The sequence below is a fragment of the Tursiops truncatus genome, chromosome 5 (genome assembly GCF_011762595.2).
Source record: "Tursiops truncatus isolate mTurTru1 chromosome 5, mTurTru1.mat.Y, whole genome shotgun sequence".
Taxonomy (NCBI): Eukaryota; Metazoa; Chordata; class Mammalia; order Artiodactyla; family Delphinidae; genus Tursiops; species Tursiops truncatus.
Window position 1 is genome coordinate 59257195 of NC_047038.1, and position 72089 is coordinate 59329283.

Here is a 72089-nt window from a genome sequence, read left to right on the forward strand (position 1 = left end):
CAGAATCTGCCCAGCAAATTATATCTTCTCATCAGAACATGGCTTCAAGTTCTTTGCATATGCTGTCACCTCATTGATTTATTCACTCATCCATGCAGGACTTCGTTCATCACACAGTAATTGAGTATCCTCTATGGAAGATGTCAGCTATTTAGCTCTGAACAGAGGCAGAATTTTACCCTGTACTCATGTTGTTCCTAAGGTATGCTGTCCCAAACTTTCATTCCTTTACTTATGCTTTCTTCTGTCACCTAAAAAAATAATAAGCATCTTTTAAAAATTAGGTAAGGAATTATCCAATCAGGGTACTTTTTCTTACACTTTTCTACCCCTAATCTGAGATAGATACCCCTACTCTTCATGTAAAGACCATGTTTCCCTATATGTCTACTGTTATGTTTATCAAATTATTTTGAATTATTTGTTCCCAGGTTAAAGGATTTCGTCAAGAAGGGATTATATTCATATGTCCAGCTCCTAGAACCGTGGCTGATATAATATCTCCACCTCCTAGTACTGTGGCTGATATATACTAGAAACTCAGTAATTGATTGGGTGCAAATGATATATTAACTAAAGGGAGAGACCCAATGCTCCTTTTATCATAAGAACTCATTAGCCTGAAGCATTTCATATTTGACTCCCTTCTACATCTATCACAACATATAATCCTGTAGTTCAATACTTAATATGTCTTGGATAAGTAAACATTAGCCATTTTTTGAGCACAGTTAAAAGCTTGTAGGAAAAGATCAGTATAAGGTAGAGATTTGTCATTATTTAATATCTCTTAATGTCCTGTATCAGTGCTGGGAACATAATAGGTACTCAGTGAATATTTGATATCTCTCTGTGTAAAAATATAAGATGCCAGGCCTTACACTGGTGCTTTGCAAATTTCAGATTAAAAATACTTCAAGGTAATTTTATTAAATATGACTATTTACAGCCAAAGGTGAAACTGAGGCATTATGACTAATGTAAAATACAAAGTTAGGGCTCAGAGTGCCTCATGGTTTTGTGCAATAGATATTTCTGACAACAAAACAACTGTCACTTGCCATCTGTTTCTGCACGAATGAAGTCACTAGCCACTGAAGTCACTGACCTTCAACACACCCTGAAATGTGTTCAGGGCAGAGATCACAAATGAAGGACTCGGTGCTCTGGAAAAACTGGCAGAACAGGCCTTCAGTTAGATATTTTCAGGAGAAAATATTATGAACCCAGTTTCTTGCATCTTCTCATAACTAGAAAAGCACTAAAATCATTAACAGAGATATCTTCTCCTGACTAGAAGCAACCTTCTACTGAGATGTGTGCTTGATTGCAAATACCCCCTTCACCAAAAGCACACATATACCAACCTCCCCCCTTACCTCTTTGGAGCAGTTCCTCAGAGCTATCCAATAGGCTGTCTCCCAGGCCATAGTCCTAAGTAAGTCCTCAGATAAAACTGAAACTCACAGCTCTCACATTGTATGTGGGTTTTTTTGTATTTATTTATTTACTTATTTTCAGTTGACAGTTCTGATCTAACCTTGTCTGAAATCTGAAAGTTAAAATCATGGTCTAATTTAGAGTAAAATTTTCCCAGGTATGGAACAACATGCTCATTTATCTTTGAGATTCCTTTGTGAATGATATCTATATTAGGGACTTTTTCTGTAGTGTAACCATTTCTTTTAATTATAAATGTTTATTTTCAAAATTTATGAAGGCTTTAGTTTGTGTCCTTTTAGTGAAATATGTGTCTGCTGTGTTTTCTTGACAAATGGTTTTATCATGAGAGGTTTACTGTAGTGTGTCTTTATTTTTCACATCTATTCATAAACAGCCACCCAAGTAATAAAAAATAGAGGATACTGCTAGAGTTGAGGACACAGGCAGGGTGAGCAAAAGATGATCTGGAAACTTATAAAGGGAAGCTATTTTAGGAGATGGTCTCAAAATGTGGAGAGAGTTAAAATAATATAAAAATATTAAATAGTGGGACTTCCCTGGTGGTCCAGTGGTTAAGACTCCAAGCTTCATCTGCAGGGGGCACAGGTTCTATTCCTGGTGGGGGAACTAAGATCCCACATGCCATGTAGCCAAAAAAAAAATAAAAATTAAATAGTACTTTGAGTATGTGATTGTATGATTATATGCATTTGTTGATTCCTTTTACCCTTCTATTTGTCTGGTTCATCAGAGAAGGAAGGTAAGGCAATGTGAAACCATGAACACTTAGTGTAATATTTAAACACACTACCAGTAGGTCTGACCAAGATAATCTTACAGTCCCCTTGGCTTGACTAAACTTCAGGCAGGCTTCTTCTTGACCTTGCTTTTCTTAGAGTTTTAGAACACTTACAATTATAGATTCTTTTTCTACCTCTTTGAGATATAAATCTTCTGCAGTCCAGAAATGTCTTTCTCAAGGACCTGGGAGCCTTCTCTTTGAAATGTAATCAAGAAAGGTTCCCTGTCTCTAGGTTCTGTGGGAGGGTAGGAGCTTAACTTCAATAAGTGACAATTAGCAAACACAGATGGCCTAAGCACATTGACTAACCTCCCATTTAATATCCTCCAGTACTCTTCCATTATCTCACTCTACCTTTTAAAAATCACTCCGCCTTCTGCTTTAGTGGCTTTGAATGTAATCTCTCTCCCTGATTGCAATAATCTTGAAAAATGTCTTCCTTGTCTGTTTAACTGATCTGATGAAATTTTTCTTTTAGAGTTCTTAGGAGGTACAAGGCCAGTTGTCCAAAGATATGCAAAATTCTGTTACTATTTATATGCTTCTTTTCACTTTATCTTACTTCGTATTTTCCTAATTTGTGATCATTAGTATTCATATTGTCGGTTTCAAGTAAAATAAATGGAGCATCTCTTTCTCTCTCTCTCTCTCTTTCCTTTTTTTTTCTTCACCATTATTTTAAACCAAGTTCTTTTTTTTTTAATTTTTTTTATCTTTAAATAAGGCCATGGGAAGTATAAGTTTATCAGGAAATACATATGAGTGCATGCCTGAAGGCAGTTTAAATGAGGAAAGCAATTTGAGTTCCTCAGACCTGACCTAAAATGTGTTGCATAAAATACAAATTAGTTAACCCACTTAGAAAAGAACTCATTCAAACACTGAGTCTAAGATTCATGAATCTGGAAGTGTATAAGGTGAGGCCTGGCCTTAGAGTCAGATTGGTCAGAGAGTTGCTAACCAAATCCAGGATCTGTTCTAGGTTAAATTGTGAAGTGGTAGAGGTGGTCTTCAAACTCTCTTATCTCAAGATTATTCTTTTACCTTCCTCCCTCTTTTTTTGATCCCTGATTGAAGCCTTTATTTCAAGATGTCTCACATGAGCACCTTTACTGAACTTACCCTTTCATAAACTCACTGCTCTGTATTTTTTCCAAGCATCTCTGCACCAGATCAAGGCTTGCCTATTCTAAATTCTATTTCTTCTGGGTTCTGCTCACTGACAAGTCAATCTGATAAGTTACGTGAACAAATTAGGTTTCCCCTTACAGGTACCATATTTGTGTTTTAACAGGGACCTCTGGAGAGAGGTTTAATCCTAGTGTGACCATACCTTATGCATTGATTTTCCCAGTACAGTTTTTCATTATATGCTCCTTTACTCACAAAAGTGCTCCAGTTTGGACGTAAAATTAAATAGTCATCCTGTGTGTTAAAATATTAGAATCGTCACCCACTCTAATGATGGAAGTTTCAGATACAAAGGCAAATTGTTTTTAGAGAGAAGACTGCCAGATTCTGGGGCCTTAAAAATCATAACATAAGGGGACATCTTCACATGATTTATAGTCCCAGGGAATCCAACATTCTGGTGGTTAATTGCCTTAAAGTTACCAGGCCCTAGGCAGCATTGTTTCTTACCTGGGATGACTGTTCAGGCAGGAGATTTGAGAGGACTTGTCACAAATACTCAGAAATTCCAAATATGTAGGGGAGGATAACAAAACCTGGACAAGCAAATGTGTGAAATAATAATTATAATTTAAATTTTTATAATGCTTATAATTACCAGGCATTGTTCTAAATATTTTACTAGTATTAACTCATTTAATCACAGCAACAACCCTATGAGTATGAGATTATCATTCTACCCATTTTATGGATAAGAAAACTGAGGCAAAGAGAGGTTATGTATTTACCCAAGTCACTAAGAAGTAGTCAAACTGGCAACACAGTTTTATATTAAATTTTCATGATCGAATACATAATTCTGTACTTCCTCTCAGGAAAAGAAGAGAGAGAACAAGAAGGAGAGAGAGAGAAGAAGAAAGATAGAGACTGATATATTCTGCTTTCATCCACAGTAGATATTAGGCCTATGCATGATCCTTTGTATCTCGTGATATCTACTCTATTTATGTGCTACACTTCTTCTCCTACTGTTGAGATCCACCAGTCTGTTCTACTCTTGAATTGCCTATTCCCATTCCCCACTCAACCCTACTTTCCATCTTATCTTGTTCTCAGCCTCCAGGGAAGGATGTCGGACTGTCAATTCCTTCATGTTCCACTGTTGCATGGCAGTCATTGATTCCAGATCCTAAGGAGGAAGAAAGAGAGATAAAGACGTCATACGGAGATAGTATCACAGTAGACTATTATGATGAAAGTACATGTCAATTATCACTATTTCTGTGCCTTATTTTAATAAGAATTTTGTTATCTGCTCTGCCATAAGTTGCATTTTCAAAGCCCTTTTCTGTCTATCTTGAGAATCTGGAGGCTTCTTGGACAGAGTGGTGTGTGCATGGGTAGGGGGCTGCTATGCAAGGATCTATGTGATGAGAAGCAAAGACACTCAGAGTAAGCATATGACAAATGCAAACCCTTAGAAGCCACTTCATGAACTCTGTGTTGAGCCAAAATATAACAATCTATCCTCTTCTAGAATGAGTGAGCTTGTCTCATGTAGCTCTCCCTATTTGATACTTCTATTGTATTTTCAGTATGTATTAAGAGTCCATTCTATTAATATACTATCAGGATATATCTGGATCTATATAAGATATGCAAATGCTGTACTCTATGAACAAACTGAAGTCAAGGAAACCTCAAGGTAAAATATTCCTAAGAATATACTTCTATAAATCACACATTAGTGGCCTATATTTCCCTAATTTGACATGATTATAAAAATAGATGTGTCACCTCATTCATTGGCATCTTTGCTCTTTAGTTAATCTACTAAAGTGCAAACTGTAAAAGTAGAGAATTTTTGCCCTCTTGTACATAATTGCAAATGACACCAGAATTTCCAGCCAAATGAATCATGACTGGTCACTGCATGTAACTGCTTCTAAAGTTGTCAGGTTCTCCAAGACACCATGAGGATGCCAGAAAAGTTTGAGGGCAATGCCTGTTAGAAGGAGGGTCACCTATTGAAGGATGGCAGTGATTAGAAGTCTCTCTAATTTTAAAAGTAGAAAAATGATGAACTCTAGAGCAATGGTACTGAAATCATAAACTAGTCCAAGAAGTCCAGAAGGAAACAACATTAAGACACAAGAAGAGGAATTATCAATATATAGACCAAAAGCAAACACAAAAATCCTTTTGACTTGATGATATTTTTGACGACTTTCTATATTCTCAAAATGTATTTGTGCTCAAAAACGTAGACTGTAGAAATATAATCTGATTTGATAATACTAGAGTTTTACTGATCAGTGAATAACAAATAGAAATTAATTAGAATTTGAGTTTTTCACCTTTGAATTTTAAACTCATCATAAAAAATTTGAATGGAGTCTAATGCAGAGGCAGCAACATAGGAGTTAAGAATTCAAGCTCTGAAAATGTAACAAATTGGAGGTTGAATTCTAGTTCCATCATTACTAGCTTGTTAAACACTAATTTTGTATTTTTAGAATAGAGTTAATAATCCTCTTTCACAGCGTCTTTGCAGGCATTAAATAACATACTACCTTCTACTGAGAGTAATATAAGTAATAGTATTTGTATTACTATAATAATGTATTTAAGTGTTTTAATGAATAATTTTAAGGTATTGATAAAATAATATTGCTTTTGCTATAAAAATATTTAGGTTTGTAGAACACTGTCATTGACTCAGCCTCAAGGGAGTAATTTGTTCTTTGTGTTTCTATCAATTCTTGCGGCCCCTCTTCAATATATAACATCTTTATCTACACTGTGGTAGTTTCATATTTATTTTATATTGTTTCTCATCAAAAATTTATAAGTGATTTTTAAACTTGTCTCCCTGACCAACCCCCATGCCCATCTTTCCTCACTAACAGCTTATCTTCATTTTCCTTAAATGATAATTGCATTGCTTTTGATTAGAAAACATGTTTGGTTTACAACTGTAAATTGTGCTAGCATTTTAGTGGCACATACCCAACTTTCTGGTAGAAATTAAATATTTTATCTTTATTTCATTCTCAGAATAATCTTATAAGTTTCATAATATTACCTCCAATATTGATGATAAAATTTGCAAGTAACACCATGGCAACGAGGACCATCGAAATCTGTTCCCACCTCTGACTATTCCAGATCTTCTTATCACTGCTTCATTCCTTCTTTATTCCCCAAAGCAAGTACTTGCTATAGCTATATGGAATATCTTGCATCTCCTAGAATTTCTTATGGTCCTCTACATTTTTTGTCTTTGAACATAAAATTTCTTCTGTTCAGAATGACCATCTCTAATTTCTGTCTTTGGAAGATTTCACCTCGTATTAGAGCCAGAAGAGTTCTCAGTGCTTTTCATAATGTATTTATCTTTATTATAGCATATATACAGTGCATGTGTGTGTGTGTGTTTCTGTGTATCTGCATCTGTGTGTAATTTGTTTGTTTTTTATTTTTCCAGCCTCCTAGAGTAAAATATCTTTGAATAAGTCATATAGTCAAAGGTCCTTATTTTAATTTATTTTTAATTTTTTGGTCAGAGTTTCTAACATAGTTTCAGGCACATTATAGGTGCTCAAAAATGCCTGCTTTAATGATTGAGCAAATGAATAACACTATGATGTTGATATTTGATATCATGAAATCCACATACTATGCAAATTATTGCCACTAGAGAAGATCATTGTGTTTGCATCTAGCAATTGTTATTTGTAAACACAGTTCTGATTTGATATTTTACATGATCTGACCTGTGACAATTAAGAAAATAATTCAGAACTGTGTTTTCTAAATTTATATTTTAAACTTGACTTTAACCACAAAAAGGTAGGAAACATTAAAATAAAATTTATTTCTTAATAGATTCCAAGTCTCTTTTTCATAACATTACATTTTTGGCAGCTGATACTTATGGAATAAAAATGATGTGAATCTAATAATAAAATGTATGCTAGATAACTCTATTTCCTACAGAACTCTATAAAATAAATTATAATAAACCAAACTCTTCTAGACAGTAATGATGGATAATTCCAATTTATCTTATTTCATGAATAAAAATATACCTATCATAAATCTTTTCTTTTAACATAAATGACTACTGTTAAATTTCTGATGATGCTACCTCCCACAAATTATCACCGGAGAATCCTTAAAAAGAAGCTGAAATATATTATAGATGATTTCATTCTTAGGATTCATACTGATCCATACGCTACATCTGACTTATTGAAATCATTTGCCTTTCTAAAACATATTTTACTCAATGATTGTGATACTTCATATTAATTCATCATTGTGTTACAAATACAAACTACATTTAAATATAAAAGAGCTGCATCATCCTTAAACAATACATATCTATTGGTCTTACTAGTATAGAAAATGTATGCACAAAATATAAAGAGCAAGCAAATTTTATTTTAGTTAATACAGAATTCAATAATTATATTTCTCCTCTTTTCCTTTATTTTCCCTGTTTTAACATTTTGTATTCTGTATCCTTAACTTTCTGGTCATTTATATCATTTTCTTTGCTGTCATGACTAGAAGTGTATAAGATAGAAGAAAGGGTAAATACATTATTTTTTTTCAGTATTTAATATGTTAAAGGCACTGCAGGTATCAATTTACATACACTGTTCCATTGGTAAGATGAATGTTATTTCCCTCATTTTTTACAGATGAGGAAACAGAGATACAATAACAAATACATAATGCCTAGTGTGCTAACCGATAGATGGTATAGTATCTCAAAGGAAAAGCTATTTTAAAAGGCTGACTTAGAGAAGGCATCATGAAAGAAGCAAAGTGATGGAAAAGATATGACATGTTGAGTTTGCATTAGGTAATACCTAATACAGAATGTGTTTAAGGGAAAAGCTGGTGATACACTTGAATTATTTATATTATGGACCATGAAGAGTATCAAATGCCAGATGGGGGTATAAAATTTATTTTATTATAAATGAGATTTTTATTTCTTACATGATGGTTTAACATGTTTTAAACTGTGTTTTAAGAAAGTTATCCAGCCAACAATGTTTCCAATAGAAAATCTATTGGAACAAGAAGAGATGGTCAGGAAATTAATCATTTGGAAAATTTTGCAATAGTCCACAAAAGAGAGTTAATGGAGGGATTAATAAATGGCTGTGACTTTGAGAATAAGAGGAAAATATAAATAAATCTGAGATGAGAAAAATTAAAAATTATAGATTATACACAAAAGTTATCTAGAATTGGAAAGAGAAAGAGGTGGACTCAGAGATGACTTCAGGTTTCAGAAATGGAGGACTGGAAGAATGGTACCTAGGAAATGGTACCTTGCTTTCCTAGGTACATTAGAAGCAAGGTTGGTGATCCCTGTGATATCTCCACTTAATTCACTAGGATGGATCCTACAGTAGAACCACAAACCCTGGATGATACTATTCTTGCACAAACTCAATTTAGTAGCACCAATTTTATTCAGTATGCCAAATGTGATAACTTTACTAGAGAAAATTTACATGATCTCCAGGACGTGGTATGTAGACACTGATTTTGTGAATGCATTCTTTTCTATCCCTACCATTAAAAAAAAAAAGATAAGGCGCAATTTACATTCACATGGAACTGACAAGAATATATATTATGTATAATAATATTGTTCAAAGGTATTGAGAGCATCTAGACATCCTGCAGAACATTAAATGGTGCATTATAATGATGACATGCTAACTGGGTTACAGGAGAAAGAAATGCCCAGCATGTTAGAGGCCTTGGTTAATACATCCACTCTAAGGGGTGGAGGATGAACCCTATGAAAATCACTACATCACATTACCACTCCATTTACCTCTTTAGGGGTTCTGTGGTTAGGGGCATCTTGACACATGACTTATAAAATATGAGACAAATTATTACATCTTTGCCTGTAATTGTAACAGAACTATAATGCAGTGTACGACTTTTTACATTATAAAGGCAGTGTATTTGACATCTAAGTAATACTTGTCAAGGCCATGTTTACAGTGACATTGAGGCTGCCAGTTTCTAATGAGACACAGAGCAAGAAAGTCCAAGCTGTGCTGTAAGCAACCCTGCCACTTGGGACTTGTGATCTGCCAAAATTGTATTAGTGGTGGAAAAAGATGTGTGGCATTTATGGCAAAACAACAATACAAGACACCAGAGATCTGGAGTAAGGCCATACCATCTTTTAAAAAACAACCCCTGGCATATTCTGAAAGTTAGCATAGATGAAGCACACAAACACAGGGCTTCAAGTGACCATGATTTGGGAATTCTAATCATGAACAGAATTCCTTCTGCTCATTAAGTCATTAAGGTTGGGCAGGGCAAGCAATAGTCCATTATAGGATGTAACCAGTACATCTGGGGTAGCACAAGCAAGACCAGAGAGAGAAAGCATGAGCACATTGCCCTGAAACCACTATATTCCACCATATTGCACCAGCTCCTCTCTTTTCATTCACACTCATGGCTCTGTGGAACGTCAGTTAAGATCAACTAACAGAGGAACAAAAAAGCCAAGTGTTCCTTAGACACAGGTTAGCTCAGTAAGTCTGTGCAAAGCTGAAAAATGGAAAGTAGATGCATTACATGCTCACTCAGGCACAACCTTGAAAGACATTGGTGAAAGTATATTTTCCAAAATATACTTTGGTGGTGCACTTGATCACCTACTTGGTGGACAAAGGAGCAGGACAAAGGTTTGAATATATTTGGAATTAAAAAGCATTCCATAAAGAACTATAAAATTCTCAAAGGAGGGATGCCTGTGTCTGAAAATGGAGCAAGAGTCTCATTGAACTATAAGCTCTGGTGGCCAGCTGGTCACTGTAGCTGCTTTATGTACAGAGACCAGCAGGCATGAAGAAGAGTTATTGTGGGAGGAGTAGTCGGCCTGATAACAGGAGGAAATAAGTGCTGCTGTTACATGATGAAGGGCAGGAAAGTGTATGCTAACACACAAGTAACCTGCTCTGGTTTCTCTTGATACTCCCTTACCTGATGATGATGGTAAATGTTTAAGTGAAGCAACCTTAAAAATATGGTGACAAGGGACTCAGACACCTTGAGGATGACTTCAGTGGCATCCCCACAGGTAAGCTAAGACTAACAGGTGTTAGCAGACGGAGAGAGGAATCTGGAATGGATAGTGGAGGAAGGAGGTGATAAGTATAAGTTGTAGCTCAGAGATCAACTGCAGAGTTGGGACTTGTAGCCCATCCCAGTACCCTTCCTTTTCCAAGTTTCTCCCAGAAAGAAAGACTTAACAGAATTATGAAGGAGTTGCTCCTTGAACAAAGAAGTGGATCTGAGTGGCACAAAAGATGGATGGGCTAGGATACCCCCATTAGATGATGAACTTGTTGCTTCAGTTGCTGTTTGTGCTGCAGCAGACAGCTTCAGCTCTTAGCCTCTTCAGGGATGCTCCAGCATAAAAATCTGCCTCTCTCACAGTGACATCCTTCTGGATTGACCAATAGGTGGAAACAGGGATATAAAGTATCTGAACATTTTAACTCAATGGGGGGCTACTTTGAAGTGCTGTTTAACACCAGTTGACTGAGTCTTTTAAGCCTGTATCGAAACACAACTTCTCTCTCTGCCCACTTTTGCTTCCTCCCTTCTCTTCCATTGTGTCCTCCAGTAAATTTCCTGCCCAGTGCACTTAGTATGTCTCCTTCCTCGAGAATCCAAATCGCTAGAATTGCTGTCATATAAGCCATGTAAGTTATGAGAAGTATGAGCATCCTACAAAATGACCACACTCTAGAAAGCATTATTTACCTTTTCTCACAAATGTCATTATTTTGTTTAATATTTCTAAACTACAGTTTTCTTGAAGTCATTATTTGTTTAGTACTTTAAAGTAACTATCCCTCTAGTAACTGCTTCCCAACATTGCTTATAAGATTAAACTAGCGTAGTAGGTTGCTACTTTTACTGCTATCTGCCATCAAGTAAGAGATATACCGTAGATGGGTTAACCAATCTCTCTGGATTCAGTTTCGTTATCCAAGAAGTAATGAACAAAAGTTATAAAGTTACATCCAGAGAACCTTTGTTCTATCAGTACATACTGAAATATTATGCCAAAATCAATGGTAACAGAAGATCTATAAGACTAACAAAGTGATTTTTAATTCAAGTCTGTGATTTAGATAAAGCACTAGGATAGATAGGTTGGATATCTTGGTTTTGAAGTGAGATTTCTCAAGATCAGAAATTTTTATTCACTATCCTCTAATAATGAGGCAATTCAGTCACCTACAGTGCTAGATAAAACAAAGACACTGCTATTAGCCAAAATATACGTATTTGCAAAAACAAATGAAATCTTTGCTTTATTCTTTTTAGGATATTCTTTCTTTGTTCAACTTAGTTTGAAAACCTCCATTTTTTATTGCAGCCTGCAAAGAGTGACTATAGCTTCTAAAAATTAAATGAGGTTCAGATTATATGAAGATCTTTTATGTGAAGTTTAGAAGCTTAAGATACTGTGTGTGCCCTGAAGAAATCTCATCATCAGATGCGTTTGAAAACCGTTATTTGTGTTTCACTCTGTCTTGGTATATCTTTAGTTTTTTTAATCAATGAACACAACTGCTACACACAGCCCCAAAGGCAGGAGTTGCCATAAATAGTCAACTTTCAGCGTAAGAAAAAAGCAAACTGAAAGGGTGTTCCAGCGTATCACTGACAGAAGTTTTCAATCACCCTATGGCTACCACACATTGTGAAGGGAAAATGAATCTTTTCAATAGAATCAGTGCCCTTCATATTCTCTGGTAATTACATTTTGGTGTCAATTTAAAAAAGTAAATGGTTGAAGAATTTTTTAAAATATTTGATTGGTTAGGCAAGTATGACAACAAAACTTCTAGTGAAGGAGAGTTCTTTAAAAATGATGTCAATTTGTATAGATTTTCTCTATCCACTGCTTAAATAATAAAACAAATAGCTGAATAAATTTTGAGTTTTTTTAACCTATCCAACAAAACCTAGGAAGGATAGAGGAAGAGCTTAGCATAGAAGACATAATCATAGGCTGGAGAGTAATTCTGTATGTGGCAATGAATGGTTAGCATTATAGCATCTAAGTTAAGAGTATAGCCTGTTTAATTAGGCAGTTCTGGTAATGTCTGAGTTCTACCAGTCACTAATTATGTAACTTGGTTAATGACTGAATTTTGCTAACTTCAGTTATCTCTTTTATAAAATGGGGCTATTAACAGTATTCACCTCCTAGGGTTGTTTAAAGTACAAAAGGAAAATGACATAAAGGAGTTGGCGCAGTTTATATGAAATACATTTTGCACTTCTCTTCCTCCTCTTCTTCTGACTCTTTCTCCTTGGCATTAGGAGTTTATGATGGTACTAGGAATCTGAAAATCTGGCAACATTTAAAAAATCTCCCTGGACCTTGCTTCTTATCCTGATGCATCACCCTCTGAAGAAGACTTCCCATAATACCAATCTAAATTTGTCCCCAAAAGTAATTCTATCTTATTACCATATTTTATTTGTTCTAGCATTTAAAATCACTATCCTGGGCTTCCCTGGTGGCGCAGTGGTTGAGAGTCTGCCTGCCGATGTAGGGGACACGGGTTCGTGCCCCGGTCCGGGAAGATCCCACATGCCATGGAGCAGCTGGGCCCATGAGCCATGGCCACTGAGCCTGCGCGTCTGGAGCCTGTGCTCCGCAACGGAAGAGGCCACAGCAGTGAGAGGCCCGCGTACCGCAAAAAAAAAAAAAAAAAAATCACTATCCTGATTATTTAGCTATTTACTATTTTATAGTTAATTTTCAATCCCAGTGTCTGTCTGTGAGAGGAAAAACATTGTCTTGTCATGCTCTTTTCATCCTGACATGTACTAGGCACACTATAAACAGTCCTTAAATGAAGGAATGAATGCTCTTCCTCTTCTTGCTTCTTCACCAGAAGTGTGAACTATGTACTCCAAAAAAGACCACCAGAAAGACCTGTTGATGACGCATAACTTAGACTTATTGCAGCAAGGGAGAGCATTAGCTTGACAAAGGTCTTATTAATGTCTCAAAATGGAAAATTGGGGTATAGTATAGTCAGGATTTTAAGAGCTTCAGTTGAGTGATTTTGAGGTGAGTCTTACAGGGCTGGAAAGTAGCTGGATTTCTATTACGACATTATAGTTTTTGAACTGATGTGCACAGCAAGATGAAGGACATGAAAAGAATCGCGATAAGTAAGATGTTTAGTTGTTTTGGTGTCTGACTTTCTAGGAAATGGTATTTCTTGCAGTAAGCATGTGAGTTATTTTTGCTTATTCTCAGTATTGCTTAGCAAAGAACAGGAAATTATGCTTCATTCAAGAATTGTTTAACACAGACCAGAAAGTATTACTACACCAATTATTATTTAACACAGGGACAGAGAATTATTTGGTTTCAGTTATTAAAGCTTTATTTTGCCTTTGACCCATGGATTCCTGTCTTATTTTTGCACTGTCTTTACTTTTGTATATTAGCTTGACTCAATTTTGATTTGTTTTCATTTGTGTTTTTGCATCACGTTATTCTAGAGCTCCTCTTGCAGTTTTTTCTATTTGCTTTACAGAATAAACTTACATGGTTCCCACATGTTCAATGCACATCCAGATTCAGGCCTAGGCTTCCTTGAAATTTTTAATTTGCCCTTATTATTCAGCTATACCACCCATGGTCACATCTTCAAACGTAATCTGTTTGCAGTTGACTTCTAAATATTAAAGTTTTATTATGAACTTTCTCCTAAATTTCAATCCACTCTTACATATAAACTAGTCCACACTTATAAGGTATTGTTGCGTCTTTACAGCTTTGTCTGTATATCTAAATATCAATCAGTGGGAATCCTTTTGTAGTATTTTTTTAAAAAGTTCCATCAGAGATTCTATTATTTGGGTGGACTTGATGCTTTGGAAATAAATTTAACTTTGTTCAATCACTGACTCCTCACCCTCATCCTATTATAATTTTTAGTTGGTATTAGTAAAAATAATTGCCATCTCTCCCATAATAACCTTTCTGTTTCATTCCATGGCCAAGAATATAGTTTAGTTTCATCAACTGAAGTGTGATTTTTAAAAAGAAACTTTCCTACGGTCTCTTAAAAACTTTCTCTTCAACCCCATATTCACATAGTAGCCAGATTAAATTTCCTAAAAATCTGCTTGACCTATTATTTAAAACTCTTCAGTGACATGGAATTTCCAATCATTTAACATCTTTACAACACCACACTAGCTTAATATTTATTGTTGCTTATAATGAGACCTTGGTCAATCTTAGATTTTAGGTAAAAAAATTTCTATATCATTGAACTAGCCATGCTGGACCACTTGCTCTGCTTTGAATATGCTGTGCATTTTTCTCCATTCCTGATCAATATTCTCCCTTAGAATACTCTTTCTCTCGGTTCTATTCATCTTTTATTTCTCACTTCAAATTCCTCTTCCATGAAACATTCCCGAAGTAGTCTAATCCACAGGGTTAGTTAAATCTTAGAAGTAAATGGACTCAATGACAATGTTCCTCTGTAATGTATAATATATGTTGTCTTGACATTGACTGTCAATTCCCTGTTTTTATTTGTTTGCTTTGTATCCTCATATTCAATACACAAAATCTCATGATTAGAGAGTTCTTCATATACCCTTTTAGACACTCTGAAGACTCTGCACCTTATAGTTTAAAATTAATATCTTCGTTGTTGAGTGTCATCATTTCAGAGATTTGACATTCAGAAAGGCATGGGCATGGTACACAGAAAGCTCTCTAAGGAGCTAGGGCCATGAGGTAGAAATGCAGAGTGATTTGGTTCACTGGGAGTTAACAGAGAGGTAAATGAATAAGCAAGCTAAAGCATCAGAGAATTTTTCTGAAATGAAAAATACCTTCAGGCCTTTCAGGCAGCACTGAAAATATCCTTATTTAATAGGCTATAGTATTGTTCAGCCTTTTCTTACATAATGTATTGTCTTTGTTTCTATCCTATTATACATGTGAAATATATTGAAGTCAATTTGTTTCTAGTCTCTTCATGAAAAAAAATATATATATATACTTTATCATCTTCTAGGACTCTTCAAAGTTTTAAAAGAGAAAGAAACTGCATTTTCAAATATTTTGCACATAAGACTATTTCCAAAGTAAAGCCCAGAATATTTTTCTTTAGCTACCCAGTTTCCTTTAGGAAAAATATATAAACATGTTTATTGCTTTATTGCTTCAATTGTTGCTCTTTGAATAAATGCAGCTTAAAAGTAGAAAATAGCACATAGTAAGTCTTCAAGAAGCCCTTATTCATGGAACATAAAGGTATAGGGTAGTCAAATTCAGTTTTTTCTCTTCTGTATTTTTACATATTACTGCTTAGTTAACTAAATAGAAAATTTTTATCCCCAAGTATGTAATTGATTCCCTCTCTAGAAAATGAAACAGGGAATTTCTAGAAGATTCTAACTTCATTTCTTTTTTTTTTGTGGTATGCGGGCCTCTCACTGTTGTGGCCTCTCCCATTGAGGAGCACAGGCTCCGGATGCACAGGCTGAACGGCCATGGCTCACGGGCCCAGCCGCTCCGCGGCATGTGGGATCCTCCTAGGGGACACGAACCCATGTCCCCTGCATCGGCAGGTGGACTCTCAACCACTGCGCCACCAGGGAAGCCCCCATGGTATAATACTTTTATAAAATATTATAAGTATGTGTCATTATAAACATTAAATAAAAAAATATAAGCTCCGATTTTTATTTTTAGCTTCAACAGAGATAATATAACACTTTCACATTTCTAGAAAATGCAAAATACTTACATTCGATTTCTCTTTTTAGACTGAGCCTGGTTCACAAATCATAGTTTGATTAGCATAGTTATAGTATACATTGTTTGCCAGGATTCTAGATGTTTCTTTAGGTTAGTTATAGAAATAATTGATAATAATATAAAATTAATAACTTTAAATGTTTTCAGTAAACTCTGTTCACTTGGGATATATCATATTCATTATTTTCCATATTAAGAGGAAAACAACCCACGGTCTAGTTGGTTCCTTACCCTTTCTCCAGCCTACTTTTCTTTAGTTTGGCTTTTCCTATACATAAATGTATTTGTGTAAAGTAACATTTTGTTGTTGTTGTTCCTGATACAACTTATAGATTGACCTTTTTGTGTATTGCAGTTTATTAATCTTCTTTCGGTCTAATTCATTATTGAAAGATCAATGGGGTTTGGGCATAAAGGATTAAGGATCTGACAGGAGAGGTTGGAGGATCAAGGATCAGCTAAGGTGAAGGATAAAACAGTGACTATAATAATGTCTTGAGCATCTTCTTCAAGTACTTCTGATGTTCACTTAATGATTCATCACATATTGGCTCTGTTAAAACACAGTGATACTGAACTCACTTAATGTCAGAATCCTCGCTGTCTTGACAGTTTGATTTGGACGGAAGAATTATCTACTTCTAGCAGCCAGTCCTTAGCCTTGGCCAGTTCCTTTGTTGTGAACCAGAGGAGTTAGAAGGTCTGCCTCAGTGCTTCCTAAATTCTTGATTGCAGCATGTGACTTGGGCTGACTTTTGGGGGAAGATTTGAAATTATCTGTCTGTCTATCGTCTATCTATCTATTATACATTATCCCTCAGGTCTCACACTAAATCATAGTAGCTCAGGAATCTGAGGTAGAGCCAAGTTTACATCACTACAAACCCCCAATGCCATTCTGATGTGCAGCCAGTTTGGGAAACGAATTCACATGGCATAAACCTTTGGGTAAAGTAGGATTATGTGACACAGGGTACCTTCTTTTTCAATCTAGCTCTCATACTCTCTAGGAGAGTTTTGGGGGTAGGAAATTTTGAGGAGGCCCATATCTATCAAAAGTAGTGGCATTTCAGCCATTACAAGATTAAATACCTCGGTCAGTATGTAGATGATTTTCAAGGTTTGGGCAACCACATGTATGCGTGTGGTCCGTGGAGTTCTCCCAAAGAACATAGGGGTTCTAGAAATAGCTGCTATTATTTAAAAATAAAAATCATTGCAGGGATGTGTGCCAATTATTGAATCATCTGCTTATAACTTTCAGCTCTTCTAGTTCCACATTTGTCTATCTCTAATCTACTAGCTCTAAACTACTTTTAATTAATTAAATAATTTTGCTTTTAATCTTTACCTTCTTAGCCATGTCTGCCTCTGATTTATTGAGCTATTGATGCCTTTCTTAATCAAAACTGACTTCTGGAACCTGTCACTGTGCTGACCCTGGTCTAGTCTCCACCACACACTGCCTCGCCTGCTGACTCTCAGAGTTGCTATCGTCTACTGTAGTTTTCTTAAAGGTATAACTATTGATATAGCAATAATGGATTCTGGAGGAAAAATTAACACTTTGTTACTACCTGGACTCACCAAGAAGACCTTAAGATTCCTCTCAGCTTGACTAAACTTTTAGAGAACCTGCTTCCTGCATCTAGACCTCTGACCTCCCTTTTCTTACAGAACTTATTTTAGAAAACTTGTAACTGCAAAGTTCTTCTCTGCCCTTTTGATATTTAAAACTTTTAAAAAAACCTTTGGGCATAAAGGAGGCAGGAATGTACAGTGGAGAAAGGACAGCCTCTTCAATAAGTGATGCTGGGAAAACTGGACAGGTACATGTAAAAGTATGAGATTAGATCACTCCCTAACACCATACACAAAAATAAGCTCAAAATTGATTAAAGACCTAAATGTAAGTCCAGAAACTATCAAACTCTTAGAGGAAAACATAGGCAGAACACTCTATGACATAAATCACAGCAAGATCCTTTTTGACCCACCTCCTAGAGAAATGGAAATAAAAACAAAAATAAACAAATGGACCTAATGAAACTTAAAAGCTTTTGCACAGCAAAGGAAACCATAAACAAGACCAAAAGACAACCCTCAGAATGGGAGAAAATATTTGCAAATGAAGCAACTGACAAAGGTTTAATCTCCAAAATTCATAAGCAGCTCATGCAGCTCAGTAACAAAAAAACAAGCAACCCAATCCAAAAATGGGCAGAAGATCTAAATAGACATTTCTCCAAAGATGACATACAGACTGCCAACAAACACATGAAAGAATGCTCAACATCATTAATCATTAGAGAAATGCAAATCAAAACTACAATGAGATATCATCTCACACCAGTCAGAATGGCCATCATCAAAAAATCTAGAAACAATAAATGCTGGAGAGGGTGTGGAGAAAAGGGAACACTCTTGCACTGCTGGTGGGAATGTGAATTGGTTCAGCCACTATGGAGAACTGTATGGAGGTTCCTTAAAAAACTACAAATAGAACTACCATATGAGCCAGCAATCCCACTACTGGGCATATACCCTGAGAAAACCAAAATTCAAAAAGAGTCATGTACCAAAATGTTCATTGCAGCTCTATTTACAATAGCCCGGAGATGGAAACAACCTAAGTGTCCATCATCAGATGAATGGATAAAGAAGACGTGGCACATATATACAATGGAATATTACTCAGCTATAAAAAGAAATGAAATTGAGCTATTTGTAATGAGGTGGATGGACCTAGAGTCTGTCATACAGAGTGAAGTAAGTCAGAAAGAGAAAGACAAATACCGTATGCTAACACATATATATGGAATCTAAGGGAAAAAAATGTCATGAAGAACCTAGGGGTAAGACAGGCATAAAGACACAGACCTACTAGATAATGGACTTGAGGATATGGGGAGGGGGAAGGGTAAGCTGTGACAAAGCGAAAGAGTGGCATGGACATACATACACTACCAAAGGTAAAATAGATAGCTAGTGGGAAACAGCCACATAGCACAGGGAGATGAGCTCGGTGCTTTGTGACATCCTAGAGGGGTAGGATAGGGAGGGTGGGAGGGTGGGAGGGAGGGAGACGTAAGAGGGAAGAGATATGGGAACATATGTATAGGTATAACTGATACACTTCATTATAAAGCAGAAACTAACACACCATTGTAAAGCAATTATACTCCAATAAAGATGTAAAAAAAAAAAAAAGCCTTTGGGCAGTTTTACTACCCAGGACTGTCTTTCTCAAGGACCTGAGCCTTCCTTTTGAAATGTAATCAAGGAAGATGGCACCCTATCTCCCTGAGTCTGAGGGAGGGTAAAAGCCTAACTGCAGTGGCTGCCTTGGTCCAAGCTGTAAAAGGACCTCCAGTCATGAAGATAAAAGAAAGTTTACTTTTCCGTTGTATAAAGCCAATTAGCAGACTCAAATGGCTTATGATCTCCTGGTCCCTCCAATACAATAGCCTTGAATAAAGTCTTCCTTGCCTGTTTTAGCTTTGTCCTGCACACTTTTTGCTTATTTATTTTTCATATGTTAATCTAAACTTTGAGACTAATAAGATATTCTACTACTAATTTAAAAATTATTAAATGACTATGAAAACCTTTTCTTTACAATCATTGTTTATTTTACACTGCCATTACATTATTTTGTATCTGATAACATCAGGCCACCTTGCATCACTGAAATATAAACATATTCCTCATAATTTATATCAAACTGTAGAATATTATTTTAATTGTAGACTATTCTTATTTATACACATGATGAAATAGAATAAAATTTGTATGCCAATTAAGTAATAATCCAGATATTTTTCTAAACACCTATTCTGCCTTTGAAATGCTCAAATGTCTAGCTAAATAGTGCATGTCTTGAGTTTTCCCCTTTCATATTTGCTGTATTATGTTGCATTAGTTTTTACCACATGATTCATCTGAAATGATGGTCATCATCATTCCCTTATATGATGTAATTTTATAAATATATCTGGTTATTTCAATTTTTAATAATTCTGGCTCTATTTTGAAAGACATCTCTCTGAGTATCCTTTTATTATTTTAACTTGCTTTTATAATATTTTCTAAAATGAGACTTGAAGGAAACAGTCAAATATTTTAGACAGTTCTTGTTGATATTTCTTTTCTTTGTAAAAGTTTATATTTTTTATTGGGTTTATTTTTCAAAAGAGTGTTCACTGTAAAATAAAATAGAATTATAGTTTCTGGACTTTTCAATAACCACTTGGTGAATGATAAAAGCCTTTTGTAATATTCAGATTATAACTGCTTATCAGTCATCTTGACATATTCTTACTGTTTTGCCACCAGAATGCATTTAAGGACTATTTCTTACTTTGAATTCCAAATAGTAATATTTAAATGTTATATTTAAAGCATTAAGGATATATTATTTAATGTAATTTCCTGGGCTTTTTTGGTTTTTTCTTCATATTCAAAGACTAGCTGTAGTTTGATCCATGGCTATTAACTCTTGTGGATGCACCTTCACCAAGCTCATGACAAATTAAAGCCTTGGTTTAGAAAGTAGACAGGTAAGATTGGAGATGAGGATTTTTAACTGTATTTTGTCATGTAAGACAATTCAGTTGAATTTGATTTTTTAGGTTAAAGAAATAGAAGCCCTGAGAGGTTAAGTAAGTTGCCCAAAGTTACATTGTCAGTAGGTGCATTAACAAGGCCCTGACTCAGGGCCTCAGGAAGTGAGTGTGTATTTTCCGTCTCTGTTCCCTCAAGCATTATGTGGCACATCTTTGTGATTCAAGGTCCCATTTTCTCTATCCTTTTGTTCATCTTCCACTGCTAAAATTCATTGATCTTAGGAAAATCACCCTGTGTGGTAGACAATGCTAAACTAAATGTGAAATACAACAGTTCAGTGGTCTGTAATCAAAATCAGATATTCGGTTTTAAATGTTAGTATTTTGATGTGCTCAGAGGTAACTGTATGCCTGGATTTTGAAGTAATGGATTTCATGTATTTTGAAAACTGTTCTTCTCTAGTCCCAGTTTCCCCTTAATTTTACATTGCTTGATGTGCTTTCTGCAGCCTTCTCGCCCCATCCCAACACAGAGCGGAGGGTAAGCATCCACTGGAGTTACTCGTATTCCCTTTCTTTAAATTAGCTGATTATGGGCTGAGATAGATGTCATTCTCTATGAGATGTGGAACTTCTTTCTCTAAAATGACCAGTCTCTACAGACCAATTAAGCAAAAGAATGCTGAGCCTGCTTCCGACAGGTAAAGCTCTCAAAACACACAGCAACTGCCAGCCTATGTACCTCTAAGCAATTTCTGTGAGAGGATTTTCTGAAAGGTTGAGCTAATGGGTTTGAGTACATCTGTGCACAAGGTTTTGCAGAGCCAGCAAAACTAAGAAAATGTCAGTTTTTGCCAGTTTCCTAGAAGAGCAGTCCTCTGCTTGCATAAACAAGGTTTGTAGAAGTGCAAAGGATTCCTAAAGACCACTTTTCACTTGGGGTAAGCAGCAGGTTTGAACTCAGACCATCCTGTGGCCTTCAGTTGCTTAAACATAAAAGGGCAAGTCAAGTTTTATTGAGTAGATTTGGCTAAGCTTATACTTTCATCCTTTTCCCTAAGCTTTTATCTTCTTTGCAAGGGAAATTTCTCAGCAGCCTTTTCTGCATAATGATATCTGAAATGCTGTCAGCCCTAATCGATCTCGGACTTTTTTGAAGGAGTATCGTATATTACTTAGGAATCAAACTGCATATATTTTCTTTATTTAACATTAAATTTATTTCAGTATAGTAAACGAAATGAACCTAGGCTTCAGAATCCAATAGGCTTGGATCAGAACCCTGAGTTCAATTACCTAATAGTTGAGTGTTCCTGGATAAGTTAGTGAACCCTTTCCTACTAGCCTTATTATTCTCAATCCCCAGCTCACAGATGTGGTAGCCACATCTGCTTGCATACCTGCAATGTATTTAAAGAGTGCCTGACACAATATGTACTGTCAATGAGTATGTCTGCCTTATCCATACTCTGTATACTTCTAAGAACAAAATCAGTCTGATTTTTTTTTAAAAAATTATGTTTTTAGTAGAAGACCCTGCTGAGTTTTCCAACCATGCTCCTATGTTTTACTAACAGTATGATTTTCCCACTCAGGAAAGAACAGTGTTTTGGACCAATCTGATGAACGAAAAATTTTTCTATGGTCCACGAGCTCAGAGTTATTTTTACATTTTTAAAGGTAAGATAAAAAAACAAAAATAATAGTTTGTGACACAGGAAGATGATATGAAATTGAAATTTTGGTGTCCATAAATAAAATTTAATTGGAACTCAAATATGCTCTTATGTTTAGATATTGTGTATGGCTGTCTTAGTGCCACAAAGGCCTGGTGAGTAATTGCAACAGAAACCAGATAGCTTGCAAAGCCTAAAATATATATTACCTGGTCCTCTATAGATAAAGTTTACAGACCTATGATCTGGAATATTGGGTATGATCATGTCAGTATACTAAGAATGACTTCATTAAGTAGATCATTGCTCAAAAAATATCAACCCAGATAGTAAAATTTAATATGGAACCAAACAAAATATTCATATTGACTTTATCGTTGCTTAGTGTGTGTTTGTTTTCTGGGATGTGAATCACAGAGATGGGGGAATGAAGTCCAGCCACATACTTTATTCCAAAGAACTCAATCTGGAGTCAGGAATTTCTAAAGCCCAAATTTTTTTAGTAAACTTTTCTTGCCATTTGTGTAACCCATTGTCCTGCCTAGGAGTCAAGTTTCCTATTTGTAATCAAATCACCACTAGGCCCAGTCATATCTAAATTTCTAAAATTTAAATTAAGTTCTAACTACCCTTTGTCCCTTATCACTCTTAGTACTTTATTTAATAAAATAAAAATTATGTTAATATTTATATAATATTTTTTGAATAGCCTACTCTTGAACTCTTTAAGTTGGCCTTAATGACTTTTAAATTCAGTTGGCCAGAGTTTGCTTTAGGAAATAATAGAAAACACAGTGCATTAATTTTTTGACACTGTGACTTCCTGGACTATAAAATAATTGAAAAGCACATTCTTTTGTTCTTTGCACTTCAGTTTTCTTTATTATTCTAAATATTTCTAAAGATACTGTACTTTGAGAGCTCTATAAATTTAGTGCCTTTATTTAAATAATAAAATTAGAGAAATGTTGGGGAAAAAAGTAGAGGAAATGTACACATCATCTTGTATTTTCTTGTGTCCTTGTAACCATTTCATGTTCTTTTCAATTTTTTGATCCCAAAATAAATGTGTTCATGCACCTACACATTCAAATGAAAAGATGGATGAAGGACAAAAGGATTTAGCTCCAAAGAAACAGGACAGTAAAATAAGCTGTTAAAAATTAGGGCAGCATGATAGGCAGGAAACAATTAGGGCACAGCAATTCAGAGATAGGGAGAAGTAGAGGGCAAGGAATAACATAATATGACAAGTGAAGAATGAGCTGGGTCTTTACATTATAAAGGAGGAAGATGGAGCACCTAGATAGGGAAGGAAAATCAAATGAACATCTGCTGACTCCAAATAAGGTGTCAATACTCCAAAGGTGAGATATGAAACTAAACAGGAAAAGCAGTAAAGGGCTCCAGATTGTTTATTAGAAATTAGAGATTCCATGAAAATGAAAGAGATTTATCTGTTACTGTAACCAAGTTTTTAATTGCTTTTGTAAGTTTTTAATAGATTTTAAAAATCCTAATATATTGTCCATGGTGGATTTGATTTTAAAATACCACAATTGAAATGATTCTATTTTACTTAAGTATTATTCAAAAATTCAGATGGTGTCTTATATGACTGAATACTTTAAAACTTTATATAACCCACTGATATTCTGCATCATAATTAAAAATTAAAATATTTATAATGTAATAAATTTTTTCATATAAGAAAGTAAAATATAAGGTCCATTTTTGTATTCTTCCAATTTCACTGCCGATTTGTTTCCTAAAACTCATATTTCAAAAATGTCTTGACATAATTAAACAAACAAGCAACAATCACTTTTCTTCCCAAAATAACAAGAACAAGAATAGGAATAAGAATTAGAACAACAACAATAAAAAGAAGGGCCAGATGCGCTAGATAACGTAGGATGTTTTTTAACTGAAATTTTTATCTAAATGATATGAGCACTACACGAGGAACAGTAGTTTGAAGGAATATATATACTCTCAGTGTGAGACAAACATCATTTACCAAAATCTCACTGACTTCATAGCTCTTGAGAAGAAAACCAATAGAAACCAGTAAATGTCATCCCATGCCTAACCTGTATCAGTACTCTGTGCCCCGAATGCTGTTACTTACTTAAAAATAATTTCTGCCTGAATCTTTGTGAGCTCCCAGATGATAACAGTAAGGTAGTGATTTTGCCACTAATTCAGCAAGGATGAAATTTATTTGCTAATATCTAGAGGCAATTTGACAGAGTTTAAATGTGAAAAACTGACTCCAAATATTTAGACTCAATTACCCATGTGTGGAGAGGCACTTTTTAAAAAGAACTAATGACAATCACAAGGATATTACGCAGCTAAGATCAAAGAATAATTTACTGTGATGTGAAAAAAAAATAACAAGATTTTGCAGTATCTCTTGTGGAAATGGAAATTCACTTCTTTTTTGTTATTCAAGGATAAGCCCAGAGGGAAATTCATCAGTTTTATATCCTCAGGTGAATCTATGAAATATATTCTGTAAGTAGTAAAAGTAGGTTTGTCTTCAAAGTTTCTTAACTACCATTTGTACTTATTGTTTAATGAAAGCCCTCCTCCCAACCCTTGCCATGATTCATCCTTTTTAATTCTGTTACGACTTCTCTTTTTGTACTAATTTCTTTGATACAATTTATTCTTAAAATATAATCTTAATTGCTTGCCAGAGGACCAAAAGTCTCAAGACAGTACCAACATTCCATAACAGTTTATAACCATTGGAGAACTATGGTGTTTGCTCTGTACTTAAAATTCCCCATAGACTTAGATGTTCAACTTATTGGAAGCTAATATAGGCAATTTTGCCATGAATCAATAAACTCATACACATATTTACAAAGAAAACAAGGAGATTATGTTGCAAGAAAATTAATTCTATTATTCTCTAGAACTTGAAATAACTGTGCTTTAAATCAAATATTTTGTTTTTTATTTACGATCATTCATATTTAGATTACAGGTACCAATGTATAATTTCCTTCAAAAAATAACATAACCTGTCAAAATGATAAATAAGCACTTACATTTTTTCTTAGCTAAATCTTATGCAATCCCTCCCAAGGGTATTTATGTCTTTGCATCCCAGGAGCCCAGCTGTATTCTAAATCAAGTAACAAAGACACCTACACAAACCACCTGTGTGCTACTAAATATCCAGTCTCAACTCTACCCTCTTTTCCTTGCCAAGAAGCTATAGTCCATATCTTGCTTTGATCAAGATTTTATATTTCTTCTCATTATCATGACCACACATTCCTTTTTGGTCCTAAAATAGGTATCAAAGAACAGATTAAGTAAAATTATGATATACTGATTTCCAATTCAGAATCACCACTTTAGGGAACAAAGACGTTCCATGCAGCTCCCAGGAATAAGGACACAGTGACATGGACCTTCAAGAAACACTATCATTGTCTTTGGTGTCTGATCCTTTAATGATTCCTGGGTTGGGATTTCAGGTCTGATGTCATTCCTTCATTCCTTCATTCAATTGCTTGTTTAATTAAGAAAACTATTTTTAGTGTCCATTATGTGCTAAACACAGCCATGGTACGGGGCATAATAATAATAATGGCCAACTTTATTGGATGCTTACTATAGTACTGAGTTAAAAGCTTGACACTTATTTGTCATGATATATCTTGCTAAGTTGTCTGAGGTATGTGCTAATGTTATGCCCACTCTAGAGGAGAGCACAGTGAGGGTTAAATAAATTAAACAGCTTACTTCAGCAGGGTTACACAGCTAATCAGGAGCAGAGTACAATTTGAATCCAGGCACTAGAACTCCAGAGACTACACTGTTTATAACTTAAAAAAAAAAAAGGATTTCTGGTGTAAGAATTCTCATAATCTAGTGGTAGAGGTGAAGAATTAATCAGATAATGGCACCATAGTTAGACTAGCATAGAGCTATGCATATGTTGTTTTGGTAAAATATAGAAGGTGCAATAGTACATTTAGAGGGAAAATATTTTTTGGATCAGCCACCTAAATTCATTACCATATTGCTTCCGGTGCCTTTAAATAAGTTGTTATGCAAGATAATACATGGAAAAGGTTCAGTGTATCCTATAATTTATATATGTGAAATTATGTTTATTTGTCTTTTCCATATCTATCTATATTCATGACTGGCATTTTCCACTAATTAATTAATTAATTAATCTATTCATTTATTTTATCATTGGCAGCAAACATTCATTTTTTGTTTGCTTGTTTAAAGAACTTTTGTAGATGCAGGAGATTTAATTTTGAACAATTCAGACAAGATCCCTATTCACACAGTGTTTTTTTTCTGGAATATTTTTGCGGAGATGAATCTTCTCTGATTCTTAGGACATTTTGACGGTAACATGAAACTTCTGGCATTAGAGCATTTTAGACTCTCTGAAGGGTACGTCTAATGCAATGTTGCTATATTCTTCTTTGAGGAAAATTGTTTAAATACTGCAAATTTTAAATTGGTAATTTATTATTCTAGTCAAAGATACTTCCTTCCAGATATATTTTTAATGATTATGTATTTAAAAATCTATACTGCTCATGCCATATATATAAAATATCTATTGCATTCCAAATACAGGAAGTTATTCAGTCGAAATAAGATTGATAAGTAACTGATGCTTGAATTTATTTCAGACGCTGTAAAGTGATATGCATAGCAACAGAAATAGGCATGGTTTTATCCTCAATGAGCATATAACACAAAATCATATTATCAGCACTGGCAGATAAAAAAGAAAGGGCTAATACCAAGAGACATGTGAAACGCAAACATGAATGGAATACTGCATAGTAGGTACACACATAATATCTGCATATGTGATTGACTGAACATGAAAGTTATACATTGAAAAGATGAGGGACAAAGAAAAACGTGCTGCTGAAATGATATTCAGCCCCAGACACTATCTCGTGTGTCATCTTTTGATAGTAAAATTCTGAACATAACCAGGTGAATTAACTTAATGAATACGAGGCCCAATAGTGACTAACACGTTTAATACTCCCATGCCTTTTAGATTCAATCACTCTTAAAAACATATTTGAGTGCCTGCTACAACATACAGCATATTAATATCTGTTCTATATTATGAAGCGTAGAACCTGCTGAATTTTCATCTTTCTAATAATTAGCTACAATACTTCATGATAAATCTTACCTTTATATTATCTCTCCTGCATATCTGTTGATAATTGACACATTTATATTTACTCAAAGTGACAATAAAGCATGTTTAATGGATAAAATGAATGCCGAGAGAAGGAGGATTTAGATTTCAGGTTTCTCTTCTGAGTTAATATACCAAGGATCTTAGTCTGCTTGAGACTCCAAACTTTAGAGCAAGTTTTCTCAACCCTGATAGTACATAGAGAAACTTTAAAAAGATATCTATATACAAGCCCTACCCTTGGCGATTCTGATTCAATTGGCCTGGAAGTAGGGTTCATCATTTTCTTAATGTAAATTTTAACATCTGTGTTATTTCAAAGCTTCCCAAATGTTCTGAATGGCAACCATGTTTAGGAATCACCCATCCAAGTAAGATGTATTGGTTAAGATACTGATGGGAAATAGATGCCACATTTAAAGAACTAATAGCAAAGATCTTTTACAGGGAAGTGGGCAGAGTTCAAACAACCAGAAGGGATGGGATCAGCAACATCAGGAAGTTGTTAGTTCTCCAAGTTCGTAGGGGCAAGAGGAGGGAGTGATTTTAATAGAACCCAGCAAGCACTATGGCCAGCAGAGAAGGGGCTTCAGGAGAGGAACCTTGGCCATGATTAAATAAAACAGCCATACCAAAAAGTAAGATCATGTGGAGAGGGAAGACTTGGGTGTATATATGACAAGGGAGTGGGATAAACAGCCATTCCCTCACTACTGCTGTTTTGCAATCTCTGGCCAGCACCTCCCTTCAGTAGAATCTGAGCGTTCAAGGACAAGAGAGCTTAAGATTCAGGCCATAGTAGTCAGGTGGATACAGAGAAAGCTCTGAGTACACTAGATGGAAAATAACCAGCACACTGAAGGACTTTCCAATTCAGTATATACATAATTTTTTTAGTTCAATCTTTCTTTTTTTAGTCATGATTCCACATCTTTATTATATCACTTTATTCTTAAGTCCTGGATTTAAATTTGCACAAAATATGCTCTTTGGCTTTATGCAATGTTTTTTAAGTATATAAAATTGAAATTTGAAACATTTATTTTAAAAAATACTGCACTGATTAGTTTAACTCAAAACTGAAAAAATTACTATTATAAATTCTGGGATAATCTCATTAGTAATAGCAATGAAGTTGTAGACACCCCATACCTTAGTCCTGAAAGATATGGTGAGGTTAAAAAATACTTTAAAATATTTTTATATTAAAAGCTTACTGTAGTCACTTAAAAATAACTTGGTAATAAGTATATTACCAAAAGGTTATAAAACCATTTATTGCACATTATTTAATTGACCCCCCAAAGAGTTTTGTCAGTTAGCTTTTAAAATCATTTGAATTCCAATTAAAAATGAGAAATCTAAAGCTAAGAATTATTACAGACACTTGAGTTGTTTTTAGACTGTTTTGTTGGCTTTAGTTTATAATATAATATTTGTGAATGATTTTGCATCCCTTTCAGATGGGTTGGACTATATTTTTCTGCAGAGCATCATATAATTGATGAGGAATTCAACCCCTCAAAAATTCCTAACAAATGATAGTTTCAATAAAATAATTTGTACTGATTGCCTGTGGGCAAGACGCATTGTTAAGTATATAAAGTGATGATATACAAAAACAAAGAACTGATGTTCCCCAGGTCAACTCTTTGAGGTAGAATAGGTTAAAATACATACCAGATAAGAGGCTAATAAATAGTTATTTCTGTGGCTCTAGCTCTGCTCTCAAAATTCAAACCTTCCAGATCTATAAAAAATCCCTTTGTATTGCTAAAAACTTAGGAGACCTGGGGATTTCTTGCAAATGGCCATTTTCTCCATATTCCCTCTGGTTTCCTGGCTTTGAGATTCTGGTTAGGCGCCATGATAGTTTTTCATCTATTTTATCATATCATCTAGTGTGATCCCCTGCTAAAAAAAAAACAAAACCAAGGGCTTCCCTGGTGGTGCAGTGGTTGAGAGTCCGCCTGCCGATGCAGGGGACACGGGTTCGTGCCCCAGTCCGGGAAGATCCCACATGCCGCAGAGCGGCTGGGCCCGTGAGCAATGGCTGCTGGGCCTGCGCATCCGGAGTCTGTGCTCCGCAACGGGAGAGGCCACAACAGTGAGAGGCCCGCGTACCAAAAAAAAAAAAAAAAAAAAAATCAAAACACCAACATTGTGGGACAATCATCCTTTTCTTTTTCCTAAGTCCCTTTTAATTACTTTCCATCTTGGTGATTATTTCAGTCACAGTGACCTCTTTGAAATATGCCTGGTATACTCAAGCTTCGGGCCTTTGCACTGTGTTTTTTCTTGATTCAAAAGACCTTCACTCATAGAAACAAATGGCTCACTCTGTCATCGTCACAGATTATATCACACCGTCAGCAAGGTCTACTCTGAGTAATTACAAACCTGTCTTCTTGACCAGCAGGCTCCACCCATTCACCTTATCTATTTGTTTGTCTCATTGAAAGTACTGACTTCTAACAATGATATATTTTATTTCTTTTAGTATTTTTATTTTGTATCTCTCTCTATTACAATAGTCCCATGAGGGCAGGAATCATTGTCTCCCAGTGTTTGTTCACTGTTGTAGCCCCAGAACCTAGCCCACTGTAAGCACTATAAATGTTTGTTGAATGAAACAGACATATCCACCATGACAGCACAATATTCTCACACTCAGTATAATTTACTTGATTTAGAAATAAATGAAAGCAATTTCTGTAATTGATTTATAAATGAATGTTAAAATAATAGCTATCACAACTTGTGGGATACAGCTGAAGCATTATGTATAGGGAGCTTTTAATGCTAAATGATCAATTTTCAGAGAAGGCAGCATCAAGATAATTAGCGAAACATATGAGCTACAAAGTTCAAATACTTAAGGCAAAATATGCTGACAGAAAGCCAAAAGAAAAAATAATAAAAATTAAGTGAAAATTCATTTATTTCATAAAAGAAATGATATAGGCAATTTTGTCTAAGTGATTAAGGGAAAAAAGAGAGAAGACAAACATACAATTTTTATAAAAAGGGATATGACAATCAATGCTACCAAAATTAAATAGAAAAGTGCATATTGTGAATAATTATAGGCAATATATTAAAAAATGTAAATAAACTAGATGGAAAATTATGATAAATTTACAACTTAACAAACTGACATACCGAGAATTGTAGAATCTGAACAAGCTTATAGTAATTAAACAAATAGAATTAGTAGTTAAAAACTTTTTACCAAGAAAATATCAGGCTCCTAGAAGGATTTACAGGCATATTTCATCAAACATTTAAGGAAATGTTAACTCCACTTGTACACAAACTCTTACAAAGGAAAGTACCACACCTTCCTAAGATAGCCTCAATGAGACTAGTACACATGGTATCAAAACCATTAAAGGACATTATGGGAAAGAAATATTTAAAATTAAATTTACTGATAATCACAGATGTCAAAATCCTTAACAAGTTATTTAACCAAATCTCACAGTTTATACACAGAAGAGAATACATCTCAGCCATATAGATTTTCTCCAAGTATGTAGTAGAATTTCAGCACTAGAAAATCTGTTATTGAAATCACTACATTATCTTTAATTTTATTATATATGGGATTAAAATGTTTTGATAAAATTCAACAACCTATCTTAATAGCAACTATGAATAAAGACTAATCAAATAAAGTACATCTAAAAAATCTCTACCTAATTACATAATAATGGGAATGTCAAAAGCACTTTCTTAAGATTTTGAAAAAGATAATGACATTAATTTATTTATGTTTTTATATTTTTTAGGGCTATTTATGTTTTTTCTAGGGCTATGGTTAGTACATTGTAATGGAATAAAAAATGTTAATAATTGAAAAAATATGTAAATAAACATTCATTATTTGCATTTGATAAAATTGTCTACATAGAGTGTCCATAGACAGATGAATCGATAAAGATGTGGCACATATATACAATGGAATATTACTTAGCCATAAAAAGAAATGAAACTGAGTTATTTGTAGTGAGGTGAATGGACCTAGAGTCTGTCATACAGAGTGAAGTAAGTCAGAAAGAGAAAAACAAATACCATATGCTAACACATATATATGGAATCTAAAAAACAAAAAAGGTTCTGAAGAACCTAGGAGCAGGACAAGAATAAAGATGCAGATGTAGAAAACGGACTTGAGGACACGGGGAGGGGGAAGGGTAAGCTGGGATGAAGTGAGAGAGTGGCATGGACATATATACACTACCAAACGTAAAATACATAGCTAGTGAGAAGCAGCCACATAGCACAGGGAGATCAGCTCAGTGCTTTGTGTCCACCTAGAGGGGTGGGATAGGGAGGGTGGGAGGGAGACGCAAGAGGGAGGGGATATGGGGATATATGTATCTGTATAGCTGATTCACTTTGTTATAAAGCAGAAACTAACACACCATTGTAAAGCAATTATACTCCAATAAAGATGTTAAAAAGAAAAGAAAATTAAATGTTTAAAAACTTAAAAAAACTGGAACTAATTTAAAAAATTAAAAATAAATTTTAAAAATCTGGAACTAATAAATTTGTTTAGCAATACTGCTGAATACAAAATTTATAATTAAAATTGAGTTGATTTGCAATTCTATATGCCAGCAATAAGTAGTAAGTAAAGTTTAAAGAATACCATTTGAGAGCTTCCCTGGTGGCTCAGTGGTTGAGGGTCTGCTTGCCGATGCAGGGGACACGGGTTCTTGCCCCGGTCCGGGAGGATCCCACATGCCGCGGAGCAGCTAGGCCCGTGAGCCATGGCCGCTGAGCCTGTGCGTCCGGAGCCTGTGCTCCACAGCGGGAGAGGCCACAACAGTGAGAGGCCCACGTACCGCAAAAAAAAAAAAAAAAAAAAAATTGAAAAACATATTTAGATAGATACATACCTACATACATTGTGTGTGTGTGTGTGTGTGTGTGTGTGTGTGTGTGTGTGTGTGTGTGTGTGGAGGGGTATATTTTAGGATATATATCTAAATCTAAGAAAAAAATGTCATTAAATATGTATAAAAAATTGTAATTCAATACATGCAAGACTATTATGGAGAATACGGTGATTGAAATATAAGCAAATGCAGAAATATACCATGTCTGGATTAGAAGTCTCAGTATTACTAAATGTCTGTTTTGTGAAAACAATCTTTAAATTCATTCTAATTTTGGAACATTCATCGCATTTCGTTTGTCTATTTGTCTATCCTGAGAAAAGACCATTCTTCTATATAAAATTTAGATTTAGTTTTTCTGTTTCTTTAATAATTCCTTTCTGGAGTAAGGAAGAATTGCTTCAATAAGACACACAGAACAAATGATGAAAGGAATAATTGATTTATTAAAATAAGATCTTAAGTTGATCAAAAGTCAAGCCACATACTGGGAGAAGGGGAAATATATTTGTACCTGATTAGTATACCAAATATACTATACCAAATATATAGTATACCAAATATATGTGGAAATTATTTTAAAAAATAAAATATACAATAAGAAAAAAATGACAATAATTAATATAACATTTCTCAGGAGAGAAAAAAGTGGTCCATTAATATTTAAAAATTCACTCAAGCTTATTAATAATCAGAAAATGCAAACTAAATTTACAATGAGAAATCCATTTCACACCTGTAGTCAAGTAAACAGTATAATTTCCAACAATTTCTGAACCTGTATAGGTTGTAGAGTAATCCATATTTTGGCACTAACTAGTAACTTTGAATCTTATAATCTAATAATTACATTCTTTGGTTGTTTCTTCACTGTATAACAGGGGATAGTAAACTTGTTCAGGAAAATGTGAAACAAATCCAAATGTTTATGGACAGTAAAATGGATAAACATACTGTATGCACATGTATAATAAAATATAGTGGGTAAAATAAATAAATGGTATTTATATGCATTAATATTAATGAATCTCTTTTTTTAATGAATCTCTTAAATGTGAAAAAGAGTCACAGAATACATATATGTATAATATTATGTAATACATAATATATATAGTAGTTTCCATTTACAAAAAGAGTAAAATTAAACAGTTTATATAGAATGGATTCATAAGTGATAACATCCAAACACTGAAAGGGAAAAATTAATAGCATTCAGTACATTTGTCTTCTTTGGAAGGAGAAAGGCACATGTAATCAAGGAGGGTCACGCAGAAGGAAAGAAGTACTGGCATTGTTCAGTGCAGAGGTGTTTATTTACTATTTTTCTTTAAACATATTCTCTTTTAATATATATTTCACCATAATTATAAAAGAGATATGCTTTCCAAAGAGTGGAAGCAAAGCTCTTTCAAAATGCATGGACTTTCCCTTCATTGAAGTTTCTGGGAATCCAGCGGTCTGGGGCTTACTGTGACATCCTTCCAAAATGAAAGTAATGAAAGTTTTCTAAACTTTGAATCCAGTGTACTGGGCAAAATGTAAAAACATGTTGGGCCTTCGGGATTTTAAAAGAAATAGTTTGGCACATTTAGAAATCACTTCCCCACCCTATTTATTGTAGAAAACTGTAAGGCTGCCTGGTTTAAGCGATCTCAGAGTTGAGAAAGAGTCTCCACTGTCCTGTCTGCATAAAAAACAGCTCTATTGCTTGACATTTGAATCAACAAGTGGAAAATTCAGATTCTCTCTGGAGGAAGTAGCAAGGTTTAATTGGAGAATTACACAGAAGACCACTGTAGTTTTGGAGCACAAACATGCCCTTTTTCTCAAATAACTATTTTCTCTTTGAGGATCACAGTCTCCCTCTTTGATTGATCTCCATAGGGCCTTAAAGTCTAAGCTGCTCTTCAAAAACTGCATTTCTTTGGACGTTTCAAACAATAAAGGTATTTGTGGCTAGCAATATATCATTACCAAGTAGAACTGGCATACTAGTTACATAGAGGGAAAGGCTCCCATAACTCCTGAATACACGAATACTTGCCTGAGCTGACAACTGATTGTTCCAGTATCTTATTTCTGCTGTACTGCCACCTTCCTTTCAGCTGACATGCACAGCTTTAAAATTTCAAACTTAGTTGGCTCTGCAAGATATACTGTCACCCACCAAAACTACTGCAGTAGACAGCTCCCTCAGATGTAGCCTGAAGGAGAGAGAGAAAAGGATATCTTTCCAATTGCTAAAACTTTAAGTATTGTATGCCTGTTCTCTTTGCCTGGAAGGAGAGACAAGAGGTGTGGATATATGTCAGTATGTGAAGAGTGACTAATCATTTGGCTGGATGATCAGGGATTTCCATATTTAAAAAATGGAAGCTAGGTGACAAGGAGTTCTACAGATCATACTTTGTAATAGAGTATTCTAAAAAGGTCTACTACTGTGAGAATATTTTTTAGTATTTTTGTTTCCAGTTGCATGCTCATTTAAAGATTGCAGGGAAGAAGTTGGAAAATAAAATAGAAGTCATTCAGCCTCTTTCTACAACAATATTCTTGGAAAAAAACAAAAGCAGCCATGAAATCACAGAGGGGTTTATTCTGGGGCATCTCACCAAGGCTGAATTGGCTAAGTGATGCATAAACCTTTAGAATTCACTTAAATGCTTTTCAGGAAAGCAAGCAATGGAAAGAAGGCTGGAAGGAATGAAGGGAGGGAGGAAGAGAGAGAGAGAAAGAAGGAAGAAAAGAAGAAAGTAAGGAAAGAGGAAGGAAGGAAGGGAGGAAGGGAGGGAGGGAAAGAAGGAGGGAAGGGGGAAGGGAGGAAACATAAACAAACACGTGCAAAAATAAAACAACAAAACCCCAAAGCAAACTGCTGTTAGATACAAGATTGAAAGTAGATCTCTGGCAACAAACTAGGTTTCAGGACATGCCACTTTCACTCAAGTTACTAGAGCCTGGAGAAATTTTTAAAACTCAAAGCATAAAAAAAATCTGGGAGAGAAAGATAACCTGGCTTACACATGTGGATTCTCAGGAAACTGCTCCACCCATTAAATCCTAAAATACCTGAGTACTTAGTTAATTGTCAGGTGCTTCAGTTCTCACAGAGTTACTAAGAACAACTTTTGAATTCCTTGGGCTAAGAGACAGAGGATGTCAGTTGAGTTGGCACACAAAATTAAACATCTTAACTACTATATTGTCAACTTAGCTTCTGATTATTTTCCAGAGTTCACTGACCCACTTTACTTCCAGATGGCTAGCGACATGTGATGTGCAGAAGGGAGAAGGCTAGGTTGAGGAAAGATTAATGCTGGGTTGGCTTAAATTGCTTAAATTCACAGATTTGATTTTTTTGATTTGTTTATACGTAATAACGTGTTAGCAAAATTGCTCAAATAACATAATTATTTATCTCATTTGAGTATGGTATGAAAATAATATATAAACAGTAGGTAGTATTATAGGCATTTATTTCATAGCATTGCATTTTAGTTATAAACGTTTACTTTATTTGTATTGCAATTATGATATTTATTTTGGGAGAAAACACTTTACTGTGGCGGGTGGATTAAAACAATGGCCACAATACTTCCTCGCATCCCTGTACGCACACCCCTTGGTAAAGTGAGTTTACAGTTCCTTCTATCAAGATCTGGATTCTATTTTCTCACCCCTTGAATGTAGCCTAGTCAGATGGCTTGCTTTGTTGAATAGGACTTTGGCAAACATGATGCTGGCATAAGATTCAAATGTTCTTGAGCATTCGGGCTTGCCCTCTCTTGCTGTGGTAAACATAAGACCATCACTCTGTGAACAAATTACTAGCCGTTTAAAATACACAGTTCAGTGACATTTAATACATTCACAATGTTGTAAAACCACCACCTCTATGTAGGTTGTGCAGGAAATATTTCCATCACCTCCAAAGAAAAACCCATACCTTTTAAGTTCCTCATCGACCACCCCCGCCCGCCCCCTGCCCCAGCCCCTGGCAACACTAATCTGCTTTCTTTTTTAAATTTTTTTTAAAATTTTTTATTTTACTTATTTATTTATTTTGCGGTACGTGGGCCTCTCACTGCTGTGGCCTTTCCCGCTGCGGAGCACAGGCTCCGGACGCGCAGGCTCAGCGGCCATGGCTCACGGGCCCAGGCGCTCCACGGCATGTGGGATCTTCCCGGACCAGGGCACGAACCCGCGTGCTCTGCATTGGCAGGTGGACTCTCAACCACTGCGCCACCAGGGAAGCCCACTAATCTGCTTTCTGTCTCTATCTATGGCTTTACCTATTTTGGATATTTATATAAATGCAATAACACAATATGTGACCTTTTATGTGTGGCTTTTTTTGAGATTAGCAAAATATTTCTGAGGTTCATGTACATTGTTGCATGTATCAGCACTTCATTCTTTTTATGCTGAATAATATTCCATTGGATGTATATACCACATGATCTTTATCCACTCATCTGTAGATGAAGATCTGGATTGTTTTCACCTTTTGGCTAAAGCAAATAGTGCCTCCATGAACATTCATGTACAAGTATTTGTTTGACTACCTGTCTTTAATTCTTTTGGTATATAAGCTAAGAGTGGAATTGCAGGGTTAGATGGTAATACTGCATTTAATTTTTTTGAGAAACTGCTAAAAACTGTTTCAACAGTGCCAGCAGTAATGTTTCATTTCTATTATTATTATTATTATAGCTACTCTTGTGGATGTGAAGTGGTATCTCCCTGTCATTTTGATTTGCATTTCACTAATGACAAATAATACTGAGAATCTTTTCATGTTCTTGTTGGCTCTTTGTATATCTTTAAAAAAAAATGTCTATACAAGTCCTCTGCCTATTTTTTCCAGTTTTATAGAGAAATAATTGACATATATTACTGTGTAAGTTTAAGTCATATAGCATGATAGTTTGATTTACATATACTGTGAAAGGATTACCACAATAGGTTCAGCTAACATCCATCTTCTCATATAGATACAACAAAAAGAAAAGAAAGAAAAAAGAAAAAATGTTTCCCCTGGTGATGAGAAGTCTTAGAAATTACTCTCTTAACAGCTTTCCTATGCATCGTACGTCAGTGTTAGCTATAGTTGTCACATTATTCATTACATACCTAGTCCTTATGTATCTTATAACTGGAATTTTCACTTTTTGACCAACTTCATCTTTTTTTTCTCAGAAAAAAAAAAACACCCATATTTATTTAGTTAAACATTTCCCCTGACCTAAAGAGAAAGATGTCAAAAACAAACAAACAAACACCTAGGACATATACATAAGCATGTAGCCCCACCTCCACCCTGGAACCCAGATAACCTACAAGCAAAAATAAGGGCGAAGTTCCATTCCAGAGATAAAATTGTCTTTGCTTCTGGAAGATATTTCCATATCCCCTTCCTCTCTCTTCTTCCCATAGCCACTTGGGCCTTCAGAATAGCAGTTTTTCCCTGGCCAGCCCCAGAGCCTTGGTTTGTATTTTTCATGTTCTTTAACATGGGTGCATTTTTCAGCATGTCAGGCAAAATCGGAAGGCAGATTTTGCTGCCATGGATGTACACCTGCTCCAGCTGTGCCACTAGGCTGTCTTTGGACTGTGATGTTGGACAGCTACCTGTCCATGCTGTGCTTCACCTCAATGAGCTTACCTTTATACACCTTGCTGGTGTTTGTCTCACCTGTCCTGACGTGGCCCTCAGCCCCATGTAGGGCTTTAAATGGCACAACGATAGACATCTTGGTGGGAAGAGAGTTGACCTACAGTTTTTTGATTGGCTTATTTGTCTTCTTTCGTTGAGATCTAAGAACTCCTTATATATTTTGGACACTAAGCCCTGTTAAAATATTTGATTTGCAAGTATTTTCTGCCAACCTGTATATTGTCTCTTCCCTCTCTTGGGACAGCTAGAATTCTCATACATTGCTGTTTGGAAGGCAAAGCTGTATAGCCATTTTGAAAGTAGATTGGCAGAGTCTTTTCCTGTTAAACAATTATTTATTATATAACTCTGCATTTTCACTCTTAGGACATTTTCCAAGAGAAAAGAAAACTTATTTCAACACAAAGACTTTTATGTGAATGCTCATAGAAGCACTATTTATAATTGTTAAGAACTAGATTTAATGCAATATTCATCAAATAGTGACTGGATAAACAAAACAAGTTGTGCTCTATGCATATTAAATATCAAGGACACATAAATATAATTATCTATATACTATTGACTCACTGTGTTTGACCCACTTAATTTCAAGAAGTATTTATGTGGACTGAGACTACTCTTGCAATGTAAGTAGGACTTAATTTCAAAATCATATTTTTAAAATTTATATTTCATAAATCATTTTTATTAAATAATAAATGTTCTACTATTCATTATTTGATATTTTACTTATATTTTATACTTTTCTGGGAAGTTTAATGACATAGTAAAATAATTACAGAGAAATGAAGCAAATACAGTATAATTTATTTTATCTTAAGCTTATTCCCTGAAAAAACAAAGTGGTTTGATGCATTTTAAGCATGTCAAAAGCAGACAGACTAGTATCAAAAAATGCCTAAAATCTTAAAAAGAAAATTTTTTGCCATACTGTCATTTATGTAGTTGTAAATTTATTACTTTAACTTTTTGATTTCTGATAATATGTTTCAAAGAAAACATTTTAATGACAAATTATTAGCTACAAAATCAGCATTTTCAAACTGTCATTGACAGGAAAATGATAAAGACAATCATAATACTTTTATAAGGGGAAAATCCATTTGTGAGTCAATCAGAAAATTAAATAAGAAAATATTTATGGTAATGGCTCATTCACCTGCAGTAGTTATATTAGGTTACAGTTCCCTTTATGAAAAATATTTTCCGGGACAAAAATCACTTAAACATATTTTAAATGAAACTAATTTAATAATAATAGCAAATACTTCTATATTTTTTACTAAATTTCACACACTATTGTATTTGCTTTATATATATTAACTCAATCCATACAACCCTATGTCAAGAGTACTATTATTGTTCCTATTTTAGAAGTAAGAAAATTGAGGTGTAAAAACACAATTTGCAGATACTTATCCAAAGAATACATGATGCAGCTTAGACTCAAATTTAGGGGTCTAATTCAAAGACCTTTTTTTTTAAAAGAAAGAATTATGCTGTGCTGCCTCTCTTAAGATTAAAATGTTAACTTTAATGCAACAAACTTTAACTTTAATGCAACAAACAATATAGCTATGCTTCCAGAATTATGTCTGTGAGGAAATTCCACTTGCAGAAGAAATGCTTCTTGGGTCATCACTTGTTTTACAAATGAAGAGGAGGTTGCCAAGGTCATGCCCTCTCTTAAAATATGAGCTTGAACTACTGCAGTGGGAGCCAAGTTTAGTTCAGAAGAGCTCCCCTGAAGTGAGCTGCCAAGAGTAGTACTAGCCTAGGGGTAAAGCCTGGGGCCAGAAGCAAGGTGAAGAATTCTATCTGAGCACATCAACCTGAAGTTAGGGACCACAAGTCAAAGTGACTCAAGAAAAATGAAAAACCTGAAAGATTCTATAACTATTAAAAAATTCCATTACTCTAGGAGATGGCTCATAAAGGATATTGCTGCGATTTATGTCAAAGAGTGTTCTACCTATGTTTTCCTCTGAGAGTTTTATAGTGTCTGGTCTTACATTTAGGTCTTTAACCCATTTGGAGTTTATTTTTGTGTATGGTGTTAGAGAATGTTTTAATTTCATTCTTTTATTTGTAGCTGTCCAGTTTTCCCAGCACCATTTATTTAAGAGACTGTCTTTCCTCCATTGTATAGTCTTGTTTCCTTTGTCATAGATTGACCATAGGTGCGTGGGCTTATTCCTGGGCTTTCTATCCTGTTCCATTGATCTATATTTCTGTTTTTGTGCCAGTACCATACGTTTCATGACTGTAGCTTTGTAGTATCAGCCACTATGGAGAACAGTATGGAGGTTCCTTAAAAAACTAAAAATAGAACTACCATATGATCCAGCAATCCCACTCTTGGGCATATATCTGGAGATAAACATGGTTCAAAAGGATACATGTACCCCAGTGTTCATTGTAGTGCTGCTTACCATAGCCAAGACATGGAAGCAACCTAAATGTCCATCAATGGATGAACGGATAAAGAAGATGTGGTACATATATACAATGGAATATTAGTCATTAAAAAGAATGAACTAATGCCATTTGCAGCAACATGGATGGACCTGGAGATTATCATACTAAGTGAAGTAAGTCAGACAAAGACAAGTATCATATGATATTGCTTACATGCAGAATCTTTAAAAAAATGATACAAATGAACTTATTGAGTATATGTAAAAAAAAATTTTTTTAAACGGTTATAAGAGAAAAAAGTTCCAGTACAAATATAATCTGTGTTTCTAAAACAGTAGCCCACAATTTAAATATTGGAATTTTAAATTACATTAGTAACAATGGCAGTGAAATTAAAATTATTGAGAATAAATCTGAAAACATACATGTAAGACATCTGTGCAGAAATCTGTAAAACTGTTGAAAACTTTGAACAAGGACTAAATTAATGGAGAAATATCCCATGTTCATTCATAGGAAATATCAGTATCATACAGGTATCTGTTATTTTCAAATTGATCTATAGATTTATTATAATTTCAAACAAAATTTCAATAGGGTTGTATGATAAATGTGACAAGCTGAAACTAATAATGAATGAGGAGAGCCAACTTTTCCAGTATGCAATGTAAGCACAAGGATAGAAAACAAATGACCACGAGAAAACTGTAGAGAACCCAGGGACTTACCCCTAGATATCTGAAAATGCTATATATATGACAATGATGAAATCAAAAACTTGTGGAGGAAAACAGAGTATTAAATAAATGAAACAGAAAATTATGTTCATAAGTAAGATAAAAAAAGTGATGCTTATACCTTACAAAACAATGGATCTCAGATAGATTAAATAGGAAAATATATTTTTAAAAATTTTTAACTAAAAGGGCATTAATATTTCAGCACTGAAGGAGGAAAATGTTTCTTAAGCAAACTCTCAAAATGACTATTTGTAAACAAAAAATTGATACATTTCACAATATAAAAATTTAAAACGTGTCAATTAAAAAAAAAAACCACTGTAACAGAACTAAAAAGACAAGTCTCTTGGTTGAAGGCAATAGGACTATAAAGAGCTGAGGATGGATTAGTATACAGATTCATTTTTTTAAATTAAAATTTAAAGTAACAAAAATAATGTAATGAGATGTGCAGAAATTTCCCATAAGTCTAAGTACATATGGACAACTAATACAGAGAAGTATACTTTGTTTCATAAAAATCAGGAAAAGACAAATTAAGGACAAAATAAGAAAGTATAAATTAAGGACAAAATGAGAAACTACATTTTACTAAACAGTTGGCAGAAATATGGGCTGGGATGTGGGTCATATGGAACTACCTGCTGATGGCAGCGTACGTTGATAAAACAAAGTTGGAAAGCCTTTGGTTTTGTCTTGTAGGATTGAACATAAAATCCTCTATCTTCTAGCCATTCCTATTAGTATAATCTCTGGAGAAACTTTTGAACTTGGGTGCAGGAATGTACAAGAACATTCATAGAAATTTTATTTTTAAATATTTTTTAAAATAGGCACAAATTGTCTACCTGCATGACAATGGATAATAAGTTGTGATAAGGTCACCATAGTCTGTAGTAGTGTAAATGAATGAATTACAACTATACACAGCAACATGGATAAATTTTAAAAATCACAATGTTGGAAGTCTCAGGATACTACCTGTATGGTGATGTTTTTATGAAATTCAAAAATAAGCAAAACTAAATTGTATGTTTTATAACTTGTATATTTTACATCTATTGTTCACTCTATTAAATATTACTGTGAAAGGATAAAACAATGTATTTTTACTTACATTTTATTTATTTATTTATTTATGTATTCTTTTCTACTGTCTTTTTAAAAAATTTTATTGGAGTATAGTTGATTTACAATGTTGTGTTTGTTTCAGGTGCACAGCAAAGTGATTCAGTTTTACATAAACATATATTCATTCTTTTTTAGATTACTTTCTCATACTGGTTATCAGAGAATATTGAGTAGAGTTCCCTGTGCTATACAGTAAGTCCTTGTTGATTATCTATCTTATATGTAGTAGTGTGTGTATGTTCATACACATACTTACATCTTACTTAAAAAGTGAATCCAGAAAGTGTTCGCTCATTTCAAATCTGACCACTCTCCACTACAACTCTTTTCACCACTGACTCTCCACTTTAGTTGAGCATTTCTACATTATATCCTCTAAAGCTAATCTGATTATTTTTCTTTTATGATAGTAATTAATGTTTATCCTTTTAGACTGAATTAAGACTTTTTTTTAGTTATAACGTGCTTCAGTTAAAAACCATATCTAAATTTTTGTGGCTAAAATATAATGATAATATACTTTATCTGATTTTAATTTCTAAAACAAATATTTAAGGTAGTTATGTGGATTATTCTAAACTAATTTATGCACATGTAAATAAAAATAAAACTCAACTAGCTTAAAGGGAGTAAAAGGAATCTATTGTTTCAGCTCTGAATACCTCTGGGTTATCATTTTTAGGTAAGTTTATCCATATGATGTGTGGGATCTCCATAAACAGATCCAAAACTACATGGTCATTACATCTGTTATTGTGGAAATAAAGACAAAAAAAGACTGCCATGTTCTTTGCAATCTGCATGCTCACGGTTAAAACAGTTTTCCTTGCATTTAGCGGTCTCAGAACCGCCTTTGATTTTTTTTTCTTTTTCTGTGGATAGGGCTTGGTTGGTGGGAGCTGTGCATATGTCTAGCCAAGGAGGAGTGAGTGGTGTCCTCATAGGTAATTTCAAGAAATAGATGTCTTTGCTCTATCCTCACGGATACATCAAACGTCATGAGAGTCTCTGGCCCGAGCAGGACATAGTTGAAACATAAAAAGCAATTTCTTTAGAGGTATGGGAACGGAGCAAGATTCTTTGTAGATATGAGTGCATAAGATGAAGTAAGAACATAAAAAGAGCAGTAGAATGTACCCTTTCAAGGAAAGTGAAATAGAAGAGAAATAACGAGTTAAGTTTAGAGTGGAATGTGGGGTTAAAAACATTGAAAAACAGAGGGGGCACTCCAGAGTTCATTTTGGAAACAATCTGTTTCTTGAGCTATCAAACTGCCAAGTTTTGTGGCTGTATCCAGTGTTTCTTAGTCAGAAGGTAGGAGAGAGAACTGGATACAGAATTCATTTAGGTTTGGGTCAGCAAGGTGTGTTTCAAACAACAACAACAACAAACCCCCAACAAATCAACAAAGCAATGGATTTGAGCATTTTGTCCAGAGAGGTCAAATTTATGGATTTCAGGTTCTTGGGGTTTAGGTACTCCACAAAGAAAGAAAGTAAAAATTGAGATACTGAAAGACAATATGAAATTTAAGAGATGTTATAGTGATTATACAAGATGAGTATTCTAGGATAGACATTTCTTTTCTCATTTAATTACTAGGTCAAGGTAAAAGGGTCATAGGTGAATGGCATGATGCTCAAAGGAGGACGATGTGATGAGTAATTAATTGCAAAATGGTGGAAAGATAATCAGTTAGTATATGAGGGAGATTCCTCATCTTTGCAGATACCATCCCACCAATGGCAATATTTGTCATCTATATATTGTAACTCTCAACTAATTTTCTTAGCCCAGATTTTTCTCCTGCAGTCCAGGCCTGTGTTTTCCAATATCTTCTTGGTATTTGGACAGATTACATAGGCACCTAAAACTCAACATTTGCAACACTGCATAGTATTATATTTTCCGTAAAAATCCCCCTCCATCTTTTTTCACAAGCATGGTGATTGGTACCATAGTCCCTCTCCTTGAACAAATCATATATATGTGTGTCTTCCCTGACTTCATTTTTCTAACTCCTGCCTCCCGTTTCCAAAACCTTACAATTTCATATGATGAAAATATTGTAAATCATGTATTGTCTTTTCATCTCCATTGGCATTGCAAATATTTATTTATCATTATAATTCTGATCTCTATATCATACTATTTCTCACTCTAATTTTTCACTTATCTTTTGTGTGTGTGCATACATGTAGAATACCTATTACTACTGAATTATAAACTCTTTTTAAAAAGTAAGGTGTATTCCTAATGTCTAGGTTGTTGATGATTTTCTGGCATTTATTTACAGTGGACCGAGATTTCCAAAAACAGAGTGGAAATGTTTAGGATGGAAGGAAAACCAGTAAAGAAGCACAAAGATGTGTCAGAATGAGATTACAGATGAGGGGAGAAGATAGGAGACTTGCCAGTTTTTAATTAAGCCATTGTTTAATATGTATACCTGTTTTTGTTTCTTGTTTTGTTTCCTAATAAAGAGTCCATAAGATAATTCTGATGAAGATAGGACTTTCTTAATCCTTACTTAATATTCAAAAAATAAATTTTGTAAATATCAGGGTTTTTCCTTTAAAATCACGTGTCCGGAGTGTTGGAGAGATAGGGTTAAGCTAGTTCTGAAGATACTGACTTTTTTTGTTTTTGTTTTGCGGTACACGGGCCTCTCACTCTTGTGGCCTCTCCCGTTGCGGAGCTCTGGATGCGCAGGCTCAGCAGCCATGGCTCATGGGCCCAGCCGCTCCGCGGCATGTAGGATCTTCCCGGACCGGGGCACGAACCCGCGTCCCCTGCATCGGCAGGCGGACTCTCAACCACTGCGCCAACAGGGAAGCCCTGATGCTGACCTTTTAAAGGAGACATACGGCTCAAGTGATAAATACCAAGATTTCTAACTTAGGAGGTAAATTCAAGTAAAATAAGATTTCCATTTTGAATAACTGGATAGATGGTGGTGCTCGGGCATCGAGGGAGAGGAAATGGAGAAGGGGCAGGAAGTGGAGGACAAAAATGAGGAGAAGGAGGAAGAGAAGGAGAAGGAAAAAAAGGAGGAGGAGGAGGAACAATTTCCAAATGAAAACAGGGTTGGGTATAATAAAGGTTGACTTTGAAGCAGAATGTGTAAAGAGTGTACAGTAGAATGATGAAAACACAGGGATTTGTTGGAACAAGTCATTACTAAGGATCTATTTTTGAGAATTACTTGCTTAAAATGATTGTTGACATTAAGAGACTATGAAAACATACGGAGGAATTTTTATAGGTTTCATCTTTAATTTCCATTTTCAAAAAAAAGTACATGATGGCAGCTTTTCAAACACTCTCTGGAAGTAGGTAATTCCAGTATACACTCGTTCCTGTAATAATTCTAAACACTGTTAGATATAAATGAAGTAAACAATATGCACAACATTTCATCATGGTAATAGTAAATTATATTTCTTCCTTTTTTATAGATCTTTATTGGAGTATAATTGCTTCACAAAACTGTGTTAGTTTCTGTTGTACAACAAAGTGAATCAGCCATATGCATACACATGTATCCCCATATCCCCTCCCTCATGAGCCTCCCTCCCACCCTCCCTATCCCACCCCTCTAGGTCATCGCAAAGCATGGAGCTGATCTCCCTGTGCTATGCAGCAGCTTCCCACTAGCTACTTTACATTTGGTAGTGTATATATGTCGCTGCTACTCTCACTTCGCCCAGCTTCCCCCCTCCCCTCACCATGTCCTCAAGTCCATAATCTATGTCTACATATTTATTCCTGCCCTGCCACTAGGTTCATCTGTACCATTTTTTTTTTTTAGATTCCATATATATGCGTTAGCATACAGTATTTGTTTTTCTTTTTCTGACTTACTTCACTCTGTATGACAGACTCTAGGTCCATCCACCTCACTACACATAATGCAATTTGGTTTCTTTTTATGGCTGAGTAATATTCCATTGTATATATGTGCCACATCTTCTTTATCCATTCATCCAATGATGGAACTTAGGTTGTTTCCATCTCCGGGCTATTGTAAATAGAGCTGCAATGAACATTTTGGTACATGACTCTTTTTGAATTTTGGTTTTCTCAGGGTATATGCCCAGTAATGGGATTGCTGGGTCATATAGTAGTTCTATTTGTAGTTTTTTAAGGAACCTCCATACTGTTCTCCATAGTGGCTGAACCAATTCACATTCCCACCAGCAGTGCAAGAGTGTTCCCTTTTCTCCACACCCTCTCCAGCATTTATTGTTTCTAGATTTTTGGATAATGGTCATTCTGACTGGTGTGAGGTGACACCTCATTGTAGTTTTGATTTGCATTTCTCTAATAATTAGTGATGTTGAGAAGCTTTTCAGGTGCCTCTTGACCATCTGTATGTCTTTTTTGGTGAAATGTCTATTTAGGCCTTCTGCCCATTTTTTAATTGGGTTGTTTGTTTTTTTTTTGATATTGAGCAACATGAGCTGTTTGTATATTTTGGAGATTAATCCTTTGTCCGTTGTTTCATTTGTAAATATTTTCTCCCATTCTGAGGATTGTCTTTTTGTCTTGTTTTGTCCTTTGCTGTGCAAAAGCTTTTAAGTTTAATTAGGTTCCATTGTTTATTTTTGTGTTTTTTTTTTTGTCTCTAGGAGGTGGGTCATAAAAGATCTTGCTGTGGTTTATATCAGAGTGTTTCTCCTATATTTTCTTCTAAGAGTTTTATAGTGTCTGGTCTTACATTTGGGTCTTTAATCCATTTGGAGTTTATTTTTGTGAATGGTGTTATGTAGTGTTCTAATTTCATTCTTTTACATGTAGCTGTCCAGTTTTCCCAGCACCACTTATTGAAGTGACTGTCTTTCCTCCATTATATAGTCTTGCTTCCTTTGTCATAGATTGACCATAGGTGCATGGGTGTATTCCTGGCTTTCTATCCTGTTCCATTGATCTATATTTCTGTTTTTGTGCCAGTACCATACTATCTTGATTACTGAAGCTTTGTAGTATAGTTTGAAGTTGGAGAGCCTGATTCCTCCAGCTCCATTTTTCTTTCTCAAGATTGCTTTTGCTATCGGGATGTTTTGTGTTTCCATGTGAATTGAAAACTTTTTTGTTCTAATTATGTCAGTCTTTTTTCTTTATTCTGTTCCTCAGCAGTTATTTCCACCATTTTGTCTCCAGCTCACTTATTTGTTCTTCTGCCTCAGTTATTCTGTTATTGATTCCTTCTAGTGTATTTTTCATTTCAGTTATTGTGTTGTTCATCTCTGTTTGTCTGTTCTTTATTTCTTCTCGATCTTTGTTAAACATTTCTTGTATTTTCTCAATCAGTGCTTCCATTTTATTTCTGAGATTCTGGATCATCTTTACTATCATTACTCTGAATTCTTTTTCAGGTAGATTGCCTATTATTTCCTCTCCATTTATTTGGTCTTTTAGTATTTTACGTTGCTTCTTCATGTGTGACCCATTTTTGCCAGCTCATTTTTTTTTTTTTTTTTTTTTTTGATGCATGGGATAGTGTTCCTGTCTTACTTATTGTGTTGTTTGGCCTGAGGCTTCCAACACTGGAGTTTGTAGGCTGTTGGGTACAGCTGGGTCTTGGTGCTGAGATGACGACCTCTGGGATACCTCACTCTGATGAATATTCTCTGGGGTCTGAGGTTTTCTGTTAGTCCAGTGGTTTGGACTCAGAGCTCCCACTGCAGGAGCTTTGGCCTGAACCCTGGCTCATGAACAAAGATCCCGCATGCCATGCAGGATGGCCAAAAGAAAAAAAAAAGAGAATAATAACAAAGTAAAATATAAAATTAGACTAGGAAACTAACACATATGTTAGAAAGAATGTAAAAATAAAATATAGATGAAAAACAAACAGAAAGTAAAACAGAACCCCAATAGTAAAGAAGAGGAGGAGAAAAGAAAGGTGGAAAAGACCTTGGCTGTGGAGGGCGTGGCCTAATGAGGGATGGGGTTTGGGTGGCAGGTGGGGCCTATGCTTAGGACCCACAGGGCTGGAAAAGGCCCTGGAAGTGTGGAGGGTGTGGCTAAGGCTCATCGGAACAGAAGGGGCCCTGGCATGCCTCCTGCCTCTGGTCTCAGAGGGCGGGGGACCCCATCTGGAGCTCAGCAGGTTCTCAGGGCCTGAGTGGGCGGGGCCAATAACCTCCGCTCCTCTCCTGCTCCTCTGGTCCTGGATGGTCCCTCCCACCTGCCTCTACTGGTCTCGCCCCAGCCTCCCTCCTATGCCCCCAGGACCAATACGGCCCAGATGGGACCTCTGAGGGCGTAGGACCTAGCCAAGGAGCCGGTCAGACTTTCCCAGCTGATTGGGCAGGGGAAATGCAGGCTGCTCTCCCCCCTGATCCAAGACCCCACAGGTTCCCTCCAGGTGTGGGAACCCCTGCCCCCTCTCAGCCACGCCTCAGGGGCACCAGTCCTGTCAGGCCTCCACTTCTCCCCCCTCAGTCTCCCACATGTTACTGGTTCGCTTGGGGGTTCCTCTTGTCTCCTTGGGCATTGAGGTCCCCCACCAGCGTCTGCCAAGCGCCATAGTTGTGGGGAGAAGCAAACTCCACGTTTTCCCACACCACCACCTTGACTCCGCCCCCTGTAATAGTAAATTATATTTCAAATGTGTGCTATGTGTTGGACATGTGCCACTTACTACTTTACATGTTTTACCCTATTTAATCCTCACAAGTCACAACAACCCTTCAATGTACATAGGCACAGAGAAATTATCTAAATAAATGTCCACTGACATAAAGCTAGGGTGTGGTGGAGTGACAATTTGCACCTGGATAAACTGTCTCTAGGGCTGCTAAAGTAACCACATGGACAGTGAATTGTCACTTTTTGACTCCACCTATTCTATATCCAGTTACATTGTTTCCACTGGGCTGAATACCATGAATGTAATAGCAAAAGCAATGATATACCCTCTTAGGTACTAAGTATCTGGGAGAAGAATTACCTTGGAGATATAGAACATATTTAATTCAAAGAAATGACAGGAATTCTTGTAGAAGAATATAATTCAACAACTAGTAAAACAAATGATTTCAATTTTTAAGTGCTCTATTAAAATAGCATTGTGTTGTTGACTAAAATCTTCAGGAAGAATAGAATGAATCCTTAAAAACTCTATTAAAAACAATATTTACCAGATCTGGATTAATGTAAACCCAGGGAATGAGTTGTAAAATAATTTCACTAAAACATACACATTGAAATATAGATGCATCCTATTATTTTTTCTACTTAAAATAATCAATAACAGACTCAGGACACTCATATTACTTTCTTCTATTTATATATTTATTGGCTGCCCTGCGTGGCTTGTGGAATCTTACTTCCCTGGCCGGGGGTTGAACCGGCCCCTCAGTAGTGAAAGTACAGAGTCCTAACTGCTGGACTGCCAGGGAATTCCTATGCTCATTTTTCTTAAAAGAATGATTGATTAAGTAAGAATATCTCTATAATAGCATCTATCACACTATCTCAAATTTTCTATTTTTAGTTGTAGGGCTATCCAAACAGTTATAACACAACTGATAGACCATGATAAGTCTGTAAATAAGTCTAAATTGGAGAAAAGAGAAAGACGCTTTTACTTGAATATAATTTGTTAGCTAATTCAGGCTGGTGAGAGACAACCTCTCCATTGTTTGTAACTGCACATTCTTTATTTGTAATTCTTAGAAGTTACTAGTTTCACAAAAATATTGATGAGTTGAATATTTTATAAACATTATTTTTCTCACTAGACTTTCTAGCCTATCATTTATAATAAAGATTATTAAGCTCTGCTAATTTTTCCTCCATTGGTGATAGGCAAAAACAAATACAAGTTCCACTCTTTCCTTAAATTCCATAAAGCATAGTAACACTTCCCTACACACAAAAATAGAAAATGTAATAAAAATCAGTCCTTTTCAAATTTAGAAAATATAATTAAAAGTTAATTTTATTCATAATTTTAACAACAATAATGCATCGTAAAATCTCTTAGAATAAACCTCAGAAAGAATCAAACCAACAGTAAAATTTTACTGAAAGTTGTTTAAAAAAAAGGTCCCCCACATAGGTGAAATTCACCACTTTCCTGTATGGAGTGCCTAACAAATATTTGCTAAATAAATACTCTTTAATAAATGTATAAATTAAAATGTGTTTCTCTAGAGAAAGAAATTACTGACTTATTCTGATCCACTGCAGCCTCCTATGGCAAAATCTGAACTCCCTTGTGAACAGGTACGTATCAATATATCAAAAAGCAGAACTAGGAACTGGGTAGTCCATGTACTCCAATATATTTAAAAGGAAAGGTTTGCCACAGGGATAGTCCATGATATATTATGGATTAACCATTTCAAATTGTTCTATTTCTTATTGGGTGTTTAACCTGGGACAAATTTGTAAGCTTTGACAAATTCTAGATACAGATATAGAGCTAGAGATAAACATATAAATGTAGTTATAGATGACAAGTGTAGATACAGAAAGCCAATGTCAATATCTCATCTACACCTCTCTCTAAATATATTAGACAACTCGTCACATAAATTATTCATGGAGATTAAATTATGCCATGCATAAACTACTCTTTACATTCCCTAGCACATAGTAAAGTCATGATAAATATTATTGTTATAATCATTTTAAACTATGTCTATGTGTGGCATGTTGCAACATCTGATCTGAAAGCCGTTAATTTTGCCAACATCTGAAGTCCTTGGTTTGAGTCTAGGACCCTCCACAAACTGATGTTATGGCACTGGGAAAGGACTTATTTTCCCTAAGTCTCAGTTTACTGATTCTAAATGGGGAAAAAATATTTTTACCTCTTAGTAATTGGAAATGTGTTTTATTCTAGAAAGAAGTATAAAAGAGTTAAAGGAGCATCATTAGTTTGTCATCATTACCATTTTTCAGGAGGTAGTCCCAGTGAAAGTCAATTGGAGAAAGACAAGAAACTGGGTTCTACTACAAAGAAGGTGGTGCTCTCTTTTAGTCATCTGACAATCCTAAATCACAACTGGATATTCTCAGTAAAGTGAAGACAGGTTTGGAGTAGTATTTATGGTGAGAATAAATGCATTTTCCCAAGGGTCTTAGAAATCACTTAATTCTTTTTAAAGTTCAAGAAGAAATGTGACCAAATTCTTCACACTTTCCCTGGATCATCTCTAACAATGCCATTCAGTAATGCTCAATCATTTGAGGTCCTATTACAAAAATTTGTATTATAAAATTTCTTTCAATATTCTACCATTACAAGAATATGTAAAGTTTATTTGTAGTTCTCTGTAGTTTTAGTTGTGCAGAAATGGCTGTGCTTAAGAATAGTTCATGCTAATACTGGTCCCTGATTTTTACTGCTTAAATTCTGTTCACATGTGTGAATGGTAATATTTGATGATACTCATAACATCACTATTGCTTAAATGCCTCTTTTTGCCACCAAAAAAAAAAAAAAAGGATAGGAGACGTTGCTTCATTCTCACTGGTAATCAAGGTAAGAAAAATTCAGTCTTAATATAGCAGAAAATATGTAATAATTTTCATAGGTTTTGGACACTTTGAATCAGAAATTCAATTATAGGCATGAATTTGGAGACCAAGAAGTAGATGAAGATGATGTGGCTCTAGTTTCTTTTACCCTTGTTCCTCAAAACTTAAGTGAAATATTGATATGAAAATCATGTTGTAAAGCACTACCAAGTTTTTCCTGTAATAAGGTGAGAATGAACTCAATCACATAAACATTCCTTTAAGAAACAATCTAAAACTTTATTATGATTGAGTGAACTTTTCATCATCTATAAAATTATTGGAAAATCTTTTATTATAATTTATAATTTTCCTCAACCTGTCAATCATCCTTACTTAAAAATTGTTTGTCAGAATATTTTTAAGACAAAAACACAAATTGGAACAAATTCAATGACATTTTCACTGAACAGAAAACTCCTATAATTACGATGATTACATTAACAGAATCTCCGCCTACGAAGAAATTTCAGATCCTAGGCTAAGTTTTTTTCTTGTTGATTTAAAAATAATATGTCTCAGTACATGGTAAAACCAATCCTTCATGTGGGTGCTACTGAATTCTAATCAATAATTAACTTTTTTGCTACAAGTAAGTATGTATCATTTTATGTGGCTGTGTCTTAGCAGGACTATTGAGATGAGTGGGTTATTCCCTGGGGCAAGCTCCAGTTAGGGTACAAATTGATATTTACTTATTTGGATAAGAGAATATTAAACTGGATAGAAAATAATATGGTGAATGCATTAGTCGGGGTCCTATCAGAGGACAGAAATCATATCACAAATTTGAACACAAGAATTTAACAAATAAGAACTATTATCTAATACCTATTCATTTAAAAGGGTTAAAAAGCATGCTAAAGAAAAAAATAATTATAAAAGCTATAAGGATCAGTCACTAATACTGAGGCAGAACCCAGAAAAAGAACAAACTTGTGAGAGCTTTGCTCCACCCCAAGTCTGAGATGCAGACTTCATTGGAAAGCATATGTCCTTAGTCCAATGTCTGATGGAGAAGTTTTCTGAGGTGCTATAGTCCAGGGTTGAAAATTGGGAAACTGCTCAATGGGACACTGGCAAGACTTAGTGAAGAGCTCTCTGGGGTGCTGGGGAGACTCATGGAAAATATTCTCACTGATGTGTCAGCAAGACCTATTGGGAAGCTGCCCACTGGTGTAATACTTTCCTTGCAGGAAAGCTGTCTGCTGGAATGCTACTGCAATTCACTGGGCGATGAGAACCAGTAGGAGTCCAGCCATATTCTGGCAGTCACGCACCACAGGAACAAGAAAGAAAAGCTTACTGGAACCAGGAGGACAAGTTCCTTTCTCCTGCAGTATCCTTCTAGCGCTGTCCACTGACAAATTTAACTATGCAAACTGGTAAAGGAGAGATGTTTCCAAGTTTACTCAGAAAAGTATTGGCCGGCACAGTGGTATTCCAACAATTTCAAAAACTTTATCCCATAAGGATAACAGAGAACTCATTTAGGGCAGAAAAACAGCAGGATGAGCATAGTTGAAGGGGAATAACAGTGCACTGTAACTTTATCAAAACTCATCTAAATTCAAAATGTAAGGCACAATTAAGCTTTAACTAGTTCTTACAGTTACCAGTAAATGGCCATATACATGGTACCATCTGTCAGGAGTCCCAGTGGAAAGCTTGGAGTGTTTAGTGGACTCTTCTGTTATGGTAAGCCTTCAACTCCAGTGTTTCTCTTCCCATTGTGAGGAGCCTTTTAATGACTGATCAGCTTGTGCACCTTGTGACCTGGGAAGTTTATGGACTGGTGAAGTTTTTGAGAGAAAGCCAGCTCAGATTGTTGGCTTCATTTCTATGTACTTTGCTTCTCTCTGGTATCTTGACTTCTCAAGTGTTGATTCCTTGGTCATCCTAAATTTCAGCTTTTTTCTTCTAGCACCATGGAAAGATTTGTTAAGATTCTCTGCCTCTTGGAGATAATTCTTGCTCAGCATCTCCATGTTAATATCTTTATTATGTGTGTTTTTTCTGTCTATCATTTTATCCCCTAAGTTCCATAGTCCCATATAATTTATAATCTTTGTCACTCTGTTAAAGAGAACATATCCTTGTTTTATGTTTGGGTTTGTTCCTGTTTTCTAGTTGTTCTCAGCAGGAGTATTGTTCTGCTACATGCTGATTCATCACAGCTGAGAGTAGAAGTCCAAGAAAATATTTTAAAAGAAAATGAATTACTTACAAGATAACAGGGAGTCTATGATTTAGAATAAAAATTATTTGTAGAAAGGGAAAAACGCAACCTCTAAAAAGTGTCTATTTCTTCCTCTTCTTTATTTCTGGTGACATTGAAGCAGGCTTTTCATCCATGTGGTTTCATAATTTCTATGAGGAAACATACTGTGCCACATTCAACCCAAAGTCCTAAATTCAAAGATAATACCATTTATCATTCTCTTAACATCTCTTGTGAAGATCCAACTTGTTCATATGCTGAGGCAAAATGTTAGACTTTACTGAAATATAGCAGTAGAGACAAACTACTTTTTTACTGACTTGAGCATCAAGAGATTTTAGTAAATCAAGACTGCTTAAGTCAGGCTAGTCTGTCATAAGAGCATAAAGGCATAAACCACTGCATTTTTATTATTTTAGAGTTTCTGCTTTCCTGAGTGAGATACTGCTGAATTTCAAGGTTGCTTTTCAATTAAATGTGACGTGGAATATAATCATGCATCCATTTAATAATGAATCCCTTATGCCAATGAGTGTCTCTCCTTTTACTAGTTGCATTGTGGTTTCTAATAAAGGATGGAGAAGATTGTTGTACTCTTGTTGCTACACACTGAGCCAGGGAGGTAGATTCTATACAAATGAAACACATAGAGAACAACTAAAGGCAACACTTAGGTGAGGACCAGACAGTATAAGTGATACACTACTTGTGCTGAGAATATGGCCAGAGTGGGCTCCTGTAAAGACGGGTTCCTACTGCAAGCACATAAATATATATTTAATTTGTATTCAAATGGCATATGAGAGAGGCACGGCACATCGCATACATTATTATTAGTTTACTTTTTCCTCTCAAAAACCTGAACTTGGAATTTCTGGTTAAAGGGTTTTCAAGAGAGTTCAAGTAAAACAAATAGCAACATTTATTCATTCAGCAAATATTTTCATGGTAGAATGCAGGCTTCAGGGTCATGCAGGCTCATTATGGATGACCAGTTATGTGATCTTGGTCAACTTTCTCAACTCTCTGAGACTCCATTTTTTCTATAATGTGAGTGCAGCCCTTAGGCCCCTCCCACCCTGGAATGCAATTACTCCTATTGTATTTAGGTTTTCCAATTCAGTGACCACAGTTCTCATTGTAAGGCCTGCCCTGAAGTGGACTATTCAGCCTGTTTCATTCAGGTTCAAACGCAAGCAACGTTAGTGGACACAAACATGCTTCAGGAGCAAATAGTCCTGATTGTCATGTCACTCACAATGATTGTACAGTGTCTCTTCCTCACCACACCCCTATAGTCCTGTTGAAAACACTTCATGGCCTTTTGACAAAAGAGAAAAAAATCTGAGCTTAGTTCATGGATGGGTTATCTCAGTATATGGTGCAGCTGAAAATGGATGGTGGCTCCACTATAGTTCCACTCAGGGATAGCACTGAAAGACAGTGATGAGGGAAATCCTTTAAAGGACAGATATTTTGGTAGTACATCTGTACTTGCTTTGTGTGGAAGATGAAGTAGCCCAAGTTTAGAACATAGGCAGACACACAGACAGTTGCAAATGATTTGCCTATTGGTCAGAGACCTGGAAGAAGAAAGATTGGAAGATTGGAGATGAAGATATGGCATATTAGCTTATGAAAGGACTGAGCAGTAGTGGTCACATAGCATGAAGATTATTTTACTGTGTTCTTTTTTTTTTTTTTTTGCGGTACGCGGGCCTCTCACTGTTGTGCCCTCTCCCGTCCGGACGCGCAGGCTCAGCGGCCATGGCTCACGGGCCCAGCTGCTCTGCGGCATGTTGGGATCTTCCCGGACCGGGGCACGAACCCGTGTGCCCTGCAACGACAGGCGGACTCTCAACCACTGAGCCACCAGGGAAGCCCTATTTTACTGTATTCTTAATGCCTACCAGAGCTCATCAATCCTGGAAGAGACACTAAATTACCAGACAGAATGACTCAGCCAGTTGATATCAATCAGTCTCTGTCACTGACCATTCCAGGACAGGCATGATGGCTATGTGAATGGAGTAGCCAAAGGGACAGAGCTTTAGGCTATATACGGGCTTCCACTCTCCAAATCTGGTCAAACTGCTGATGCCTTTAAATGTCCAATCTTCTAGAATGAGAAATGAACACTGAATGATTAGTATAGTACTTCCTTCAAGGATATTAACCAATCCTTAGTGGTGCATTGATTAAATTGGAACTCTTCCATATTAGAATGGAGCAGCAATTTATTTTCTCTGCAATCACCATTTATTCTGCAGTTGAGTTTACCTTTCCTGCCCACACCTCTTCAACCAGAGAATGAGTCTTGGTCACCCCTCCAGGTGAATCGTCTTGATCTCAGAAGTGCTGATAGCTTAAGGCTGAGGGGGGAATTTAGTCATGTAGAGAAGGGAGAAAATGTGTTGCTTCTGGACCTGGGGCAGGAAGTGGTGCTGTAATTTGTTCCACTAATCTTTCTTTAACTATTTTTACCCAGGAAAAGAGGCCCACTGTACTGATGTAGCTGTTTGCGGGACTCAAACTAAGAAAGTGGATCTAAGTAGCATTACAAGAGGACCCTCGTGCCCTGCTTTGCCGTTCAAGACACAGAGCACACCCTCCTCCTACGCAGAGACTGACAGATTTGTTATTTTCTTGTTCAGAAGGTTATTATTTGAGAGCTCAGGAATTGTTTTTTGCTGAAGAGAGTCACCTCTCCTTTGTTCATGCCTCCTTCCCCATAAGCCCATGTTCAGTGCCTGAACAACAAAAAGGTACAAGGACTCTGCCTTCCGCCTGAAACTTGGGACAGCTGTGAAGGGCACCCCCATTAGTGTCAAAGGTTCTCCCAGAGTTGGCAGGGGTCTTGTTTTAACTGCATTGCTGCCCAGTGTCTCCCTCTGCTTAATTTTGTTTCTTCTGTTTTCCTCCCAATGTCAATAACAAGAGCAATCACTAATAAAATTCTTGCACACATGTCCATCTCAGGATCAAATATCACAAGGTGCATCAAAACAGACAATTATTATTCTGGAATGCTTGTTTAAAGCTGATCCATACAGCATGGCATGGAGATCAATGCCGGGATTAATATATCTGGACCGAAAATAATGAGGCAAAAGGTAAAAGTTTGTATGCTAGACAAGACCTACCTTGACAGCTATGAGAGACGCATAACAAATGATGCTTCTCTAAATACCTTAGTTATAACTATTTCAATATAGACATGTTATAACTTTCCTGGCTAATATTATATTATTTTCTTGCTTCAACTAACATTTGAGTCATTAGATATTGGAATCAGTAGGTATTCTACCAGAAGCTGTTGTGTTATTGCATTTCGACCAACTGTCATGCTTGTCTACTATTGTTATTTACCAATTTTTTTACTTTGGCAATTACATGTTAATTTAAAATTATTTTGAAAAACAAATCCTATTTTTTTATTACAGGTGTATATTTTTGTTTGAGTAATTTATGGAGAAAGGCAGTCATAAATTACTTTAATAAGCTTAAATTAAACTCCAGTGGGTAATTATTCTTTCATCAGGTTATAAAGTACTATTTCATTTTGAAATGGTTTGTGGTCCTATAATATTTATGATGAATACTTGCATTTATGCTAAATATTTTCTACCTGATTTCATATATTTGAAATATTTAACCTAACATTTAAAGTATTTAATATTTATTTTGATCAAAATTGTTGCTTCAGAATTTTATCAATTTGAACTGTTATTTTGTGTTAGTATTTAATATTACGTTGCTGCCCATTACAAAGAAAAATTTATAAGGAGTGCATGCATAGGAGCTATTTTCCTAGGTGTTGGAATTTGTACAGCATAGTTTGAATGTAAATAGTACTTGGAGAAATTATTCAGAATATATTGAATAAAGAAGTGTTTGATTTATCCTTAATCTTTGAATTTATTTGAAAAACCATAAGCTTACTGTGTAGACAGTTTAATTATTAGTTTCAAAATAGTATTAAAATAATATTTGTACATATTTTCCCTTTCTTTCTGCCATAACTATATCCTTTATGCTAACCTCAGATGTTCACACGATAAAGACAAAGGAGAAAAATAAACCTCTTAAACTTCTGCATATTTCAAAAGCCCTCAGGAGGGTCTACACTGGGGATTTATACTACTTAGAACTTATTAAGAGTATATTTTGTTACTAAATAAACAATCCTCTTCCAGGGCAAGGATTTGTAGAGGAATATAAGCTTCAGGAAAGTGATACTGCTTAAGATCATAAAGTAGGAAGTGGTAGTAATTTGAAAATCTCATTTATCTGATTATGTGCAAGTGTTTCATATTCATTATTTTACATCTTTTCTAGTAGATAAATAAGTTACTTAAATTTCTACATTTTACACATAAGAAAAATGAAGTTTACAAGTATTATAAGGTACCTTAACTAAGGTGTCTCTAAGTGGCTGCACGGAGGAATGTATCCAATTACCTTGACTTCAAGCAAACAAGTACAGTTTTCAATTTTGTATAAAATAAATCATTGAATGGATAGGAAGAAAAAATTAAAGAAAGAAAATAGCCTGTGGGAGACAGAGAAAGACAGAAAAGACAGAAGAGAATGGAAAAAGTAAGGGAGAAAACACATGAAAGCCCATGACCAAAACTTTCAGACAAAGATAATTTTGTAAGCTTATAAATGTCTAATGAGGGTACTCTGGCACTAACAATTTGAGATGTATTTTTCACAATCTGAGTGCATTTTAAAACATGTATGGGATACTGTGGCTTATATATTTAATGTGTTCTTTTCATCATTTCCCATTTATTCGGAAAACATACATTTTTCATGTTCCCAGGACTTTATTAGTTTTGACCATTTTGTTGAATGTGGTTCTTAGATATTATTTTTGGTGTCATATATTTATAAATATACAGAATCTCAGTGTTCAAGGGTCACAAATTTAACCACCTACTTGCTGCTATGTTCTCTCTTCCACTTCTTGCTAAAATATTTTATAGAATTATTTGTACTATTATTATGATCCTTAGAAAATCCTCATTCATATTGCCACATATTAAATATTTAAAGTCATCTATTATGTCTCACCTGAGTATTCTCTTAAATCCAGCTTATACTTTAAAAAATTTTACTTATAAACATTTTTGTGAGTTTCCAATAGACATAAAACAATGAGTTAATGCTTGCTGAAACCTCATTGCTTCAATCACAGGAAATGTTGGCTAAAATAGGTAGAAAAGATAGATCTCTGCTCAAATGCATGATACAACGTTATGAGATAGTTCAAAGTCTTCAGATTGAGAGGGACTGTATTTAAAGAACTACAAAAGAGTAAATTTATCCATAGGGTCCTGATTTAGATGGTGCAATTCTAGACTTTGAACTGATACCATAATGGATCAGACCTTTGGGGTACTTGAAGGAGAGAGTGTATTTTTATGTGGAAGAGATGTTAATGCTAGGGTTCAGAAAGCAGACTGTGGTAGCCAGCCTCCGAGATTGCCCCCAATGACCCCCTCCTCTTGGTGTTTATACTCTTGAGTTAGTCCCATCTCACACTGTATCAGAGTTTGTCTATGAATGTGGCAGAAATGATGACATACGACGTCCAAGGCTAAGTCATAGAAAACACTGTGGCTTCTGCAACACCTTCTCTTGGATCGTTACTTTGGTGAAAGGCAGCTGCTCTGTCATGAGGACACTCAAGCAACCTATGGAGAGTCCCACGTGGTGAGACTACAACTAGAACTAACTTTGCCAGAAGTATATTAGAGCTACCATGGAGGTGAAGCCTTCAGTCCCATTTAAGCTTTCAGATGACTTCAGCTCTGGCTGACATCTTAACTGCAGCCTTCTGAGACACCCCAAGGCCAAACTACCTAGCTTAACCTTCTCAGAGCCCGACCCTCGTAACTATTTGAATTAATAAATGTTTGAATTTTTTAAAAAGTGATGGTTTTTATTTCTTCCAGTTTTATTAAGATATAATTGACATACAATGCTGTGTAAGTTTAAGGTATAAATGTAATGATTTGACTTACATACATCATGAAATGATTACCACAATAAGTTTAGTGAACATCCATCATCTCATACAGATACAAACTAAAAGAAAAAAAAATTTTCTCCTTGTCATGAGGTATCTTAGAACTTAAACTCTTAACAACTTTTATATATAACATACAACAGAGTGTTACTTATATTAATCATGTTGTATATTACATCCCTAGTACTGTTATCTTATAAAAGGAAGTTTGTACATTTGCCCACCTTCATCCAATTCTCCTCACCCTCCCCCCCCGTAACCACAAATCTGTTCTTTATCTATGAATTTGTTTGTTGTTTTGAAGTATAATTGACCTAAACACTATGTTAGTTCCTGGTGCACAACATAGTGATTTGATATTTCTATACATTACAAAATGATCACCATGATAGGTCTAGTTACCTCTGTCACCATTCAAAGATATTATATTATTATTGACTATATTCTGTACATTTCATGACTCATTTATTTTGTAACTGGGAGTTTGTACCTCTTAACCTCCCTCACCTACTTCACTCATCCCCCCACTCTCCTCTCCTCTTGGAACCACCTGTTTGTTCTCTTTCTCTGTGACTCCTTCTATTTTGTTATGTTTGTTAATTTTTTGTTTGTTTTTAGATTCCACATATAAGTAAAATTATATGGTATTTATTTGTCTTTGTCTGACCTATTTCACTTAGCGTAATACCCTCTAGGTATTAAATAAATGTTTGATGTTTTAAACTGCTAGGTTTTGAAATATTTTATTATATAGCAATAGATAACTGAAGTAAATTTGGAAGGTCTAAAGAGGCTGAGGAAGTAGGAACCCTGGATTGGACACAGTATGCAAGGTTAGAACACATCTTTACCTAAGTCATAGGAAATGTACTGGAGAGAGGAGCACTGCTTCTTAGCATCACTAAGAAGTTCACTACTGTATCTTCTCTGCAGGCCAGAGCTGACAGTAGATTACAAATCTTGGCTTATGCATATCCATGAATAACAATACCCTTCTTTCCTCCTCTACTCCACAAGTAATAGCAGCCAAGAGTAGGTACTTAAATGTCAAAAACAGGAGGTGCATTGACCATAGAGACTAAGGAGGCTAGAGAGGCAGCGAAAGTTTCTTGATCCACAGACGGTTTTAAAGATGATAATTAGAGCATGACATATCTAGGAGCAACAGAGTGCTAATAAGGTTCATGCTTAACATCTCTTACCAGAAAAAGAAATAAATGGGGGATCAGCAATCTTACAGTGGTCACCCAAACAATAAATCATAATCCCTTTCTCCGTGTCTGGACTTGAGTCAATTTTCAGGTATGGTATCCATTGACTGAAGAGGAGACCAGGTCCCTAGGAAGTAGGAGTCCACAGCACCATAGTTAGTACTGTAAAATCCCTCAAATACTTCTCCAAATCAATTTAGAGCCAATTACATTGGTGAAAGGAAAATACCCAGGAGGTTTTGAGTCTTTTGGACACAGGGTGTGTGATGACAGGGAAACCCAGAGAACTAACCATCACCCTGACACTTTCCGACCCACCTCCTGTCCCCATACTAGAGTAGTGGCTTATAGGGCTAGGTAATAATGGAGTCATGGATAAAGATTGGCTTGTACTCTTGCATGGGGGTGAGTAGAACAACCCAACAGTACATATATATATATATATATATATATATATATATATATATATATATATATATATATAAAATTGGGATTGATATACTTGGTAGTTGCAGTAACTTCCACATTGGATCCTTATCTTATATGGTAATAGATATCATATTGGGAAGGACAAGTGGCAACTTCTGAAACTGCAGAAACAGGATGGATCCTGGGTAATGACTAAAGACCACTACAAACTCAACAATGTAATAATCATAATCACATTTGCTGCATTGGACATGGTATTGGTACTGGAAGAAATTAGTAAGGCCTCTGGCCATCATATGCAGCTATTGATTTAGTGATGTTGTTTTTTTCTATTCTGATTAGGAAAAAGAAAACAGAAGCAGTTCACATTCATGTGGAATGAACAATGTTATTCATTAATGGTTGCTTCAGAGTTCTCCTTTTCTCTGTCAAAATATACTCTAAAGAGATCTAGACTATCTGTCCATCCCACAGAACATCACACTGATACATCATATCAATGAAAGTTGCTGATTAGAGAGGAGGAGAAGCAAGAAGATGCTAATATATTGATGACCTTTATAAGCATCTATCATGGAAGGGGCAGTGAACCACTACATAGAAAAAATGACTTGACAAATGGTGTTTGGCTATTTCTTAGCATTGGCCACTGTGGAACCAGCATGACAGACATAGAAACAAGGTGGCCAAGATTGTAGAAGTGGACGCTATGCATGAGCCCAACAGCATGAACTCCTACTTTCCAAGACTTACTTACCCACCTACTGCTGCTTCTGAATATCCAATCGTCCAATAACAGGGAACACTTATACTTCAATATGGCATTACTCTGTGGGAGATTAACTGATAACTTAGTAAGTTGAGTAGGTTGGTACCATTCTATCCTGGAAGGTCCAGCAACTCATCCTTATAAGGAGAGATAGCTATACCTGGTAAGGACTGAACTTTTCTATACACAGAGCCTCATTCAATACCAATTATCTATGTACTTATAGAATACCTGATCCACAGACATGGGGTTCCTCACAACAAATCATGAGACCATTAGACCTCCTTCACAGTGAACCCTGAGATCCCCTTGTGATATCATTTACCATACCAGTCAGAAGCATCTGGCCTCATAGAGTATTGAAATGAACTTCTAAAGCCACAACTGATGCATTTAATAATCTGAAATAGTGGTGTGAAAACCTTTATGATGTAGTCTATGCATTAAATTAGAGACCTCTATATGGAACTGTGTGCCTTATGGATCAACACACACACACACACACACACACACACACACACACACACACACTCTCACACTGGTCCAGGAACGAAGAAGAGGAAGCAGGATTGGATATACTTGTCACCTCTCCCAGTAGCCAACTGGGAGACTTTTTGTATTGGGTCCCTGTAACTCTGGAATCTGAAGGATTAGAGTTGCTAGTCCACAAGGTAGGAATACTCTTACCAGAGGATAGCACAGATACTATTAAACCATAAGCTGTGGCTGTTGTCAGGGTACTTTGGACTTATGATCAGGAGCCATCAGGCAAGAACAGGAATCACTGTCTTGGCAGGGCTACTGAGTCTGAGGAGCAAGAAGAGTGAGGCTGCATGTATACAATGTGAGCATGTAGGGATATGCGTGGAATCCTGGTTAGCCACTTTCCCGTATCTTGATACTCCCTTCTTCAATTGTAATTGTTAGTGGACACATGGAGCAACCTTGCTCTGAAACAGAAAATCCTCTAATAGGTATTTTGACTTGAAGACTTGCCATAAGCATGGCTAAAACATTCTGGCAACTTCACTGCAATAGGAATCTCTTCCTATCCAATTCTCCATTCTTCCCACTCTGGCTTCTCAAGTGTTAGACCTGCATTGTAGTCTGAAGACTCTATCTGACCTCTAATAATTTACTTTTTGAACAATATCTTTTATGAGCACATCATCCATCACTGATCACTATGCTTCTGGATTCTTACAAGAGAACCTATCTAGACCTCTTCTTTCACAATTATCAAGTACGGCTTCATAATTTTATATCACTGACTTCTTATGCATATATCTTCTCTACAGCTTGATTATAACCTTGGTAAGAAGGAAACACAATGCTGAAACTAGTTCCCTACATGTGGTAGGTAAGAAACTAGTGTTTTTCATGTTGCTACTGAATCTACATACCTGAATAGGAATATCATACATCATTAACTTATCTTAACCTCCAAAAACAAACTTCAATTATGCTTGTATCTATGCTTATTATAAAATACCAACTTTAGTAACATACATATCAAAAGTAAAAGTGATACATTTGAAAATAGTGTACACTATTAATTCCACAAATATCATCCAAAATGTTTTTGGCAATAAAATCAACTTATTAGCTATTCACATTCAACAGAATATTATGGGCCATAGCAAAATGAGATCAAGGAGATATTAGAAAATATGGATGTCTACACATGGAGCTATATTTTACGATGACTGTTGAAACATTTAAAAAACATATTTGTGTAAGGCAAATAAAATAAAAAATTTAGAACTGGAAAGAACAAGTGTCTATGGTAATTTTATCATTTATTTTTATTTTGCAGATATCTGTAAAATTAAAAAATTTGCCAAGGCCATAATGCTGCTATACATTCCAATATGTTGTCCAATATTCTTACTATCTCATGGGCAACTCATTGGCCAAGACCAAGGTCTTAATGACACCCCTTGACTCCTTTCATAAACTAATGCTTAACATTCATAGGCACATTGATGGAAAGGAGATGATAGACTTTTAAGCCAGACAGACCGGAAGCTTACATACTAATTTCATGACCTTGAGAAAGGCATGTAAGCTCTCTCCAGCTCACAGTCATCATCTATAAGAAAACAGAAATGCCCATCTTATGCAGCTGGGTGAGGAATTAGTATAAAGTTCCTCGTATGCTCCAGACAACTAATAGTTATCATTTGTCTCTATTGCTCATATCAACACAGCCATCAACAGCAATGTAAAAACAGTGTTTACAGTAGCTTGCAAAGTACAATCTTTGAGAAAATAATATTAGCAAATGATTTACCTTTGTCTTTAGGAAATAGGCTCAAAAAAGATTATGTTAAATTTGTCATGATAAGACAATTCTAACTTTTTTAGTAAATAATTCAAGTTTAAGTTTTAAAGAAGAAAATTATATTGTCGCATTATTTGTCTCAGCTATTTAGGAGAAAGCTTATACTAAAATATCACTTTGTTCATCCATGAATCTTTAGGACTTCTCACAAACTATTGATTAACTTCTATTAGCACAGAACTAACTAGTAGCACATGATCTCTGGGATCACCGTCTTGGGCTTTTTTCAGAAGAATGAGAAAATACAGAGAAATTTCAAATCCTAGATGATGACAGAAATAATAACTGTGTCCCAATTGAATTATATATTCCACGTTTTTTTCTTGTTTAAATAAAATAGGTGTACAATTTCATAAATATATGTTTATGAATAATACATCTAAAATGATCCAAGATTGGTTAAAAAGCACTAGAGGATTATTAAAACCACTGACTCACAAACATACAGCATATGTTCTGCAATATCTCTTAGGAGAATGTTTCAAAGTGTTCTTATTTTATTTGTGTATAATCTCTCTTTGGAAAAATTGTGCTATTCTGCATACGTTTGGCTTTGGTTTAGTAATTTATGATTACAAAATGAAACATCTGACTTGGACCAAAAACAAATAAGTACAAACCATGTTTTCTGTATCATAGCAGTAGTTTTCTTTCATCTCTTCAGAAGCTGGCATGACCTGAACAACCATAACACATTTTAATTCTTTGAAAATGCCTGAACACAAGAAACTGTAGCAGGCAATGACAATGTGCAAAACACATGGAGAATCCACTTAGAGACATCAATGTTTTATTATGCGATCGTTTATCAATGAAATAATGCCAAAATTCACACTTTTATAATCTACAACTTTGCACATCTTAATTTTAGTCTCACAGAATACTTGTGCATGTTATTTTCCTGATTAGAATGCTTAGTTACAAGATGATTTATTAGAATTATTTTAAAGTACTGTGTTACTTTTTGTATATTTCTGTGTATAAAGGTAACAGAGCCTAAGATTTAAAGTCAGAGAGAATATGTTTGAATTCTGACAATGATTTTTAAACTTGAGATTGTATGGATGTCATGGATTTAGATATATTTTATCACATGTGCTCACCAACAGGAATGAATGCATTCAATTAAAATACTAACCTAAGAGTGAATCCATATTTACACACATGAAAAAAGTTAATGCACTGTAGTTTAACAAGCCTATCAAAATCTAGTTTAGTAAAATTTTATATATGTAGGTGTAAGGAGGAGAGGCTAGAGCAGATTAGTACTATTTAAAAGTTAGGGAGAGTTTGGAAGTTGATCCAATAGAGCTTTCTATTTTGAGCTGACCCATGTCTTTATAATTTTAGAGCCCATGCCATGAGAAGAAACTAATGCTTCACATGTACAAAAAGCTCATATTAGAGAGCATATTTTCAAAAGTATGTTTAATAGTATCAAGACATTTGTACTTAATAAAAAATATTATTGAAAGATAGTAGAAAAACATATATACCTATGTATGTATATACATATATGTGTGTATATCAAAGTTATTCCTAAGCTTCATGTATTCAGCTATTGTTTAGAAAAATAATATATACTAAATTCAACTTATGAAAACAAGAGCAATAAAACATTATTTTATTATACAGAAAATAAATTAATTAATTTAGTGTGGTTTGTATACAAAGAGGATGTGACAGAATCAAGAGAGAAAATAATAGATCCAACATTTGGAAAGGCTCACACACCTATTATGTGTACAGTCTCAGTTTGATTAGAAAGAAAAATGTAATTATACTGCAGTATTAATAAAGTGCTCATAATAAAATTTAGTCACAAAATTAAAATTTAATAAATTATACTTGATACAAGTTAATTGAACAAGCAAGAGAAAAAGGGTTTAACTTACTAACATATATAAAAAAACCCAAGCAGGTTGATTTAATCAAGCTCATTTTTTGAAAGACTCATATATGATTAAAGGGTAGGGAAATGAACAGAAGGCCATGGATTTTTCATAGCTGTCTGCCCAGAATGGTTAGGGTCATCTTTCACTAATCTATGACTACTTAGGAAATTATCTGTTAGCTACCCTTTGTTCTGTTCAATGTCCTTAGTAGATGTTTAAAGACAGAAACAAATGAAAAAATATACAGTATTAACTCCTGGAAATCTACACAGAAAAGTATACGTAATTTGCATTTTCCTTAAACATTTGCCAAAAATCCTCAGAAGACCTCACAAGACTTCAGAAGGTTTTTTTTTTTACTTTAGATTTAATAATTTCCTCCTTTTTTTTTTTTGTATTTTACCTAAAGCTACCATTGTTGAGCAGTGTCAGAACTCACTCTTTTGAATGCCTCAATGTAGAAAGTTCATCACTATTATACTTTACTCTGACAACTATGAACAACTGGAATTCTTTCCAAAGTAAATATTTTAGTTTTATATATACTCCAAGTATATATAAATGCCTCATGCATGAATACCTCCATTTTATTTATATGTGTATATACAAATCATTAGTACGAATCATTAGTAACTGAGCCAAAGGATACACTGGATACTTAATCATCTCACTATTTATGGAACAATATAATAGTGGGAATTTGTTTGGTTTAATTTAATGATTTTATTATACAGATTTGATTCTTTTGAATGGAGAACTGAAGATGTTATCAAAATGATTAATCCAAAATCATTTTTTTCCTCATGTAACAGCTCATCTCTAAGCCCACCTCTGTGTTTTAGAGTATTCCTCTTACTTCAATATCTAGATAACTGCTTTAATAATTCACCATATATTGCATGTGTTTCACAGGTATCATCTTCTTTACATAATCCTCAGAAAAACAACTGCTATAACGGTAATTTTTATGGTAAAGACTAAAGGTGAGAATTCTTCTTAAAATCAGTTTTCTGCTTAAATTACAAGAAAATCAAAATATATTAAGAATTGCATTTTACTTAATATGTTTATGATTGTTGTTTTCATAAGCCATTGAAAAAAGAGATTATAAACTTATGAATGTTTTGTATATTTATCCTCCAGTCCTGACAACTCTACCAAAAATATACACTAAAAATTACATCTAAGAAAAGGTAGTAATATAACATTTTAAGTTAATATCCAGAACATTTTAGATATTAAAAAAATTAATTTTAAAATCTGAATTCATCTTGGAACTATTGGTATGATCCAAATATCTGCTTACTTTTCAAAAAAATGTATTTAAATATATAAATATCTTGAATGTTTTATCCATAGTAACATTACTTTAAGGTTTATACACTACCTAACTGTCAAAATGGAAAGCATTATATGTTAGACCTATTAATGTATATTATATTCTATTATACTTAATTAGGCAATATATAACTGACATCTATTGTTTTGACTTTCTCTAATAGTTGCATTTAGGAGTACGAAAGGGAGAATCCAGGTTATAAAATCTAAAGTAATAATTTAGAATTTGGGAGCTAGTGTTTGTCCTCCACTAGTTCCTATTCAAAGGCACCTGCACCCCTTTCCCCCTCCCCCTGCTATCAGTATAACACATAACAGTTACTAGGATGTTCCGGGCACAAGCTTACACTTTGGTTAAATCTCCTAATAACTGTCTTTCTGGAAGCACAGAACCCTAATAGTTATAAAATTATATGTCTATGTCAAGAATAAAAAAGACACAAAATAAAACTTCTCGTACCTAAAGGAATATTAGGTGTAAAACAATAAGACAGAAAAAATGAAAGCCACAGATGACTCGTGTCATACACAATGTCCTGAGATAACCAAGTGACCAAAGCCCCTGACAATGATGCTCTAATCAGGTTGCAGGTACTCAAATATGTGTTGTAAACCCAAAGTCTCAGAGACACTAGGATATATAGCATGGTTTATTCCTTTATTTTTTCAATTTTTCTAGTTGAAAGATAAAGATAAAAAGGTGAGCTATAACAATAAAATGTTGGAGAACACAGACAAATTATTTATTAAGTATTATCAAAGAAAGCATGTCAAACATTTAAAGTAAATAAAACTCCACATGGTTGGTTTAAGTTAGAAAGTTTATAAGGATCTGCCCTTGTCTCCATCACAACTTTGTTTAGAACCACCATAATCAACAGAAGCCGTAATGTCCACTAATGACTTCATCTCAGCTCAGGTAAAATCCTATCATATAAATTATATACATATGACCTTTTTATATTTTTCAACACTATTGAATATACTTCATTATTATTCTTGGAGATGGCCCCCAAATTTTCAGTTGAAAAAAGAGAAAACCCACAGTCTTACCTAATGAAAACCTGGAAATATCCAACAGAGATGAGATACGCTGTACATTCTGTTGCAATTTTAGTACATATATCAATACCTGTGTGAGTAAAACACAATATAAATATCATTCTAATTTTATATTATTTGTTAATTACATACTACCATGAAAAAAGAAAACTCAGCCAACTTTTTAGTATTTTAATTATTGCCTTTGAATTCCCTAATTCACTTATCCCAAAAATCTGTCATTCACAATATGGTTATCAAATCAGAAAATATAAAACTAAGGAGCATATTCAAGTTCAATTATATGAAGACAACCTAAATTGTAATCCCAACTTCATATGTTAAAACCCCTAGTTCTCTGATAAAACTGAATCATACTTCATTCTCTTAGCCATTTTGCTTGATTTAAAATGTCTTTTAACAAAATGATGTATCTGACTTGGGGAGGGTTTGTATTTTCCCAAGTTGATTATTTATTTAACACATTATTTATTTATCCTTTTGGATATAAAGGACCTTAGGATGGTAAATTTCTAATCTAATATTCCAATTATGAAAACAGCAATGATTTAAACATAACTCTTTATAAATATAAAAACTTTTCCATACTGATTTTTTATATCTCTCAGCCTATAACACTTTCAGAATAGTTTCCAATCAAAAGAGAAAATCGCTTCCTGAAAATTTAAGATGCAATTCAAACACTAAGGAAAAAAGGAACTATGTCTGTTCTTAATCCCTAGTACTTATTCCACCTTTTCCCATGGGTCCCTTGATTCTTCTTCTCATGGGCACAACAACATCTATTTATTTTACATAAATTTTAAAAACATTATTATCCTCACATTCTTATAATTGAGTTTTTCCATCTGATATTTTATTCCAATAGTGAGGTTTTATTTAAGTAACATCCCCTCAGCTGCCTTGTAAATGCCTTCTTCTGTACCTTTTCTATTCATGGAGATTCCCACACTGCAAACTATCTAGAGCTAATTCAGCAGACAACCTGAAATCTCTTCTGAGGACCTCAACATCGTCCAGGTGGCTCTGAACACCTCTTTAAACAGGTCATATGAGTTTCTTAAGTCGAGGCATGCACAAGCCCACGTAGGGTAATAACCTAGTAATTGGCTCACAGGGTCTCATCCAGGATGACAGAAAAAAAAAAAAAAAGCTATGGACAATGTCAATCTCAGTTGCCTCTAGAGTATTCTTTTTTTCTTTTTGGCTGCACTGCACAGCATGCAGGATCCTAGTTCCGTAGTCAGGGACTGAACCCATGTGCCCTGCAGTCCGGCAGTGGAAGGCAGAGTCCTAACCACTGCACCACCAGGGAAGTCCAACTCTATTGTGTTTTAAAACAATTTTATTGGTCTCTAGTAACTAATATCAGAATCAGGACTCTTCTTCTATTTCTGTGGCCACTTAGAGTCTTAGGGTAAAGTGAAGAAGAGAAAAAACAAATCCAGTTTAAAAACGCTAAGAGATTTTAATGATTTTGTATTTACTGGTGCCAACTAGTAGCAAATTAAACTCCAGTCAAAGGTCAACTCAAAGCATGAAACTATCACTAAAATTGCTTAAATCTAACCTTAAGTATCATGACCCTATCTTCTCCAAAATCCACCTAATTCTGTCTTCCCTCCTGTCACCATAACAACCAATATTCTGTAATGAGAAATTAGCATCTTTAATTTAAAAAGGCAAGGAGAAGGCTTCTTATACATGGAATGTTGCCCTTTGATCCTTCTTGAAAGAAGGAAAATGTATAGAATAAAGGGGTGTTAAGTCCATTGACCAAAGGTGATCAAAAATATATAGATAGTCGCAAAAGTTAGCTTAAATATTCAGCTGACTTACATGTTATCTCATTAATTGTCTCACATCCATTATCTGTGGCATTTTATAATAAAGAAAAATAAGGTACAGAAAAGAGAGCTAAATTGGCCAGAGTACTACATGTAGTCTGTGATACAGAGAGAGATAAAGGCATTTTTACTCTAGGAAACATGTTTTTAAACATTAGGCTAACCTGCCTGCTAAGATCCATTTTTCATTCAACTTGTGCCACTTCCTATATGCCATTTACTGTATGAGACAATGGAAACAGGTAGTGAGTGAAAGGAATTTTGCAAACAAATGAAAACAAGCAAACAAAACCCCTGCTTCATTGATTTAACTTTTATTTTTAGGAGTGAATCAATACATAATTAGCAAGTAAAATATATTGTATTTTAGATCAAGACAAGTGTGGGGAAAAATAAACCACAGAAAGGGAACACAAGGTGCCCAGGATATGTACTGGAAATTTAAACAATAAACAGTTTAAAAGTCATACTGGTCATATTTGTGTTTTAGGAGAACTACTCTATCAGCAATTTATAAAACAGTTCAGAGGAGAAACTTGAAATGTGATTCAGAAGAGAAAGTTGGCATTTAGAAATATTTTTTAAAAAGCGACATTTCTGGGAGCAGCTTTACCCTAGAAGAAATCAGTCAGCTGGGAATTCTGAAGAAAATATTAAAGATGAGCCAAAGGACAGTGTACTTGGCTAATGTTTTAAAAAAATATATTGGGTTGGCCAAAAAGTTCATTTGGGCTTTTCCATAACAGCTTAAAAAAATCCAAACGAACTTTTTGGCCAACTATATATATATATGGATCTGGAGATAGAT

The 72089-nt window shown here is 35.0% G+C and overlaps 1 pseudogene; it reads right to left on the reverse strand.

Moving 5' to 3' along the window:
* Nucleotides 1–4442: 4442 nt before the first annotated feature.
* On the reverse strand, nucleotides 4443–38375 carry LOC101335512 (small nuclear ribonucleoprotein Sm D3-like; annotated as a pseudogene).
* Nucleotides 38376–72089: the final 33714 nt, after the last annotated feature.